General features: G+C 42.7%; 3 protein-coding genes across 4 annotated transcripts; all 3 read right to left on the reverse strand.

Annotated features, from left to right (window-relative positions):
• Positions 1-20,887: 20,887 nt before the first annotated feature.
• Positions 20,888-29,893, reverse strand: LOC120052677 (prohibitin-2-like). The gene is made up of 10 exons (XM_038999727.1): positions 29,768-29,893; positions 27,500-27,632; positions 27,318-27,402; positions 27,106-27,185; positions 26,752-26,936; positions 23,710-23,839; positions 23,438-23,541; positions 23,244-23,321; positions 22,818-22,894; positions 20,888-21,805 (listed from the first exon to the last, which is right to left on the reverse strand). Exons 1-10 carry the CDS (start codon positions 29,786-29,788, stop codon positions 21,784-21,786), a joined length of 915 nt encoding a protein of 304 aa, XP_038855655.1. The 5' UTR covers positions 29,789-29,893; the 3' UTR covers positions 20,888-21,783.
• A 2,150-nt stretch (positions 29,894-32,043) lies between these two features.
• On the reverse strand, positions 32,044-38,762 carry LOC120052678 (retinal rod rhodopsin-sensitive cGMP 3',5'-cyclic phosphodiesterase subunit delta-like). 2 transcript variants are annotated; one of them, XM_038999729.1, is made up of 6 exons: positions 38,500-38,762; positions 34,115-34,203; positions 33,086-33,211; positions 32,856-32,961; positions 32,498-32,583; positions 32,044-32,371 (listed from the first exon to the last, which is right to left on the reverse strand). In XM_038999729.1, the coding sequence occupies exons 1-5, from the start codon at positions 38,565-38,567 to the stop codon at positions 32,502-32,504; spliced, it is 471 nt and encodes a 156-aa protein (XP_038855657.1). In that variant the 5' UTR covers positions 38,568-38,762; the 3' UTR covers positions 32,044-32,371; positions 32,498-32,501. The 2 variants fall into 2 exon arrangements, with proteins under 2 accessions (XP_038855657.1, XP_038855656.1); XM_038999728.1 differs by having other exon boundaries at positions 32,044-32,417.
• A 7,112-nt stretch (positions 38,763-45,874) lies between these two features.
• LOC120051918 (nuclear receptor subfamily 2 group F member 6-like) lies at positions 45,875-53,054 on the reverse strand. Its single transcript, XM_038998802.1, has 4 exons — positions 52,447-53,054; positions 51,594-51,688; positions 47,048-47,620; positions 45,875-46,475 (listed from the first exon to the last, which is right to left on the reverse strand). Exons 1-4 carry the CDS (start codon positions 52,713-52,715, stop codon positions 46,201-46,203), a joined length of 1,212 nt encoding a protein of 403 aa, XP_038854730.1. The 5' UTR covers positions 52,716-53,054; the 3' UTR covers positions 45,875-46,200.
• Positions 53,055-70,039: the final 16,985 nt, after the last annotated feature.

Genomic DNA, 70,039 nt, shown 5'->3' on the forward strand with positions numbered 1-70,039 from the left:
AAGTATTGTTTGGTATGAACTGGTATGAAGTGTGAACTGTCAGATTCAATGAAACACTCATGTTCTGTGAATGAGTGGAATTTCTTTAAATTGCACTGAATAAAATTCAACTTCCAGTCATTCAAACTCAAAACCTACATCCTGTACGCTATATATTGAATTCTAATTTCAACTCATGTGGTTTGTGAGTCAATTCCAAAATTCAGAATTAAACCCAACCATGCTGGATATGCAAGGCATCACATCCAAAAATGAAGGGTTGAAAGAAGGAAACAACAAACAAAAAAATGCTGCTCTCTCTCTCTCTGTCATATGCATTATGGAGTACATGCTGAATGCAAGGAGAGTCATGTCACTCGTTCCCCAAGTGGAGACCAACAGATTTGGTGCACCAGTTTTCACCCAACAATAGGGCTGGATTAAGCAATCATAGGCTTTGCTTTTGTTATAGCCCACACACTATAATTTTGTGGAAACAAATCCATGCACCAAGATGCAATTCAATGCGTGGTAAATTTACTGTTGAAGCCTCAGCATATATGGGAATTCCTTCAAGACTGTTGAAAAAGCATTCCAGGTGAAGCTGGTTGAGAGAATGTCAAGAGTGTGCAAATATGTCATCAAGGCAAAGGGTGGCCACTTTGAAGAATTTCAAATAAATAATATATAATAACACTTTTTTGGTTAATACATGATTCCATATGTGTTATTTTTTTGATGTCTTCACTATTATTCCACAATGTAGAAAATAGTACAAATAAAGAAAAATCCCTGAATGAGTCGGTGTGTCCAAACTTTTGACTGGTACTGTACATACAGTTGAAGTCGGAGGTTTTCATACACCTTAGCCAAATACATTTAAACTAAATGTTTCACAATTCCTGAAATGTAATCCTCGTAAAAATTCCCTGTCTTAGGTCAGTTAGGATCACCACTTTATTTTAAGAATATGAAATGTCAGAATAATAGTAGAGAGATTGATTTATTTCAGCTTTTATTTCTTCAATCACATTCCCAGTGGGTCAGATGTTTACATACACTCAATTAGTATTTGGTAGCATTGCCTTTAAATTGTTTAACTTGGGTCAAATGTTTCAGGTAGCCTTCCACAAGCTTCCCACAATTATTTGGGTGAATTTTGGCCCATTCCTCAATGACAGAGCTGGCGTAACTCCAATACCTTGACTGTGATGTCCTTAAGCCATTTTGCCACAAATTTGGAAGTATGCTTGGGGTCATTGTCCATTTGGAACCAAGCTTTAACTTCCTGACTAATGTCTTGAGATGTTGCTACAATATATCCACATAATTGTCCTTCCTCATGAAGCCATCTATTTTGTGAAGTGCACCAGTCCCTCTACAGCAAAGCACCCCCACAACATGATGCTGCCACCCCGTGGGATGGTGTTCTTCGGATTGCAAGCTTCCCCATTTTTCCTCAAAACATAACAATGGTCATTTTTGTTTCATCAGACCAGAGGACATTTCTCCAAAAAGTACAATCTTTGTCCCCATGTGCAGTAGCATACCATAGTCTGGCTTTTTTATGGCGGTTCTGGAGCAGTGGCTTCTTCCTTGCTGAGCGGCCTTTCAGGTTATGTCGATATAGGACTCGTTTTACTGTGGATATAGATACTTTTGTACCCGTTTCCTCCAGCATCTTCACAAGGTCCTTTGCTGTTGTTCTGAGATTGATTTGCACTTTTCACACCAAAGTACGTTCATCTCTAGGAGACAGAACGCGTCTCCTTCCTCAGCGGTATGACGGCTGCGTGGTCTCATGGTGTTTATACTTGCGTACTATTCTTTGTACAGATAAACGTGGTACCTTCAGGCGTTTGCTCCCAAGGAGGAACCAGACTTGCCTCCCGGGTGGCGCAGGGGTCTAAGGCACTGCATCACAGTGCAGACTTATCTACACTTTTTTTTCTGAGGTCTTGGCTGATTTCTTATGATTTTCCCATGATGTCAAGCAAAGAGGCACTGAGTTTGAAGGTAGGCCTAGAAATACATCCACAGGTAAACCTCCAATTTTCTCAAATGATGTCATTAGCCTATCAGAAGCTTCTTAAGCCATGACATCATTTTCTGGAATTTTCCAAGCTGTTTAAAGGCACAGTCAACTTAGTGTATGTAAACTTCTGACCCACTGGAATTGTGATACAGTGAATTATAAGTGCAATAATCTGTCTGTAAACAATTGTTGGAAAAAATACTTGTGTCATGCACAAAGTAGATGTTCTAACTGACTTGCCAAAACTATAGTTTGTTAACAAGAAATTTGTGGAGTGGTTGAAAAACGAGTTTTAATGACTCCAACCTAAGTGTATGTAAACTTCTGACTTCAACTGTACATATGAGTATGATGGGCAGAATTCTCTGGACTATATATATATAAATATATATACAATGCATTAGGAAAGTATTCAGACCCCTTAACTTTTTCCACATTTTGCTATGTTACAGCCTTATTCTAAAATGGATTAAATTGTTTTTTTCTTCTCATCAATCTACACACAATACCCCATAATGACAAAGCAAAATAAAACATTTGATAAAATGTATATATATATATATATATTAAAATGAAATATCACATTTACATAGGTATTCAGACCCTTTACTCAGTACTTTTGTTGAAGCACCTTTGGCAGCAATTACAGCTTTGAGTCTTCTTGGGTATGACACAACAAGCTTGGAACAACTGTGTTTTGAGAGTTTCTCCCATTCTTCTCTGCAGATCCTCTCAAGCTCTGTCAGGTTGGATGGGGAGCGTCGCTGAACAGCTATTTTCAGGTCTCTCCAGAGATCGATTGGGTTTAAGTCCGGACTCTGGCTTGGCCACTCAATGACATTCAGAGACTTGTCCCAAAGCCACTCCTGCGTTGTCATTGCTGAGTGCTTAGGGTCGTTTTCCTGTTGGAAGGTGAACCTTCACGCCAGTCTGAGGTCCTGAGCGCTATTCTTGTTCTGAGAAATGAAGGCTATTCCATGCGAGAAATTGTTAAGAAACTGAAGATCTCATACAATGCTGTGTACTACTCAGAAGGTACTACTGTACCTTCACAGAACAGTACAAACTGGCTCTAACCAGAATAGAAAGAGGAGTGGGAGGCCCCGGTGCACAACTGAGCAAGAGTACAAGTACCTTAGATTGTTTAGTTTGAGAAACAGACGCCTCACAAGTCCTCAACTGGCAGCTTCATTAAATAGTACCCGCAAAGCACCAGTCTCAACGTCAACAGTGAAGGAGGGAACTTGCTTCCATTCAGCCACAAGAGCGCTAGTAAGGTCGGGCACTGATGTTGGGCGATTAGGCCTGGGAGAGAGAAAGAGACCTGAAAGAAATCAGAGGAATGGAAATGGAAAATGAAGCTAGAGAACATGAGTGAGAGAAAAGATGGAGAGAGGGAGTGTGCTATATTTACACGTTCAGCCTGAACGCAATGCAAGCGGGAGAAACCATTGTGGATGGAATAGAGGGGGCAAGAAGGCTTAGGAATGCGAGCCCATTGACCTATAGGGGTGACCTTAGAAGGCCTTCCATAGCAGAATAATATAACAGAGTGCCCTCAAATTCAGATCTGGACCTTGAAGCCAGTTCCACTGCTTTTTTAAATTATTTCCCTCTTATCAGGGCCTGATTTAGACCTGGGACACCAAGTGGGTGCAATTCATTATCAGGTAGAACAGAAAACCTGCAGTGCTCCGGACCTCGTAGGGTAAGATTTGAATACCCCTGACATGGTGGTTCTCTATTGGCGTATCAGGATCCAATGGTTGGTTAGGGCCAGTCCCTCTTGGGTCACGGCTAAAGAAACATGGCTTAGTTTATCCAATGGGTAATTTAAGCCAGTTCAGCTTTAGTTGGGTCACTCACAATCCAAAAACTCTAGGCAGCTGCCAATGATTTATCCAACATTAGCATAGATCCTTATTACTAAATATGTCCAGACACTCATTCCTTTATTTCCCTCGTGATCACTAGGTTGATATGGCATTAGATCAGCTCTCTCACCCCATCTTCTGCAGACATCATCTCTTTCAGGCTGACTGTTCTCTGTGACAGATCGTTTCTGTGTCAGGTACACTGAAGCGCTGTTGTGACTTACCAGGGACAGAAACATACGGCTGCAGATGATTCCTTCACTCCAGGAATTCACATTCTATCATTCACAGTTAGCTCTGAATGGAGCAAGACCAATATGATACTGAGACCATGTCTATATAGGATGCAAAGCCTTATAACCACTACAGAATGGACAGAGAAAAGGGACCAGACCATCTTCGGTTGGATCTACACATATCAGCCAACATGATAGTAGTTGTGCAACTATCATTTTGTGTCAAACACAAAATGTTTGACACAAGTTAAACAATTTTTAAAGCAATGCTACCAAATACTAATTGAGTGTATGTAAACTTCTGACCCACTGGGAATGTGATGAAATAAATAAAAGCTGAAATAAATCATTCTATCTACTATTATTCTGACATTTCACATTCTTAAAATAAAGTGGTGATCCTAACTGACCTAAGACAGGGCATTTTTACTAGGATGAAATGTCAGGAATGGTGAAAAACTGAGTTTAAATGTATTTGGCTAAGGTGTATGTAAACTTCCGACTTCAACTGTAGCTAGTCACAGATGTTTATTGACCCAAACAGGGGGTAGGCAAAAGACAGGTCAAAGGCGTGCAGAGGACAGTAATCCAGGGCAGAGTCAATAAGGTACAGAACAGCAGGGAGCGTCAGGACAGGAAGAGGTTCGTAAACAAGTCAGAGTTAGGCAGGTACAGAACCGCAGGCAGGCTTGGGGTCAGGGCAGGCAGAATGGTCAGAACTGGGGAAACAGAACTTGAGAATGCAGGGAGACGGGAAACATGCAGGTAAGACCTGACAAGACAAGACGAACTGGCAACAGACAAACAGAGAACACAGGTATAAATACACTGGGGTTAATGAGGAAGATGGGCGACACCTGGAGGGGGGTGGAGACAAGCACAAAGACAGGTGAAACAGATCAGGGTGTGACAATTTACTGTGGATTGATCTAACTAAATCTACTCAAATCTATCACATACTAGACTAGAAGTTTGGCACCATATTCCAGAACAACCCTAATTGTCTTTCTCGGTTATCAGATCCATGAGGGAGAAGCAGGTTGAACCCGGATGCTGTGAAGTGAGGTGGGATGGTAAAACGGACCATGTGAGTGAGTAATAAACAGAACAAACCCACCAGTCAGCAAAGCAGGGCACCACCATACAGTACATAATGAAACCTAATGTACCATCCTAATGACCTGCACGCCCAGAAAGCAGGGTAATCTAGCCACAATACTCCTGACTGTCTGCCTGCCTGCCTGGGTTCTCCTCTCTCCTCTTAGTCCACCACGCAGAAATACTACCCTGATTGCTCTATCTAACTGGAGGCTGATTGTGCGAGAGAGATGAAAAACAGATGTGCAGCATGAGTGATGACAGTCAGAGAGGTTGGCTGCTCCTGAGGTGATTACTGTACTCTGTGGAGACTGCAAAAACACACAAACAACAGTCATGAACACAATACACCACACAAGTTAAGTAAGAACACATTTTTTGTACACACTCATACACACTCAGGAGAACACTGGTGCACACACACATACACACGATAGCACGCGTACACACGCGCACACACACACACACACATAATGCCATTAATACAGGTCCCTGGATACCCACCACATGCTTTTTAATGAGCAATTTCTAAATGTAAGGCTTCTAATTATAGGAACACTCAGGATCAAATGGGCCACATGATGAGGATGATCATGATGAAGCCATGTCTTTAATGGCCCTACCTACAGTACCTACTGTGGGTCTAGTAAATAAAACACAGATCTGTCCATATAGAGGAACATAGTCTGCATTGTAAAACTGACCAGAGAGCAGCGGAGCTATGATGTGTTTGTTGAAGGGCAGTATGGAGACGGAAGCATGTGCGAGAGCTCGTACCATCTCTGGATTACCATCACAGAGCTGATTATCCTGCATGTGTCCTTGGAGCCCTGTACAGCTCCCATCTCAATGACACTGCACACGAATGCAATGTGAGCACATTTTGATTTAGCCATAGACAACCAGATGCTAAGCCACACAAACAAACACACAAACAGCACAAATGTACCCTCATTTGCTCTACCAGACACCCAGACGGTCTAGCAGCGACTGATGTAATGAGGATACAGTCCAGACAGTGATCGTATAATCCCATTACATCTACATTACTGAGGTCGTACGTAGTAAGTACACCTATAAATGAGAGACAAGCAACCACAGTCATAACACAGCTCTTTGCCTGCATGTAGACAACTACAGCCTACTGAACATGAAGAGATGGAAAGAATGAGAACACAGAACACAAAATGGCGTTGTGTAAAAACTGGAACATTGTAACTTTGGCTCAAAGCGGAGCACTGAAATAGCTGCTGCTGAGCCAGTAGGTGTGGTACCATGGCAACTAGAGGCTCACGTTTGATGTCACAGCAGATCACCATGGCAACCGGCCCAGGTCGCCTGTCACAGCGTGAGGTCAGCGTTGCTATGGAAACACACAGACTTTTTTATTTTTTGCCTAGTGAGCAACTGAACAGTAAAGGGGAGGAGGAGAGAGAATGAAAGAGGTAGGAGGGGGAGGGGGAGAGAGAGAGAAGAAGGGGATTGAAAGAGATGGGGAGAGAGATAGGGAGGGAGTGAATATGGGGAGCAAGAGTAAGGAGTGAAATGGGGGAGGGTCATAGAGAAAAATATGCATATTCAGATCTGCACCAAAGACCTGCCTGTAGTAGTACTTCTGCTTGCTTACAGGAACAGGCAGTCAGCACACAGAAACAGGTGCTGCCTTTGGTTAAAACAAACCAATTAAACAATGTTCAAAGATTATACTGCTACTTCTAAACCCCTCCTCCATGCAGTCCTTCTACAAGCACAAACACAACCATCCAAGCAAACACACACACACACACACACACACACACACACACACACAGAGAAACACAACCTTCATTGCACACAGACTGCACACACCGTAATCATTCACAATACATGCTTTGCAGCAGCATGTCTGTGATAAATGAATAAGTTACTAAAATGTTAAAACTTAAAAACGGGCATTGCATTCCTGCATTATTCAATTATAGCATAGGATTCCATGAAGCCAGAAAATTATCACAGTATTAGATTAGATAACCCACTAGAATATATCATGGCTCTAAAAATTCCATAATTTTGCAAGGGGCGCCATCAGGTGGGGAAAGGTTGGAACTACCTGGTCAAGTATTTGCGTACCACAGTATGAGTCTTAATACCCATAAAACCTAGTAGTAAAACCCAGAAATGGTTCCAATCAGTTTTTCCCCATTCACTTTTTGTACTTCAGAGATTTTAGAACTACTTCATATAAGGTCTGTGTTTCGTGTAGGCTTACCCTGGCGTGATGTTTTGATAACCGCGCAAATCCCCCTTTAGTCAAGGTCACTTCTTTCAGTATATTTGCCTGTGATTACACCCCCCCCCAAAATTAAACGCTAATAAACCACTAACGTGGCTATCATACAGAACTACACATCCTGTCTCACACTTTGACATCATCCCTCTTTTTTTTTTGTGAACTAGCTAATCTTAAATCTCTCGACCTGAAGCAAGGATGGTTCTGTGCTATGAACCGGACTGTAACCATCACCCCGATAAGAACTTGTGCATTTTATTTTTTTCCGACCTAAACAAGATATGTTTTCCGATGTAAACAAGAGACATCGCTGGAGCTGTGTGATAAGATAAGCCCTGTTTGCTAGCTGCTTACAAGCTATTTTGATTAGGTCAAAGATCTGTGGTTAACTTGGTGATTGTAAAAATGAGATAGCTAGATAACCACTGACTGTAGTTACATGTAGAATGCAGGTTACCTTCCTTACAAGTAAAAAGAAAATCAGCATAATGACACTCATGGGGGGTTGATTCAGGCCAGAATTAAGCCTGCTGAAGCTACTGATACCTCTCACCAAGTTACCTAATGTCTTACTAGTGCCATAAAATACCACCATGAATTAACATAAACTTGTCTCCATTGACAATCTTTTTCTAAGACATCAGACTGCCGACGCATTCAGGTCACGTTCATGTCAGTTTGCTTGTAAGTTTATTATTAAAGATCTCACCATGAACGCCTAACAAACGTCTACATGTACATGATTTTTGTACAAATATTTTTTCAGTGCCAGAGTAATCTAATCAATTTCATTTGTCGATTTAGCTAAAATAGGCATATCACCTCAATACAAAAATTCTTAGGCTTGTTGATTTGTAGGCAGCCACCATTACTGTGTAGATATGCCTATTTCTCAAATCAAAACGAACACAAGAGCTTCTTTGTTGGAGGTAGCCCTATTCAGAACAAGTGATAGGCAGAACCTCCCACCCACATAGTACTCACCTCCTCTCTATTTCACACACCAGAATTCAGTATTTCAGTCTATGATTACCATGTGAGTGTACAGAAATCTGTGAAAGTAAATTGACACACATGTCAAATCGAATCAAATCAAAGTTTATTTGTCACGTGCGCCGAATACAACAGGTGTAGACCTTACAGTGAAATGCTTACTTACAGGCTCTAACCAATAGTGCAAAAAAGGTATTAGGTGAACAATAGGTAAGTAAAGAAATAAAACAACAATAAAAAGACAGGCTATATACAGTAGAGAGGCTATAAAAGTAGCGAGGCTACATACAGTCACCGGTTAGTCAGGCTGATTGAGGTAGTATGTACATGTAGATATGGTTAAAGTGACTATGCATATATGATGAACAGATAGTAGCAGTAGCGTAAAGAGGGGTTGGCGGATGGTGGGTGGCGGGACACAATGCAGATAGCCCGGTTAGCCTATGTGCGGGAGCACTGGTTGGTCGGCCCAATTGAGGTAGTATGTACATGAATGTATAGTTAAAGTGACTATGCATATATGATAAACAGAGTAGCAACAGTGTAAAAAGAGGGGTTAGGGGGGGTTGGGGGGGGGCACACAATGCAAATAGTCCAGGTAGCCATTTGATTACCTGTTCATGAGTCTTATGGCTTGGGGGTAAAAACTGTTGAGAAGCCTTTTTGTTCTAGACTTGGCATTTCGGGACCGCTTGCCATGCGGTAGGAGAGAAAACAGTCTATGATTGGGGTGGCTGGGGTCTTTGACAATTTTATAGGGCCTTCCTCTAACACCGCCTGGTGTAGAGGTCCTGGATGGCAAGCAGCTTAGCCCCAGTGATGTACTGGGCCGTACGCACTACCCTCTGTAGTGCCTTGCGGTCAGAGGCTGAGCAATTGCCGTACCAGGCAGTGATGCAACCAGTCAGGATGCTCTCGATGTTGCAGCTGTAGAACCTTTTGAGGATCTCAGGACCCATGCCAAATCTTTTTAGTTTCCTGAGGGGGAATAGGCTTTGTCGTGCCCTCTTCACGACTGTCTTGGTGTGATTGGACCATTCTAGTTTGTTGTTGATGTGGACACCAATGAACTTGAAGCTCTCAACCTGCTCCACAACAACAGCCTCAAGACATCTCAAGACATCAGTCAGGAAGTTAAAGCTTGGTCGCAAATGGGTTTTCCAAATGGACAATGACCCCAAGCATTCTTCCAAAGTTGTGGCAAAATGGCTTAAGGACAACAAAGGTATTGGAGTGGCCATCACAAAGCCCTGACCTCCGTCCTATAGAACATTTGTGGGCAGAACTTTCGATGAGAATCGGGGCGTGCTCGGTCCTCCTTTTCCTGTAGTCCACAATCATCTCCTTAGTCTTGGTTACGTTGAGGGATAGTTTGTTATTCTGGCACCACCCGGCAAGGTCTCTGACCTCCTCCCTATAGGCTGTATCGTCGTTGTCGGTGATCAGGCCTACCACTGTTGTGTCGTCTGCAAACTTAATGATGGTGTTGGAGTCGTGTCTGGCCATGAAGTCGTGGGTGAACAGGGAGTACAGGAGGGGACTGAGCATGCACCCCTAGGGAGCTCCAGTGTTGAGGATCAGCGTGGCAGATGTGTTGCTAACTACCCTCACCACCTGGGGGGCGGCCCGTCAGGAAGTCCAGGATCCAGTTGCAGAGGGAAGTGTTTAGTCCCAGGATCCTTAGCTTAGTGATGAGCTTTGAGGGTACTATGGTGTTGAACGCTGAGCTGTAGTCAATGAATAGCATTCTCACATAATTGTTGCTTTTGTCCAGGTGGGAAAGGGCAGTGTGGAGTGCAATAGAGATTGCATCATCTGTGGATCTGTTTGGGCGGTATGCAAATTGGAGTGGGTCTAGGGTTTCTGGGATAATGGTGTTGATGTGAGCCATTACCAGCCTTTCAAAGCACTTCATGGCTACGGACGTGAGTGCTACGGGTCTGTAGTCATTTAGGCAGGTTGCCTTTGTGTTCTTGGGCACAGGGACTATGGTGGTCTGCTTGAAACATGTTGGTATTACAGACTCAATCAGCGACATGTTGAAAATGTCAGTGAAGACACCTGCCAGTTGGTCAGCACATGCCTGGAGCACACGTCCTGGTAATCCATCTGGCCCCGCAGCCTTGTGTATGTTGACCTGTTTAAAGGTCTTCCTCACGTCGGCTACGTAGAGCGTGATCACACAGTCGTCCGGAACAGCTGATGCTCTCATGCATGCCTCAGTGTTACTTGCCTCAAAGCGAGCATAGAAGTGATTTAGCTTGTCTGGTAGGCTCGTGTCACTGGGCAGCTCTCGGCTGTGCTTCCCTTTGTAGTCTGTAATAGTTTGCAAGCCCTGCCACATAAGACGAGCGTCGGAGCCGGTGTAGTATGATTCAATCTTAGCCCTGTATTGACGCTTTGCCTGTTTGGTGGTTCGTCGCAGGGCATAGCAGGATTTCTTGTAAGCTTCTGGGTTAGAGTCCCGCACCTTGAAAGCAGCAGCTCTACCCTTTAGCTCAGTGCGAATGTTGCCTGTAATCCATGGCTTCTGGTTGGGGTATGTACGTACAGTCACTGTGGGGACAACGTCCTTGATGCACTTATTGATAAAGCCAGTGACTGATGTGGTGTACTCCTCAATGCCATCGGAAAGAATCCCGGAACATGTTCCAGTCTGTGATAGCAAAACAGTCCTGTAGTTTAGCATCTGCTTCATCTGACCACTTTTTTATAGACCGAGTCACTGGTGCTTCCTGCTTTCATTTTTGCTTGTAAGCAGGAATCAGGGGGATAGAGTTATGGTCGGATTTACCAAATGGAGGGCGAGGGAGAGCTTTGTACTCTTCTCTGTGTGTGGAGTACAAGTGATCTAGAATTGTTTTCCCTCTGGTTGCACATTTAACATGTTGATAGAAATTTGGTAGAACTGATTTAAGTTTCCCTGCATTAAAGTCTCCGGCCACTAGGAGCACCGCCTCTGGGTGAGTGGTTTCCTGTTAGCTTATTTCCTTATACAGCTGACTGAGTGCGGTCTTAGTGCCAGCATCTGTCTGTGGTGGTAAATAAACAGCCACGAAAAGTATAGCTGAAAACTCTCTAGGCAATGTACGAAAAAAGATAAACGTTTATATATTTAAATCTTAAATATTGCCAGGTTGGTTTTCAGAGCTGTTTCATAAGGTGTTCATTATTGTAAATTGTAACATATCCATTGATGGTATTTGTAAGTTCAATATTATTCATTGTTATATCCTAGAACCTACAACAGATATATATTCAACCACAAGGGTGTACTAATGAGTTATGATTTTTTTTAATCATAAAAGAGGACTACTGAAATAATATTATTTCAGGGTAGATAAGGGAAGGCCAGCCTAAAATGAAAACATGCCAGCCAGACAAGCCAGTGTATGATTAAAATGTATTTGCATATGAATGGAGTGGAAAATAGCTGACGTTGTTATCTGTAAGGTAAGTAACATTAATGTTTGTATGGGGGGGCATCTAAATGTTTTTTTTTCTTCAGATGCCTGTTTATTCATAAAAAGCAGAAGATAGTAAATACCATTAATCGCAATGGTAAACTTGTGGTAAACTGGGAACTCGAGGTCAAATCATGACATCAGTGATTTTCAAGAATTCAAATTTGAATTCCAAGTTGGATGACCGTTCAAAACTACTTTTCCCAGTCTGAGCTCATTTCTTTTCCAAGTTCCCAGTTGTTTTGAAGGCACTGAAGTCGGAAGTCAGAGATTGCCGAGTTCTGAGTTGTTTTGAATGCGCCACTAGAGACCTAGGCAACCTCCTATTTCTGAACAGGCAATCAGTCTTGGAAGGAGGACTCGAAGAGGGAGACTGCGAAGTACAGAAGTTTGCAGTGCCAATGTTTTTAGCTAATCTGTGTATCTCACATTATGTGCCCAGTATGATAGAGCAAGAATACCTTCTTAGCAGATAATGACAACATGACAATAACAGTAGCTGTAGATGATGTAATGAAAAGTTGGAGGGTGGTTGGTTATGGAGGACATCAGGTGGATCCATGTCTGAATGTTAGGCAGAACCCCTAGACCCTGGAAAACAGTAGCAGAGTAAAGGGAATAGGGTAGGAGACAGCAACGTAAACAAGCAAACACACAGGTTACAGGTTGATCAGGAATGTAAAAATACAGTTATTGATTGATGTAATTTAAATGTTGATTAGACATGCAATAATGTTAAGGGGGACACATTCCTGTAAAGCTTAGAGAGGATCTCATGTTAAATACTGTTGAAGCCCATTCTGGTGGGAAGCTGCAATAGACCACAGTCAGTATCGGGATAACGTGTGAAATGCTTGATAATGTATGTGATATCAATAGAGAGGTATACTTTCTGGGTGATTTAAATATTTACTGGCTTTCATCAGGCTGCCCACTCAAGAGAAAGCTTCAAACTGTAACTAGTGCCTGCAACCTAATTCAGGTCTTCAATCAACCTACCAGCGTAGTTACAAACAGTACAGGAATGAAATCATCAACATGTATTGATCATATACACTGCTCAAAAAAATAAAGGGAACACTTAAACAACACAATGTAACTCCAAGTCAATCACACTTCTGTGAAATCAAACTGTCCACTTAGGAAGCAACACTGATTGACAATAAATTTCACATGCTGTTGTGCAAATGGAATAGACAAAAGGTGGAAATTATAGGCAATTAGCAAGACACCCCCAATAAAGGAGTGGTTCTGCAGGTGGTGACCACAGACCACTTCTCAGTTTCTATGCTTCCTGGCTGATGTTTTGGTCACTTTTGAATGCTGGCGGTGCTTTCACTCTAGTGGTAGCATGAGACGGAGTCCTGCTGCTGGGTTGTTGCCCTCCTACGGCCTCCTCCACGTCTCCTGATGTACTGGCCTGTCTCCTGGTAGCGCCTCCATGCTCAGGACACTACGCTGACAGACACAGCAAACCTTCTTGCCACAGCTCGCATTGATGTGCCATCCTGGATGAGCTGCACTACCTGAGCCACTTGTGTGGGTTGTAGACTCCGTCTCATGCTACCACTAGAGTGAAAGCACCGCCAGCATTCAAAAGTGACCAAAACATCAGCCAGGAAGCATAGGAACTAAGAAGTGGTCTGTGGTCACCACCTGCAGAACCACTCCTTTATTGGGGGTGTCTTGCTAATTGCCTATAATTTCCACCTTTTGTCTATTCCATTTGCACAACAGCATGTGAAATTTATTGTCAATCAGTGTTGCTTCCTAAGTGGACAGTTTGATTTCACAGAAGTGTGATTGACTTGGAGTTACAATGTGTTGTTTAAGTGTTTCCTTTATTTTTTTGAGCAGTGTATTTTACTAAGGCTGCAGAAATGTGTTTGAAAGTGGTATCCAAATCCATCGGAAGTAGTGATCACAATATAGTAGCCATATCTAGGAAAACCAAAGTTCCAAAGGCTGGGCCTAATATTGTGTATAAGAGTGTTCAAGAAGTTTTGTAGTGATTCCTATGTTGTTGATGTGAAGAATATTTGTTTGTCCATGGTGTGTAGTGACGAGCAACCAGATGCTGCACTTGACACAATTATGAAATTGCCTATCCCAGTTACTAATAAGCATAAACCCATTAAGAATATGACTGTAAAAACTGTTAAAAAAGAGATGGCAAATAGGTCTGGCTGTATAACCGATTGGCAAACATAAAGCAAATTGAGAAAGTATGTGACTAAAAAGAAGAAGAAACTACTCTATGAAAGAAAGATAATTGTGACTCACCACCTGGATTCGGTCTGATGTAGCAAAATGTGAAAATGTGTTTTTTACATGGGATAAAATTAGACTCAAAGCTACAAAATGGTATATCATACACTGCATTTGAGGAACAATGGGAAAGTAATTCTGCTTTGAAAGTTGATCAACTTGAAAACTCACTTTTGAGAAAATCGCCTTTGAATGTTTTCGTATCTAGAGAAGAGCTCTTCTTTGTCTACACCCTTTCAGCATCGTTCACACGCTCTTAAGCTTTAGCCCCACCCATCTTGTTTCGCTCTCGGAGCGCACACTTGACACTCTGGCTGATGATTTGTTTACCTCCGGATAACATGAAAAACAGCCTAACCAGATCTGCTGACAACAATTTCATTACACTTTTTTGTAGACATTTACTGACACCGGCCATATTCAACGGGCGTTGCACACACGTCAAGAAACGTTAACTAACAAGCCAGCCAGCTAACGTTAGCTAGTTAAGCAACAATGAACAAAGTGCCAACAATGAACAAAGTGCCAATAATGCCTAACATTAGGCTCTAACTATAAAAGCTAACAGCTCTGGGAAACTAATAATAACGTCCGCTTGGGAGCCAGCCAGCTAACATTAGCTAGCTAGCTAACAGTACACTTTAGCTTAAGACTTATAGCTAGCTAGCTAAACAATGAACCTAGCTAGGTAAACAATGTTTAAGACCACACACGTAACGTTAGCTAACGAGCCAGTCAGCTAACGTTAGCTAGTTAAACAACAATGAACAAAGAGGCAACAATGCCACAATGCTGGGAGGTAACCAACCAGGTCTAATGCAGTTGCAAAAACCATCAAGCGCTATGATGAAACTGGCTCTCATGAGGACCACCACAGGAATGGAAGACCCAGAGTTACCTCTGCTGCAGAGGATAAGTTCATTAGCGTTACCAGCCTCAGAAATTGCATACCAAATAAATGCTTCACAGAGTAAAGTAACAGATACATCTCAACATCAACTGTTCAGAGGAGATTGTGTGAATCAGGCCTTCATTGTTGAATTGCTGCAAAGAAACCACTATTAAAGGGCATCAATAAGAAGAAGAGACTTGCTTGGGCCAAGAAACACAAGCAATGGACATTAGACCGGTGGAAATTTGTCCTTTGGTCTGGAGTCCAAATTTGAGATTTTTGGTTCCAACCGCCGTGTCACTGTGAGATGCGGTGTGGGTGAACGGATGATCACCGCATGTGTACCCACAATCCCCCGACTTCAACCAAATTGAGATGGTTTGGGATGAGTCGGACCGCAGAATGAAGGAAAAGCAGCCAACAAGTGCTCAGCATATGTGGAACTTCAAGACTGTTGGAAAAGCATTCCAGGTGAAGATGGTTGAGAGAATGCCAAGTGTGTGCAAAGCTGTCATCAAGGCAAAGGGTGGCTACTTTGAAGAATCTCAAATATAAAATATATTTTGATTTGTTAAACACTCTTTTGGTTACTACTTGATTCCATATGTTTTATTTCATAGTTGTGATGTCTTCAGTATTATTCTACAATGTAGAAAAGAGTACAAATAAAGAAAAACCCTTGAATGAGTAGTTTTGACTGGTAGTGTATGTGTTATGGCTTTACACCCCCTGCTATTTTGTGGATAAAGAGTTGCCTGTCTAACAGAACATAGAGGGTGTTCTTTAATGGAAGCTCTCCAACAAAATACAGATAGAATCAGGAATTCCCCAGGGCAGCTGTCTAGGCCCCTTACTTTTTTCAATCTTTACTAAAATCATGCCACTGGCTTTGAGTAAAGCGGATGACTCAACACTATACAGGTCAGCTACCACAGCGACTGAAATGACAGCAACACTTAACAAAGAGCTGCAGTTAGTTTCAGAATGGGTGGCAAGGAATAATTTAGTCCTAAATATTTCTAAAACTAAAAGCATTGTATTTTGGACAAATCATTCACTAAACCCTAAACCTCTTGTAATGAATAATGTGAAAATTTAACAAGTTGAGGAGACTAAACTGCTTGGAGTAACCCTGGATTGTAAACAGTTTTGGTCAATACAAATTGATACAACAGTATCTAGGATGGGGAGAAGTCTGTCTATAATACAGCGCTGCTCTGCATTCTTAACAACACTCTCAACAAGTCAGGTCCTACAGGCCCTAGTTTTGTCGCAGTTGTGCCACAAAGAGAGACTTGGATGTACACATAGAGCTAGAATTACTGATATGCATGTCAATCTCTTCTGGCTCAAAGTGGAGGAAAGATTGACTTCATCACTACTTGTATTTGTGAGAGGTATTGACATGTTGAATGCACCAAGCTGTCTGTTTGAACTACTGGCACACAGCTTGGACACCCATGCATACCCCACAAGACATGCCACCAAAGGTCTCTTCACAGTTCCCAAGTCCAGAACACACTATGGGAGGCACACAGTACTACATAGAGGCATGAATACATGGAACTCTATTCCACATCAAGTAACTCATGCCAGTAGTAAAATTAGATTTAAAAAAAAAGAAAAAAATACACCTTAAGGAACAGCGGGACTGTGAAGCAACACAAATATAGACACATGCATACAAACACACACACTATACACAAATGTACACATGGATTTTGTATTATAGATAAGTGGTAGTAAAGTAGAGGCTAAGGGCACACACTTAATGTTGTGAAATCTATTATGAATATATTTTAATGTTTTTAAAATGCGCAACTGCTTTAATTTTGCTGGACCCCAGGATGAGTAGCTAATGGGGATCCTTAATAAATAAAAATACAAATAAAACTTTGGAGAAACCCCTGGGCCAGTGTTGATACTGCTGACAGCTTGGTGATGCCGCCCACCACGAGGAGGAAAATGCAAATATTGGTCAGTAAAGAAAACTTTAAGCTCGTCTCTCAATTCAAAAAAATTTGTCAATACTTTGCCCCTTGATAAACAGTGCACTTCTGTATGTTGTAAAAGGGTTACATGGCATAATGCCCATATCATTGCATAATGCAGAAAATATAAGAGAGTTCAGGGGCCTTGCCTTAACAAGGTTAACAACTTTCACTGTAGTGTCCAAAATGTATTTCAAGCTGTCAGGCATTCCCTTGGCAGCAAGAGCCTCTCGGTGGATGCTGCAGTGTACCCAAGTGGTGTCGGGAGCAACTGCTTGCACGCACGTTACCACTCCATTATGTCTCCCTGTCATGGCTTTTGCGCCATCAGTACAGATACCAACACATCTTGACCACCAAGTCCATTTTATGTCACAAAGTTGTCCAGTACTTTAAAAATATCCCCTCATGTTGTCCTGGTTTCCAGTGGTTTGCAGAAGAGGATGTCTTCCTTAATTGACTCCATATAAACGCAACGGACATATACCAGGAGCTGTGCCAGGCCCGCCACGTCTATTGACTCTTCCAGCTGCAACGCATATAATTCACTGGCTTGTATGCGAAGCAGTAATTGTTTCAAAACATATCCTGTCATGTCTCTGATGCGTTGTGAAACAGTGTTGTTTGATGGAGACATTGTCTGTATAGTTTTTTTGGCCTTTTCTCCCAGCATTGTCCCAGCCATATCTGCGGCAGCAGGAAGAATTAAGTCCTCCACAATAGTATGGGGCTTGCCTGTCCTAGCCACTCGGTAGCTCACCATATAAGACGCTTCTAGCCCCTTCTTATTAATGGTATCTGTTGCTTTTATGCATGTCTTACTACGCAAAAGTCGTCTTTATTCTCGCTCAAAAAACTCCTGTGTCTTCTTTTTCAAATTGTCATGTTTGTTTCTAAATGTCTGCGCAAGAGTGAAGGTTTCCCACGAGTGAGTAATGGTTAATGTGATTAGATGTTAATTATTTGACAAGGCTACCCGTATTTGACATTGTGTTGTTATTACGCTGAACACTAGATGGTAAAAAAAAAAAATGGGCAGTGAAACGGGGCTACTCAGGTGAGAGAAAAAACTCACCCAAATGTATAGCCCCGTTAGAAAATATAAATGTACTGTGAAAATGTGAAGAGAAATGGGAATCACATTTTATTTGGTGTACCCCCAACGGCATCGTGCGTACCCATGGGAATACCTGCTCTATAGCAAGGGAGTCAAACAAATTTTGCCCCAGGGGCCGCATTCGGTCTTCACCGCGGTCTGGAGGGCCGCACTGAATATGTGTTATATTTCCTCGCCTTCAAAATTTGCAAAAAATATTCCACTATCAATCGTTTTGGGATTGCACATTTGCACATTTGTGGCCTGCTGGAGGTCATTTTGCAGGGCTCTGGCAGTGCTCCTCCTGCTCAAAGGCGGAGGTAGCGGTCCTGCTGCTGGGTTGTTGCCCTCCTACGGCCTCCTCCACGTCTCCTGATGTACTGGCCTGTCTCCTGGTAGCGCCTCCATGCTCTGGACACTACGCTGACAGACACAGCAAACCTTCTTGCCACAGCTCGCATTGATGTGCCATCCTGGATAAGATGCACTACCTGAGCCACTTGTGTGGGTTGTAGACTCCGTCTCATACTACCACTAGAGTGAAAGCACCGCCAGCATTCAAAAGTGACCAAAACATCAGCCAGGAAGCATAGGAACTGAGAAGTGGTCTGTGGTCACCACCTGCAGAATCACTCCTTTATTGGGGGTGTCTTGCTAATTGCCTATAATTTCCACCTTTTGTCTATTCCATTTGCACAACAGCATGTGAAATTTATTGTCAATCAGTGTTGCTTCCTAAGTGGACAGTTTGATTTCACAGAAGTGTGATTGACTTGGAGTTACGTTGTGTTGTTTAAGTGTTCCCTTTATTTTTTTGAGCAGTGTATATTTATTCAGTATATTTCTGTGCCTAAGGGCAACTTCTTCAGTGGTGGAAAAAGTACTCAATTCTCATCCTTGAGTAAAAGTAAAGGCACCTTTATAGAAAATGACTGAAGTAAAAGTGAAAGTCACCCAGTAAAATACTACCTTAGTAAAAGTCTAAAAGTATTTGGTTTTAAATATACTTAAGTATCAAAAGTAAATGTAGTTGCTAAAATATACTTAAGTATCAAAAGTATGAATAATAATTCTGTATATTAAGCAAACTTTTTATTTGTTTACAGAAAGCCAGGGTCACACTCCAACACTCAGGCATCATTTAAAAATAAAGCATTTGTGTTTAGTGAGTCCGCCAGATGCAGTAGGAATGACCAGGGATGTTCTCTTGATAAATGTGCGAATTGGACCATTTTCCTGTCCTGCTAAGCATTCAAAATGTAAAGAGTACTTTTGGGTGTCAGGGAAAATGCATGGAGTAAAAAGTACATAATTTTCTTTAGGAATGTAGTGAAGTAAAAGTTGTCAAAAATATAAATAGTAAAGTACAGACAACCAAAACACTACTTAAGTAGTACTTCAAAGTATTTTTACTGAATTAAGTACCTTACACTACTAATCTTCTTACTGGAACATAAAAGCTTCAGGAGGACTTGTAGTCCAACAAAGTAAATATAGATGAGTTCTCTCCCTGTGGGGGCACATAACCACAACCAGATGCTAGAGGCTGATGCTATGCAGCTCATAGAAGGGGAGCAGTGGGGTCCAGATTCAGAAGCAGAAAGCTTCAGAAGCAGACAAAAAAGCAGACAAAAAAGGTGACAGATTCAGAAAAGCCTCAATCACAGATCATTAAAACATTCAGTGGTAATAAACATTGACAGTCGACACTGTGGGAGGAAAATAGTCTACATGTACAGTGCATTCGGAAAGTATTCAATACCCCTGGACTTTTTCCACATTTTGTCATGTCACAGCTTGATTTCTAGAGAATGGATTAGATTAGATTAGAGAATTCTAGAGAATGGATTAAATAATTTCCCCCCCTCATCAATCTATACACAATACTCCATAATTACAAAGCAAATACAGGTTTTATACATTTTTGCAAATGTATATATATATATATATATATAAAAAAACAGAAATATCACATTTACATAAGTATTCAGACCCTTTACTCAGTACTTTGTTGAAGCACCTTTGGCAGCTATTACAGCCTTCTTGGGTATGACGCTACAAGGTTGGCACACCTATATATGAGGAGTTTCTCCCATTCTTCTCTGTAGATCCTCTCAAGCTCGGTCAGTTTGGATGGGGAGCGTTGCTGCACAGCTTTTTTCAGGTCTCTCCAGAGACGTTCGATCGGGTTCAAGTCCGGGACACTCAAGGACATTGAGACTTGTCCCGAAGCCACTCCTGCATTGTCTTGACTGTGTACTTAGGGTTGTTGTCCTGTTGGAAGGTGAACCTTCGCCCCAGTCTGAGGCCGTGAACACTCTGGAGCAGGTTTTCATCAAGGATCTCTATACTTTGCTCAGTTCATCTTTCCCTCGATACTGCCTAGTCTCCCAATCCCTGCCACTGATAAAACATCCCTACAGCAATTAAAATGTCTAGTCTCATGGCAAAGGGTCTGAATACTTATATAAATAGGGTATTTTTAAAACTGTTTTCACTTTGTCATTATGGGTTATTGTGTATAGATTTGAGGGGAAAACCGAATTGAATCAATTTTAGAATAAGGCTGTAACGTAACAAAATGTGGAGAAAGGGAAGGGGTCTGAATACTTTCCAAATGCACTCTGTTCGATTCCCATCTCATAGTTCACCAGGGAAGCATATGGCAGTAACAACACATTCAATCCAGATGAGCAGTCATGTAAAGACTTTAATGTAATTGTAAATGTATAGCTAAAGATCCCTAGTACAATAACAGGCTGTACTGTTATCTAAGATGTCTGATTAAGTCATGGGAACATTTCATTTCAGAAAGTGGAGAAAAAAACTAGACATTTTGTAAGAGTACTTTCCTTACATAGGCCTAATGTGTTTTTCAACAACAGAAATGCACCTGCATGCACCCACACATTAGGTCATGTGAAAAGGCATTATGAAATAAAATCAAAACATTTGTGCTGTCGCTTTATTTTCAGTCATGTCTCAATCTGCTGCCTTCCTTTCCACTTCAAACTAGTAGTAAGCAGTAAACAGTGCAGTTGCATTAAAAAAAAATAAGACTAAGTCATCATTTCACAAGAACATCTTCAAATATTATTTATTTTATACACCATTCCAGTACAGCATTTGTCCAATCAAACTGATGCATTTGAATCCCCAAGAGTCCCACTGTCCTCAAAACACATGTACACATCTAGGGCCAGCCATAACAAGTAGAGTTCCTTATCTATATCATTACAGCATCATCTGCACAACTTATTAATAACAAAGCAGCTGATTATGTCTTATAGGCTAGTGCTATTTGGTTTGAATCCACACAAACATTGATTTCAGATCCTTTCTGGAGTTGACCATGAAGATATTATATCGCTGCAGGTTCCGCCTGGCCCTAGCCATGTCATGCATACAGCACTAGCCCCATAGGTCAACTTTACAGAGCAATCCAAATGCTTTAGAGTCTTCTCCAGTGAGTTGGTAAGCCACTTGGTTATACAATCGGAGATATAGGCAGTTGGACAGACAAGAGACAAACTGGTCTTAGCTGTGGATGGAGCCTCAGACAGGTGGAATGCTAGAGCCTTCAAGAGCCTACTTCTTTCCCAGTGATAGACTGAAACACAAGCAAAGGGGGTTGTACGTGTTAATGATACTGTATAAAAAATAAAATGTATATAATATTTAAAGTGCTCTAAAAAGTACAGGGATGACAATGAGAGATGATAGCGTCGGAGAGAAAAAAATAAGTACGATTTTTAACGGTTTCTCCAAGGCTCTGACAAGACTGATTTCAGTCAAAAGTGCATCAATACGCACAGGGTGGATTGGTTGCTTTGCTGAACATATGGTACTCCCAGGTTTTTCCCCCTGTCTTATTCTCAAATGTATAAGATAACATGTATGAGGAATGAATGACAGGCGTTTGGCACCAGGTTATGTCTCAGTTTCTGTGAACAGTTACATATGGAACTTGAAGATCATTGGCAGCATTAAGATAAGCCAGGAACTATTTCAGTGTGATACAGTCTGACTAGAGTCATTTCCACTCGAGAAGAAAAACCAGGGTCGTGTTCATTAGCGCACATGTAACAAAATGTTTAAAAAATGTTTAAGGACAAGTAGCATTTACTTATAGATAGTCCCTCCCTGTTTCAGTTTATGTTCTACCATTTGGTGTTTAATGAACACCCCTGGTGGCCATAGGCCTATGCTGTGAAAATGACATAGCATGCACACTGGAGGCAATGTGAGAAGAGCAGTCATTAGTCATGATTTTGCTAAAGAATCATGTTCTCTTCAAGCTACTATTAATGCCAGTATGGAGCTGCTTCAAAAAACTCAGGGCATCTTTAGGGAATTTGGTAGAATTCCTACTTTTCCATGGGAAATGTGATAATGCATTCCTGCACTTTTTCAATAATGCCATTGATTTTCCCCAGCACCTGTACTGCACTACACAGTGTTCAACACTGTGGATGTGAACATTCAACATTTCTAACCTTGCTTGAGGCAACTGCAACAAACCATCTGGGCGGTGTTGAGCCATGCAAGAGAGGACAGAGCCAGACTAGGGCATGATGATATGAGAATGAAGCAAAGAGAGAGTGACGCTAAGAGAAACATACTTGTTAAAAGAGTCGTCTTGGAGGTTAAGGACCAGGTTGTCTGCGGAAAGGTACACTTTGTTCTGGGACGTTGCCACCTGAAAGACAAGACAGAGAGACAAAACACAGTTGAAAACAAAGCGTCACAGAACTAGTCTTGTAGCAGCTCGTAGGATAAGGGAAAGCTATCCTTCAACCCTAATGATACTGATATAACCAGCTAACTGCACTTTGGGTTACCATTGCAATGGGAACCAAACAGCCACAACAAACACAGGCTGCTAAAATGACTGACCCCATTCTTACTGGATCAATGTCTGATTAGGACAATAACATCACAGAGCCTCTGAGGATGAGTAACTATTTCCTCAATACGTAATAAATAAAGTACTTCTGTACAATTATCATGACAGTCCCTGACATCCAGTTCCTTTATATAGAACTCACCGTCTTAGCAATGGCCTGGGCAGCTCTAATTCGTCGAAGCTTCAGGTATCCAGGATTCTTAGTCACTGCTTGTCCCAACTACAACAAACACAGAGCCAGAATCATATAACATGCTGAAGTCAATAAAAAACAATTGTTGACTAGAATAATCAGCCTGAGGTCGTCCAAAGGTTATGGTGAGGTTAATGTTTTACCATCTTGGCAGCCTCTGCCTCTCCCTCCGCCTGGATAATCTTATGTCTCTGGTCTTGTTTGGCTTTCTCCACGTAGAACTGGGCTCTCTGGGCCTCCTGCTGGGCTGCGGAGACACACAAGCTTTGTTTAAACTCCACGCGTGCACACACACAATCTACTAACACACATTAGTGCACTGACTAACCCACACAGAAAAAAATATATAAAAACAGGCAAGTATGCATCCACAGACAGCCGTATACAACCCAACACATATGTGGCAGATACATACCAACTTGTTTGGCCTCTACGGCAGCTGTGTACTCTCTGCTGAAGCTCAGCTCTGTGATGGCCACGTCATCCAGGATAATGTTGAAGTCTTTGGCTCTCTCAAACAGCTCTCGGCGAATCAACAATGACACCTACACAACACACAGACGGTTACAGACAAGAAAAGGGTAAAAAAAAGCGTTGGTTCACATTTCAGTCTATTTTAAAGGGGTCTGAACTTCCTGATTTGGCCTCGTTTTTCCAGCTGGTCATTAAGAAATGCAGCATCCATGACTGAAGCCAAACGAGTTGTTTTGGGGGATAATGTGGGTGTCCCTTCTAGACAACTTGAAACAGGTCTTGTGTCAAAGTCCCCTAGGCTAGCTAGCTTGAGCTAACCAACCACTTTCGCCAATTAGCTTCAGCCGGCTGGTGTGCGACAATGGCAAAGTTGGTTTGACATTTTATAGCCCAACTCTGGGGATTGTTAGGGACTGTCAATAAATTACACAATGTAAATGGGAAAATATTTTCATATTGCACATCTTTTACAGGGATGCAAACTGCAGAGTAGAGGTCGACCGATTATGATTTTTCAACGCCGATACCGATTATTGGAGGACCAAAAAAGCTGATACCGATTAATCGTCCGATTTTTAAAAATAAATATTTATTTGTAATAATGACAATTACAACACTTTTATTTTAACTTAATATAATACATCAATCAAATCAATTTAGTCTCAAATAAATAATGAAACGTGTTCAATTTGGTTTAAATAATGCAAAAACAAAGTGTTGAAGAAAGTAAGTGCAATATGTGCCATGTAAAAAAGCTAACGTTTAAGTTCCTTGCTCAGAACATGAGAACATATGAAAGCTGGTGGTTCCTTTTAAATTGAGTCTTCAATATTCCCAGGTAAGAAGTTTTAGGTTGTAGTTATTATAGGACTATTTCTCTCTGTACCATTTGTATTTCATATACCTTTGACTATTGGATGTTCTTATAGGCACTTTAGTATTGCCAGTCTAACAGTATAGCTTCCGTCCCTTTCCTTGCCCCTACCTGGGCTCGAACCAGGAACACAGACAACAGCCACCCTCGAGGCATCGTTACCCATCGCGCCACAAAAGCCAAAAACAACTACTCCAAGTCTCAGAGCGAGTGACGTTTGAAACGCTATTAGCGCACACCCCGCTAACTAGCTAGCCATTTCACATCAGTCACACCAGCCTAATTTTGGGAGTTGATAGGCTTGAAGTCATAAACAGCGCTTAAAGTATTGCGAAGAGCTGCTGGCAAACGCCCGAAAGTGCTGTTTGAATGAATGCTTACGAGCCTGCTGCTGCCTACCACCGCTCAGTCAGACTGCTCTATCAAATCATAGACTTAATTATAACATAATAACACACAGAAATACAAGCCTTAGGTCATTAATATGGTCAAATCCGGAAACTATCATCTCGAAAATAAAACGTTTATTCTTTCAGTGAACTACAGAACCGTTCCGTATTTTATCTAACGGGTGGCATCCATAAGTCTAAATATTCCTGTTACATTGCACAACCTTCAATGTTATGTCATAATTACGTAAAATTCTGGCAAATTAGTTCGCAACGAGCCAGGCGGCACAAACTGTTGCGTGCAATGAACGCAAGAGAAGTGACACAATTTCCCTTTAATATTGCCTGCTAACATGAATTTCTTTTAACTAAATATGCAGGTTTAAAAATATATACTTCCGTGTATTGATTTTAAGAAAGGCATTGATGTTTATGGTTAGGTACATTCGTGCAACGATTATGCTTTTTTCACAAATGCGCTTTTGTTAAATCATCCCCCGTTTGGCGAAGTTGGCTGTCTTTGTTAGGAAGAAATAGTCTTCACAGTTCGCAACGAGCCAGGCGGCCCAAACTGCTGCATATACCCTGACTCTGTTGCACAGCACGCAAGAGAAGTGACACAAATTCCCTAGTTAAAAGAAATTCATGATAGCAGGCAATGTTAACTAAACAAACTGTAACTGACAAACTGTCTTTCCACACTCCCGCTGTATTTCCAGAGCGCGCGCTGATCTGGAAACTAGCAAATGGGTTGTCTCTTCAGTCGCATGCTGCATTATTTTATGTAAACGATTGGCTGAGCCTTAGATACAGCCTGTATTGCTCTAAACACCCACCACTCGTTTGCTTACAGCCAGTAGTGATCCAAAGTTTGTATGTGAAAATTACTTCTAAGGACGCACACATTGTTTTTCCGAACTCACTTCACTCGCACTAAAGAGGGAGGCTCTATCGGCTGGTGCTAGCACATGCGCAGATCAAATACACCCCGCTGGAACGCCGATTAAGGTGTTTACATGTCCCAATAATTCAAAAGATTGCTCAGAAAATAAGATGTTTTAATCAGCGTATGCTTACTTCGATTTTGACCTCACGCCGATTAAGTTATGCAGAGCAAGGTGTTTACATGAATATCGCATAATCTGCCTACTGCCATAATCAGTTTAATATCAAATTATTAGTAAACCTACTCATTGAAATTTGGAGCTATTGACATTTGAAAATATTGTCCCATGTACATTGTGTAATTCACTGATGGTCCCTAACTAGCCCCATAGGTATATCAAATGTCAAACCAAATTGACCATGGGCATTACAATTGGGTTATGTGCAGCTGCGCTCCAAATTGATGATTACTTGGGTGCTGCCAGCTGTCGGTAGGGTTGAAATAAACACAACCCAAGAAATACTGTTACAGTACCCTTCAATCCATGACATACATTTTTTTCCTATTATCTCCCAATTCTCCGTTTTGCACGAGACTGAATTTATGACCAAAATTGTCGTCAATTTTGACACTAGAAAAAAGAAATCTGACTCATATCGATGCCACATGGGCCATTTTCAAAACGAGAAGTTGCTTTTTAGGGACAGTCACTTTTTAAGCAGAGACTGGTTAAGTACACAACCTTTGTACCATATAATCCTGAGACTGTGTGGCAGTACCGGTGCTCTCTGAATGATGAGATTTAGGCTACCTGTGCGAGTCACTCTGCCATACCTGTGCTCTCTGAGTGATGAGCTGCGAGGCATTGAACTTGGCCACCACGCTCTTCAGCACCTCGTTGACGATGGAGGGTAGTACTCTCTCGTCATAGTCCTTCCCCAGCTGCTGGTACATGGCAGGCAGGTTGGCGGCCACAGGACGGGACAGCACACGCAGCCCAATGTTAATCATCTGCAGATCTACAGAGGTAAGAGAGAGAAGTCAGGGCTGTATCTTCCTTTACCTTATCTTCTATCTTTACTGATCTGAAAGCCTCAAATCTTTACTGATCTGCTGGACATAATGTATTGGTCTACATGTATCCATACTGGATAAAAAATGTATCCCCCTATTTCAGCAATCATGTACCTTTGCTTCCAGTTAGTGAAGCAATCTTCCTGGGCCTGGCTCTGATGTCATAGATTATGGGGTACTGGATCCATGGTATCCTGAAGAACAACAAAAACAGTCCAGTTTAAATATGGTCATGTGAATTTAGCTTTGCATTGCGTCGAGCCAACTGATCATGTCAACCCTGGCTTCATTATAAACCCCTGGACAGAGTCAGAGTGTAGGCCTACCTGAAGTGCAGTCCTTCAGCCAGCACTGTGTCCATCTGCATGCCCCCGATTCTGTTGAAGATTATTGCTCTCTGACCTCCATCCACTGTGAACAAACCATTCCACACAACGTTAGAGGGGTGCAGTCATTATCGTGATAATAGTGTTACCCATTTCACTACCAGACGCTAGGTTAGGCTTACCTGTGAATGTAGCTTCTTTGACCCCATAGGCCAGAGCTCCAGCCCCAATGAGCAGCTTGAGGCCTATTCCTGCTCCCTTGCCCCCCGCGCCAGACATACGACTGGCCAGGTCCCTCAGGTTTGTCAGGAACCGCTGGGAAGACCAGGGAAAAAATGTGTTGTTGCTATTGGACAGAGCTTATGTCTTCACAAAATATTACACTTTTACCACTGTTTATTTATCATCAGGTCAGTAATACACTGCACATTAAGTGTTTTGGAGGGCTTGTTGTGATGGTCCAGCTAATTTATCACCATTATCCCATCTAGTGGTCTTAAGGGGTACTGTGGCCTAGACCTGTCAGTGTCATTGTCTCCATCTCGAATATTCTTGACCATTTATAGTTAGTGATGCACCGATATGACATTTTTGGCCGATACCGATATCCAATATTTTCCTTGCCCCCCCCCCCCCAAAACAATTATACCGATAACCGATATTTAACATTTTAGCTGTCTTTTAAGCATTCTTGTACAGTTATAGTTAACACACACATGGACACAGCGGTCTAAGGCACTGCATCTCTGTGCAAGAGGCGTCACTACAGTCCCTGGTTCGAATCCAGGCTGTTTCACATCCGGCCGTGATTGGGAGTCCCATAGGGTGGCGCACAATTAGCCCACCGTGGTCCGGGCCGTCATTGTAAATAAGAATTTGTTCTCAATTCGCATTTGAGTTGTCTCACTGATATACTTACTCTTTCAAATGACTGCTCGACTTGTTGACTGCTCGATCCACACAGCATACATTGTGGACTAGGTTAGGAATGCTGTGTTGCACGTGTAGCGCAAAATTTTACCTGGCGTCCTTACGTCATGTACCTACGTTATAAAGGTATGCACGGTAGCTATGACATCGGTTTTTAACAACAGCGTTAAACCAGACATCGGGCCAATACCGATGTTGGCATTTTTTGCTAATATCGTCCGATTCCGATATGTTCACAAATATATTGTGCATCCCTATTTATAGTATTATGGAACTGTGGATTGTGCAGGTCTTTGAGTAATGAATGAGCATGTAAACTAGCAGCACTTAAACCAATGTTTTCCACAAACTGATATGCAAGTAACTTGCATGTTAGCTGACGAACGCGCAACTCCGTTTTCTTATATGGAGGCGCAGTTGAGCTTTCTCAGCTACCTGCATGTTTTATGATAACAGGGTTGCCATGGCCAAATTGGTCTACTTCGAAAACGATGTCACGGGTCAAAATGTATTGGTCGTGGGTTTTTGGGCAACTACTAAGTTGCACCGCTGTCCGCCATGACATTCTTTAAAAAGTGTATGTAATAATATATCAGTACCAGTCAAAAGTTTGGAGACACCTACTCATTCAACATTTCTTTAAAAAATATATATAATAGTGAAGAAATCAAAACTATGAAATAACACATATAGAATCATGTTGTTACCAAAAAAAAAGTTAAATAAAAAATATATTTTTTATTTGAGGCTTCAAAGTAGCCACCCTTTGCTCTGACAGCTTTACACACTCTTGGCATTCTCTCAACCAGCTTCATCTGGAATGCTTTTCCAACTGTCTTGACGAAGGTGAAACTGGTTGAGAAAATGTCAAGAGTGTGCAAAGCTGTCGTCAAGGCAAAGGGTGGCTACTTTGATCAATCTCAAATATATTTTGTTTTGTTTAACACGATCTTGGTTCCTACATGATTCCATGTTATTTCATAGTTTTGATGTCTTCACTATTATTCTACAATGTAGAAAATAGGAAAATAAAGAAAAACCCTTGAATGAATGAGTGTGTGTACACACACGTTATTCCAAACGACAATATTTTCCCATACTTCATCAAGAAACTCGCTAGCTAAAATTTGACTAGTTATTATCAGTCATCCAAGCTTGCAACCATTGTTGCAACAAGAGAACTGGCCATTTTCTAGTTGGTTAGTGAGCGGTTTACCTAAATTACCTAAATTGGCAAACCTTCCCTTCCATATGAAATCTAAAAAAGACCTAGCTATAGTTTGAAAGCTGGCATAGTTACGCTTTGCTGAGTGAAGATAGGCAAGTCAGAAAAACGACCTGCGTAGCTATCGTCGTTAGCTTGCTAGCTAAGATAGCTACCTCGATCTCCTCTTTAAATCATAGTCTAACGTTACAAGGCAATAAAACACGTTTGTGTAAAATACTAAACTAATTTCACAATAATAAGGTATGTCCTGACTTTGTCTTTAGTCAGTGTGGTTGCTATTTGAAATACTCACGTTGGGCTCTTTATTCGCCATGCTTGCAGTAGATATCCAAGGTCGTGACCAATGAACGTGTCATCACCATAGAGATTGATAGAGCCTTCTTTCTAGTGGCCACAAGGCTGTTTTAGCCAATGAGGGCTTCCACCATTTTAATGAAGTCAACTAGGTGGGACTTCCAACTCCATTGGCTGATCCTTCCTGGTGACCCTGTCAGAGTCATGTCCAACCGGGTCATGAGGGATCAGCCAATGAAGAAAAACATTGACTACGTCAAAATGCAGATAGCCTCAATGGCGCTGCCCATGCTGTCACAGACGCAACAATGACACAGCTACAAAGAGTCCACTCTCTCTATGGTCATCAGAGACAACTTTGTCTTTGCACATTCAGGTGAAAGGCTTTCAGGGACTTGAGTTCAATGCAGCTCGAAATTATATAGCTGCCCTCTTGTGGGCTTGTGTGTATTTTATGAAACTGGCTTGTGTTCAATGGAGTACATTCAAAGTTAAAGGTAGACTCAGTGATATGACGTTTTTACACTGCTGCTACTCACTGGTTATCTATGCATAGTCAATTTACCCCTACCTATATGTACAAATTACATCACTAACCTGTACCCCCGCACATTGACTCGGTATCCCCTGTATTTTATTTAGTAAATATTCTCTTTTCTTGAACTGCATTGTTGGTTAAGGGCTTGCAAGTATGCATTTCACAGTAAGGTCTACTACAAGTTGTGTTCGGCGCATGTGACAAGTTTCATTTGATATTACTGAAAATTATAAACGCAAATTGTAGTGTTGGTCACGTTTCATGAGCTGAAATGAAATATCCCAGATATGTTCCATACGCACAAAAAACATTTTTAATTGTGCACAAATGTTTTACATCCCTGTTAGTGAGCATTTCTATTTTGCCAAGACAATCCATCCACCTGACAGGTGTGGCATATCAAGAAACAGCATGATCATGACACAGGTGCACCTTGTGCTGGGGACAAAGGCCACTAAAATGTGCAGTTGTCACACAACACAATGTCAGATGTTTGAAGTTGAGTGTGCAATTGGCATGCCGACTGCAGGAATGTCCACCAGAGAATTGAATGTTAATTTCTCTACCATAAGACAGTCGTTTTAGATCATTTGGCAGTACAGCCAACTGGCTTCACAACAGTAGACCACATGTAACCACACCAGCAGGATTGTCTGAGACCAGCCACCTGGACAGTATTGGTCTGCAATTAAGCCCTTGTGGGGAAAAACTGTACCCCTGCCCAGTCATGCGAAATCTGTAGATTAGGGCCTAATGGATTTCCTTTTATGAACTGTAACTCAGTAAAACCATTTAAATTGTTGCATGCATGTTTGTTCAGTATAGATACAGAAAGTAAACAGCATATCGGGTCAATTTCCACAAGATTATTTAAGCACAAGGCTCAAACTTCCACTGTTTTGGTCCTGTGACTACCACGCTGTATGTGACAGAGTGAAGTCTGTGAGGATCTGTGTTTATTGCGCTATAACCCAATACTGTATCACATGTGATTGAATATTAGCAACTGTTGGCCTGGGTGCCTGTGTGTGTGCTGGAAGTAACATTTTTCCCCAGATACTGTGCTGAGAAGCTGTGGTTAACCTTGAGCGGGAACAGTGTTTTCTATGCAGGTGCAAATAGCTCAGTGTTACAGAACTGTCTGACCTCAGTTTCTAGGGTGTGGGAGCGTAATCTACACAGTAACAGTGCCGGACATCTGGAGCGCTGTGGGGCTGGGACCAGCCTGGGCGCCACCGACAGGCTAGTGAGTCTAAGCCTCTACTGTGATAGGCCAACGAACGAGTTGGAACTCTCTCTGCCACAGTATAACAAATGTTGATTGTATCATTCGAGTCAGTTCTCTGTTTGCCCTGCGTGGTGATACAGCGAACCCGTAAATACAAAAACTGCATTTACCATTTATCGCTTGAGTTTAATAAAAATACTTAAAGTATATTCGGTGACTCTGAATCACATTTTATCCTGATACCAGATTTGATTGACGCAACCCTTGACAAGTCTTACATCTCAATATCTGCAGCGCTGCGACTACCTTTAACAGCCCACAGGTTTATCAAAGTGTTGAGTGGCTGTAGTTAAGTTATGACCAGATTAGTTCTGTTTTCACACAGGTACCTTGTGCCTCACTTGGCAAGTATGTACTCCCAGGATACAAAATATCTTATGCATGAACTGTCATTCAGTGACAGTTAAAATTCAACTACAAAAAAAAAGGCAATGGCTTTTTTTCTTCCTGACATCTTTTAATTCATGTAGTAATAAACAGCCTATTTTACAGATTTAGTTAAATCTAAAAAAAAATCCAAACAATGAGAATATCAGCAACCACATCAACTGAAAGCAAAAATTACAAATGCAAGGTTACAAGAGCAGTGTACATCTTAGGGTTACATTTCTGGAATGACAAGGAAAAAATAATGTACAAATAAAATAATTTACATGGTTGTCTGTCATGAGCATGGTCATTGCCCATATATATATATATTTACATACAAAAAGTCTTGTCTGCCAAGAAGCCAGTGTGATCTTGGTTGGATTTTGGTTTCTTTCGTGCTGCTGTCACTGTAGAAGACAAATGCACTCCTTTGAACATGGCATCCTGTGACCACTGAAAAACAACAATCAGCAGTGTATGCCTGGTCCTCCCCACTTCAAGGGTTGAAAAAAAAAGAAAAAAAAAAGGTGTACCTCTTCAGACGTAGAAAAGTCGTACCCGGGAGGTGCTGACGTGAAGGTCGTCATCAAAGAACTTGGTCTCTATAACAACATTCCCACTGCAAGGGAGAGAAAAATAAATGTTACAAATCAGCAGACACTGACCACTAGCTGCAAAGTATGAGGCAAAGCAGTCCCATAACAGAAATGACAGTTTCCTGCAAGTTTAGCATTAAAAAAAAAGTGAGTTGAAGGAATCTCACTGTAGCCTAATGACTTACTCAAGATGTAGCCTAGTGAGTGCATATTGTATACTACTGACAATTGCACAACCCAACTGTAGGAGAATGACCAAAAAGCCCAATTTTTTGTTGTTGTTGCATATCCTTACGTTAAAACATTTGCGGGCATCATCTGAGACTCTGGCGCTGCCTCTATCAAAGACTGCCATGTGTTTGTGGAGTTGGGAATCACAAAGCCAAACTCAAAGAACCATTCTGCAGGTAGAGGAGAGAGACACACAAAATACATGTGGTGAGTGCATTCACTATGCACAGACATTGCATTCTTATTGAGTATCTGTATAACAACAAGATTGAAACAGATCAAAGAGACTAGTACCTTCTAAACATTGGCCTTTGAAGAAAACCTTCTGTTCAAGGCGGAACTTTTCCAGTTTTTCTGACGAAGAGAAATTTAGCTCTCTGGACACAGCTTTGCACTTGAGGATTTTTTTGGGGACTCGGGCTGCAAGGAAATGAATGGGACAGTCAAACTACTAATTAGGAGAGAATAGATGCACTCAACACAACAGCCTGATGTTTACCAAGACCTAGGCTACTTTCTCACTACCGGCATTTTCTGTAGATTCTAATATCAATGTTGTGTATATAACTATGTGCAGAGGTAAATTGATAATCATTTTGACTAGGGTTGGGCGGTATCCAGATTTTCATAACGTCATACAGTTTCTGTACTATACGCATTACAAAATGTGCACACAAGGGGTACAATTTCCATTAAAAAAAAACATGCACAAAACAATTTAGGCAACAGGGATCATGATCGGGGGGGATTGAATGTCTTCTGTAACCAAGACGCTTGAGCTTGACATCAAGCCACACAGCAAACAAAATGCATAGCTGGAGCCCTGAGCTGGATATAACACATTTGACATCTTAGATGTTACACTCAACTTATAGTTAGTTATAAGCGGAGTAGCACGCACTGCTTTTTTCCCCCCTTACGGTATTGAAAAATAATTCTGTTGGCATTTCGAAATATAACGTATACCGGGGTATCACACAAGCCAAATTTTGACATTGGTTAGGGTTCAAGTTCTTGAGGACAAACTGCTGGGATGGTTAGAATGGAGTGGTCAACAAAGCAGGACTGAGGCCATGGACAGTCATTAATGAAGTGGTCAGAGTTGCTGTGAATGCTTCTTTAAAATTGAGTTAGATTTACTTACATTTCCAATTTGATGTCTGTAAAGCATACTGTATGTATCAATTCCAGTATTTATTTATGTTTAATAAAATCAATCATAAATACAGTGGTCATCTTGGTAGTGGTAGGAAGATATGGCCTAATAATACATTTTCTACACCAGGAGGAAAGCCAACAGTAAACCTCAGGAGGTTCCGGTACCTTCGTGTTCAACCCCAGGAAGAGACAGGTCCTCTGTTCCCTGCCACAGCACCTTCCCAGTCTCAGCATCACGCAGGTTCATCCAGTTTCTGGGAGACCAGGAGTCAAGGAATACTACACAGTCATGGGTTTGACAGCAGTAGCCTTGTCCAAGTTGTTTGTCTATAGCAAGTGGCAAACATTTCCCTCAGTGTATCAATGAAGTAATACCAGTATTCCTCAAGGTGGCACACAAGGTAACAGGAAACCCTAACCCACCAAGCTATGATAGTGGCAGCCAACTGAAAAAACAATATGGTGATTTTTAGTTCTCAAAGATTATATCGTAAAATAATAGGTCAACTATATTTTCTACATACTGGTTTTAGTCATTTAAGTTCACTGAGTTTATTTTTGGGAGTACAGGGGAACTGGCATGTGTTAAAGCCAAAATTGAAAGCCGGGTATTCCCATTTCCATTCTTCAAGAGCCGCCGTGTGTGGCCCTAGTCATTTACACCAGCTCTCACGCCATGTTCTTTTATTGGAGTGAGCTATTTTAGTGGATTAAAGCCACCCATGATTATTTAGCTACTACTAGCTAACCTATTCTAATAGGTCATGTGGTACAAGCCAAGGCCAGTGGGTAACAGTACTCCAGCTGGTGCAAGTGCTAACAGACAGAACAAAGAATTTCTAACTCAGCTCTGGGAATAAAAAGCCAACTGGAAGATATAGCTGTTGTGTCAACTAGAGGGTACTATGTCAGAAGCACCTGACCCCCCCCAGTCTCAAAACCATCTGTGCTGCTCTTCTTCCTCCCGCTCAACACACACAGGGAGCAACAGGGTGTCAGCACCAGGCCACCAGCTTCTAACAGCAAAATAATGAAAATGGAGGAGTAAAGTGTCAGTCAAGTCATTCCCCACATGGGATAAACTCTTTCAAACAAATAGGGGCCTTGACTGAATGATGGTCAAATATTTTAAAAAGCAGATAGGAAAATAAGTCACGCAAACATGACGCGACCAACCTCAACACTGAGCTTGGCTAGCAAGCTACTGTAGAGTAGGGCTGTCTTAGTGAGATGAAATGTGTGGCGCTTTGAACCACTTTAGCCTTTCAAATCTGACTGCAGCCCAGTGAGCCCACCAAGAGCTCAGTTGCCTCCCCCCCAGCAGCTTCCACATCCTTCTAGAATGATCAACGAAGTCCACAGCTCTCATCTTAATAGAAACTTCCTTTGAAAACACAGGCCTGAATAGGCACCCTCTTTCAATCTCTAAATGACTAGGATGCTTTGTGTGAAGTGGCTGTTGGCTGTTACCTAGACAAATTAATTGAACAGTTGTCAGCCCTGCTGGACAATGACTGTCTGGGGGACAAAGCAGTGTCTACCCAGCTTACCATTTATGAATGAACTGTAATACAAGCTGCTGCTGCTACTTTTTCAATGCGAATTATAAAAAAACGTGGCCTCCGTGTTAAGCTCATTAACTGGCTGCATAAAAACAATGAAGCTAAATGTTTCCAGTACATGCCAAGGTCATAGACACTTACTTCATAATAGGCCTGGATAGGGTAGTCGAGTTTAAATTTATTCTGCAGCCAACTAGTTAGGCCCGGTGGCGGAAAAGGTGACATGTCTCCTGGATCACACATATGGACATCCCTGGTGCTAAGCAGGGGAGATCTGCGGAAGGGGTGGCAGACCCTGGTCCCACAACACTCACAGGCTTCTTAATTAGCCCTTATGGGCATGATAGCCTCCCTACAGCCCCATCTATTTTTAAACAGTAGCTCCTTGATGCAAAACACATGTGAATGCATGACCAACACACATGAGAAATGAAAATGAATAGGCTACATCTCACCAGGTAAACAGTGTAACAATTATATATATTTTTTTAAATCACAATTGTATTTATACACAGGCCTAATTGTCAAAAACACATGGTTTGTGCAACTCATTGAAAAACTTCTAAAAGTAGCAAATAGCAGATCCCAGCATCAACTCAGACTACCACTGTTTGGTTAGCTAGTCCTTGTGTTCATAGTTCTGTGGATCAGTTTGTTCCAGGGAAAGATTACATGCAAGTCATGTCCACTCAGGGGAAGCAGAAACTGGCTGCAGCGCACACTGCATTCTCCTCAGAGGCCAGCCTCTGCCCGTCTTAGGTATATAACAGAGGCCATGTTGAAGCACTGTGCTCCTGTACAGGCCTGGAAGCCCGATGTAGCATCACACCAAGAAACGGAACGCAACGGAGTCATGTATGGACTTTGTCAGATGCATGTCTAATTAACCTAGCTACTTGTGTTCATGTGCAGTTTTTTCCAATACAGTGACCTACTGTAGGGCAATGAAGGGACTACTGATGTTATTCTATAAAATACATTAGTGTACTATGGAAGCAAGGCCATTCCCAGGAATCAAAGTTTTGAATCTGATTATGCACACTTTCAGGTTCTACTTAGTCATTAAAGAACATGAATATTATGCTAGCCTTAGAAAGTGTACTAACTGAAAGCAACTATGATACCCTTATCAGTATCCAAAGAAGCAAATTGGTGCTGAAGCTGAGTTGTAGCAGGTCCTGTGCTTTCTTTGAATACTCCCCGCTGTGAAGCAACTTCTTGAACTATAATTACCTTTATTGCATAAGACCTACAGGTCAAAAAGCCAGTCATGCCAGGGAAGTGTTCCTGTAACCTCAACGCAATAGTCACTATATGGCACTCAGTGATCGACAACTTTGATCAGCAATAAATACACAACTTCTAGATTAATTTGTTGAAAAACCTTAGAAACAGCAGCATCCACAGATTTCCTTCGTGACGTTGTAATCACAATTAACCTGATGCTGGTTACCCAACTATCGAGGGGAAGGAAGGAGTTTGTCTTTAGTTCAAAGACTGACAATTCCTCACAAATTGATTGCTTGGTCTCAGGAGGATCAACTTAAACAAAACAGCTTGACCGTCCTCTACAACCCAAAACATGTGTTTTTTTTATTTAACCAGGCAAGTCAGTTAAGAACAAATTCTTTTTTACAATTATGGCCTAGGAACAGTTGGTTAACTGCCTTGTACAGGGGCAGAACATATTTTTACCTTGACAGCTCGGGGATTCGAACTAGCAACCTTTCAGTTACTGGCCCAATGAGCTAACCACTAGGCTACCCGCCACCCTTAACTGCATAGGCCTAACTTCTTCACAAAGGTCCTGAAATGAGTATGTGTATGCAGCCAGGGCTCCATGCAGTGGTAACACCCTAAACTCAGTCACCAGACCTGTTAGGAGGAGGACCATAAGGCAGCAAATCCCCATCCTTGCAAATCAAGGATTTAAGAATTACCAGCCTAGAAAATGAAGCCTGCCCAAGGAAGGTCACACACAGATCCACAGCCTGTCACAACAGTCAGGATTCTTACCTATGCAACTGTATACCCTTAGTACTACCAAAAAAAATTGTAAAGTACAGAGTGGAATTAAATAATGGGCCTTCAGTCCATGTTAAGCCGGTGGAAGCAACGCAGGTGTGATTATTCTCGTCCGCATTACTGTGCCTATTTTGGGACCAGTGGCTTGTGTTATGTAAACCAGAGAAAGGGCTTCTACCCAGCTAGGAGATGAAAAAAAATTACCCACAGAAGGTACATCAAACAAACTCCACTATGGTATGATTAAAAATGCATGTTGAGTTAAGATGGTGATTACAGGAGGTAAACTGTCAGATTTCCCACTGCCCCGCCAACAGCTCCAGTAATGTCCAACAGGTTCAGTATAGATCACCCTTCCAGCCAGACACTTATTTTAAATAATATTTTCTTTTATTTTAGCCACTGTACAGGCTGTTTTAATATATTAAAGCATTCTCCTGTACAAGTAATAGGCAAAGCAAGACAATTAGCAATACTGTTCTGTATGCATGGACAGATACAGGGAGCATCAGCAAACGGCTACCCAAGTTAAATTCAAGACCGAACCAGCCAGCTAACTACCTAAGACACCCATTTAGCTAACACCTAACCTGTGTGCATGTTCCACTACCTCCTTGTCCAATTTGACTAACTAGCTAAGTTAGTAAATGTATCCAAAGTTATCTACCACATAACGTTACAGCTGCAGTGTCTAGCTAGCTAGGCCGGTTATCTAGCTATGTAACTTGCCAGCAAACCAGCTAGAAGCAGGATGGCCCAGAAAGACACTTGCAACACCGCTAACGTCAAACTATCAGACTGACAATATTAGTTGGCTAGGTTCACTAACTAGTTACGCCAACGTGTGACAAGCAGCAAGAGCCAGCAAGCAACACCACCTGGCTAGCTAGCTACGGCAGCTTACTTAGGGCAGCTAACTTAGATAGGTGAACAACCAGGCAAACCATTAATTGAAAAGGATACAGTTTAAAACCCTTCAAAATCTCCTTGGCTCTGTCTTCAGTTGAAGACATTATGTCGGAGTCGGACATCTTCAGTTTCTTGAGTGGCTTGTTAGCGTTAACTGATAGGCTGGCTAGCTAGCTACCAAACTAACGTAAATGCACCTGAAAATGGCATGAAGTCCGAGGACTCTTGTGATATCGCATTAAGTTGCCTTAGATCCCAGTTTAATCTCACTGGTAACTCCTACTGACCCCTTAATCAACCGACCATAAGTAGAGTTTGGTCGGAGATTGACAGCAAATTCGTCCGAACACTTTACGCAGTAGCAGAGCACCACACAAAACAACAAATGAAATTAGGCTTCTAGGGAGGGAGTTGGCTGAGGGGACACGCCTCAACTCTCCTTCACCAGTAACCTCACAGATAGAACAATGAGACAGATCTTTCACCGTACGTATAAATCTGAAGCATCCGGTAGGCAATTCCACTCACCACCAAATATGGTGATGAAAGGAAGCCCAGTGGCAAGGCAGTGGGAGAAGATAGAGCAAGACGGATTTTGGCCGACATTCTGCAAATTTTCTAATCGATTAAACATTTGATCTCAATCATGTTTTCTGTCCCATTTCTCCCATTTCTAGAACATGTTAAGAACAGAGTGGACTGTTTTGTAGACTTTACCCTTTGCCAAAGTAAAACAAAATGCGTTGTTTAGGAGTGGAAGGGGCGAATGTAGTTATGCAAATACATTCTACAACGTGCCAATAGGATTTCGCTAGCTCGTGCTTGGCTCTGCCCAATCCCTTGTATGTTCTGCCCACTATGTGGCTGTGGTCTATCTTGGATTAGATATATAAACATCTTTGGTAACCTTCTTCTTCTGTGGATTTTATATGGCATCTGGCAACCAACTTTAAGGTGCCTTACTTACCAATTGGACTGGAGTATGAGCCAGAGACAGAGAAGGTCCCTTGGAGATAGACAAGTCAATCGTGATCAACGGGTTGCTGACCACTGCATTAGACCATTGTCCTTGTATGACTGGTGGAGGAGAGTCAGGCATGTTCTACTGATGCTGAAAGACAAATTCCAGATGCAAATATTTTTGCATTCGTAGATGAGGCTTACTCAGACACACTTCTCTAAATTGATGGGGCATGTGAAAGACAGGCTATAAACACCCCCCAGCCACATCTAGCTAAGTGGATGGGTCTCTATTGTCTAGACCTATTCACATGTTCATGAAATACACTATTCAGAGTCTCTATATTACATGTTGAGTTTATATTGAATCTTATTGTTGTGCTTCAGGTATTTGGAGCGTCTGATTAGCCTTCCCTCACACCAGCCCTCCCAGGGGTACAGTTTCAGCCCATCTGAGGAGGCGGGGGGGGGGGGGGGGGTAAATAAGCCCTCAGCCAACAGTGGGAAGAGGCGCCGGCTCAACCCTGAGCTGGACAAATCACAGTACGAGACAGAGTATACCACGGGAGGAGAGACTGGCAACGAACTGGACTCAGAGCAGTGGGAGAGGTGACACACATGCAGGAAGGAAGTCAGGCAGGCACATACACACTTGCACGCGGGCACACATGCACACCAGGGTTTCCGTTAGCCGGCAGTTGCCGTTGGAAAAGATTATAAATAAAACTGTTGATGCCAAAATGAACGGGAGAAAAAACATCCCATTGCAAAATAATGCTAATTGATGGAAATACCAGTCGATGTAAATACATTTGACCATAATGCTTATCGGTCTATAAATTAATTTGATTACACTACCATTCAAAAGTTTGGGGTCACTTAGAAATGTCCTTGTTTTTGAAAGAAAAACACATTTTTTTGTCCATTAAAATAACATCAAATTGATCAGAAATACAGTGTGGACATTGTTAATATTGTAAATTACTATTATAGCTGGAAACGGCTGATTTTTTTATGGAATATCTACAGAGGCCCATTATCAGCAACCATCCCTACTGTGTTCCAATGAAACGCTGTGTTAGCTAATCCAAGTTTATCATTTTAAAAGGCTAATTGATCATTGGAAAAACCTTTTGTCCTTCTGTAGACTAGTTGGATCTGGAGCATCATCATTTGTGGGTTCGATTACAGGCTCAAAATGGGCAGAAACAAAGTACATTCTTCTGAAACGTGTCAGTCTATTCTTGTTCTGAGAAATGAAGGCTATTCCACGCGAGAAATTGCCAAGAAACTGAAGATCTCGTACAATGCTGTGTACTACTCCCTTCACAGAACAGTGCAAACTGTCTCTAACCAGAATAGAAAGAGTGGGAGACCCCGGTGCACAACTGAGCAAGAGGACAAGTACATTAGAGTGTCTAGTTTGAGAAACAGACGCTTCACAAGTCCTCAACTGGCAGCTTCATTTAATAGTACCCGCAAAACACCAGTCTCAACGTCGACAGTGAAGAGGCGACTCCGGGATGCTGGCCTTCTAGGAAGAGTGCCTCTGTCCAATGTCTGTGTTCTGTTTCCCATCTTAATCTTTTCTTCTTATTGGCCAGTCTGAGATATGGCTTTTTCTTTGCAACTCTGCCTAGAAGGCCAGTATCCCGGAGTCGCCTCTTCACGGTTGACGTTAAGACTGGTGTTTTGCAGGTACTATTAAATGAAGATGCCATATTTGTGAAAAGATTAGATGTAATTTTTGCCTCCTACATAAGAGAATTGTTTCATAGTAAAATGTAGGCCGACAGCGGCCACGCCCAAGTGAACAGACATTGGTTGAGAACTATGAAACACACCTTTCTCTCCCCCAGTACAAAAGCCCATTGACGGAAGTCAAATTCAGTTCCCGACAGCGTGAGGTCTGGTGTCCATACGTTTATAAGGGTGAATTTCAACGTGGAGGTGACGATCACCAGGCTGGAATGGTGAATTTCAACTAGACCAGACAGAATACAGCACGAGCTTGCAACTTGGTATGAACTTTGAACGATTATTCACTAAAGAAGTGATACATCCTAGACATCGAGATATCAGCTGCAGCTGTAAATGTACGTGGCCTAGGAAAGAACAGACAATCTCCGAAGAACAACAGGGTACTTTTACGTATCCGCTCTACAACACTACAACCAGAAAGATTCTTCAAAGGACAATGGTGATCTCTGCTGGGTAAACCAGTCTTCCATCTCAAATCAAATCAAATCAAATTCTATTTGTCACATACACATGGTTAGCAGATGTTAATGCGAGTGTAGCGAAATGCTTGTGCTTCTAGTTCCGACAATGCAGTAATAACCAACAAGTAATCTAACCTAACAATTCCACAACTACTACCTTATACACACAAGTGTAAAGGGATAAAGAATATGTACATAAAGATATATGAATGAGTGATGGTACAAGTGATGGTACAGAACGGCATAGGCAAGAGATGGTATAGTGTACAGTCTATACATATGAGATGAGTAATGTAGGGTATGTAAACATAAAGTGGCATAGTTTAAAGTGGCTAGTGATACATGTATTACATAAAGATGGCAAGATGCAGTGGATGATATAGAGTACAGTATATACATATACATATGAGATGAGTAATGTAGGGTATGTAAACATTATATTAAGTGGCATTGTTTAAAGTGGCTAGTGATACATTTTTACATAATTTCCATCAATTCCCATTATTAAAGTGGCTGGAGTTGAGTCAGTATGTTGGCAGCGGCCACTAAATGTTAGTGGTGGCTGTTTAACAGTCTGATGGCCTTGAAATAGAAGCTGTTTTTCAGTCTCTCGGTCCCTGCTTTGATGCACCTGTACTGACCTCGCCTTCTGGATGATAGCGGGGTGAACAGGCAGTGGCTCGGGTGGTTGTTGTCCTTGATGATCTTTATGGCCTTCCTGTGACATCGGGTGGTGTAGGTGTCTTGGAGGGCAGGTAGTTTGCACCCGGTGATGCGTTGTGCAGACCTCACTACCCTCTGGAGAGCCTTACGGTTGTGGGCGGAGCAGTTGCCGTACCAGGCGGTGATACAGCCCGACAGGATGCTCTCGATTGTGCATCTGTAGAAGTTTGTGAGTGCTTTTGGTGACAAGCCGAATTTCTTCAGCCTCCTGAGGTTGAAGAGGCGCTGCTGCGCCTTCTTCACAACGCTGTCTGTGTGGGTGGACCAATTCAGTTTGTCCGTGATGTGTACACCGAGGAACTTAAAACTTTCCACCTTCTCCACTACTGTCCCGTCGATGTGGATAGGGGGGTGCTCCCTCTGCTGTTTCCTGAAGTCCACAATCATCTCCTTTGTTTTGTTGACGTTGAGTGTGAGGTTATTTTCCTGACACCACACTCCGAGGGCCCTCACCTCCTCCCTGTAGGCCGTCTCGTCGTTGTTGGTAATCAAGCCTACCACTGTAGTGTCGTTCGCAAACTTGATGATTGAGTTGGAGGCGTGCATGGCCACGCAGTCGTGGGTGAACAGGGAGTACAGGAGAGGGCTCAGAACGCACCCTTGTGGGCCCCCAGTGTTGAGGATCAGCGGGGTGGAGATGTTGTTACCTACCCTCACCACCTGGGGGCGGACCATCAGGAAGTCCAGGACCCAGTTGCACAGGGCGGGGTCGAGACCCAGGGTCTCGAGCTTGATGACGAGTTTGGAGGGTACTATGGTGTTTAATGCTGAGCTGTAGTCGATGAACAGCATTCTCACATAGGTATTCCTCTTGTCCAGATGGGTTAGGGCAGTGTGCAGTGTGGTTGCGATTGCGTCATCTGTGGACCTATTGGGTCGGTAAGCAAATTGGAGTGGGTCTAGGGTGTCAGGTAGGGTGGAGGTGATATGGTCCTTGACTAGTCTCTCAAAGCACTTCATGATGACGGAAGTGAGTGCTACGGGGCGGTAGTCGTTTAGCTCAGTTACCTTAGCTTTCTTGGCAACAGGAACAATGGTGGCCCTCTTGAAGCATGTGGGAACAGCAGACTGGGATAAGGATTGATTGAATATGTCCTTAAACACACCAGCCAGCTGGTCTGCGCATGCTCTGAGGACGCGGCTGGGAATGCCGTCTGGGCCTGCAGCCTTGCGAGGGTTAAGACGTTTAAATGTTTTACTCACCTCGGCTGCAGTGAAGGAGAGCCCCCAGGTTTTGGTAGCGGGCCGTGTCAGTGGCACTGTATTGTCCTCAAAGCGAGCAAAAAAGTTATTTAGTCTGTCTGGGAGCAAGACATCCTGGTCCGCGACGGGGCTGGTTTTCTTTTTGTAATCCGTGATTGACTGTAGACCCTGCCACATACCTCTTGTGTCTGAGCTGTTGAATTGCGACTCTACTTTGTCTCTATACTCTATCTTCGACCCATCTATCGAAGTGCAGCTCAGAGTAAATTAATATATCTTGCATTTTCCTTTTCCAAATGTGCGGTTATTGGAATGCATAAGGTTCTGTATTTACGGTTGCATAGCTTCTCAGGGTCCCTTTGTCTCTTAGTCTTCCCGCTCTTTCATTCAAACCCTTCCTTTGTGTAACCAGCGGTCATATCGGGTTAGCCCACTAGGGGCTTTTCATGACATGATTAGTAATCAATGTGTGATCTATCCTGTGTATATATATGTAATTCTGTTTGATCGTTTAGGTATTTAGTAAATAAATAATTAAGCCAATTTGTGTATTGCTGATTGAACATATTAGCTAGGGTTTGTGCAGATAACCAAGTACTTACGACAATCAGAATGAGACCGATCGAGGTGACTATTAATAATTGACTGCTATTGATATAAAAGATCGTCAAGAGAGTGGATTCGGGAGATAACCGCTCTATATAAAATTAATGCTCCTGTGGTGCCCCAGGTTATTAATGGTTAAATTGTTGCATGGATTAATTCAATCACGTAATCAATTAAATGTTCAATTTGAAAAAAATAGCATGTCATATAATTTAATCACAGTTCGAGACACAACACAGGAGTGATGGTTGCTGATCATGTGCCTCTGTACGCCCATGTAAAAATCAGCCGTTTCCAGCTACAATAGTCATTTACAACATTAACAATGTCTACACTGTATTTCTGATCAATTTGATGTTATTTTAATGGACAAAAAAATTGCTTTTCTTTCAAAAACAAGGACATTTCTAAGTGACCCCAAACTTTTGAACGGTAGTGGACATTCCCCTCTGCCAGCTTTCGGCACCATAGCATGTACTGTAGCATTTATGCTATTGCTAAATATACTATGGAGATGTCCAGAGTCCTTATATTTGCATAACATTCAAAGATTTACATTACCACATATGCATCATGTATAATTACATTCCCAACTATAAGCTCAACATTCATGTAAATCAATACCCAAAGATTGACATAAATAGAGGGCTCAGGAGACAACAGCATACAAGGAAAGTATTTGCCATGGCTGTGGCATCACAAACGCTTACGGCTGAATCTCAAATGGCACCCTATTCCCCATACAGTGCACTAATTTTGTCCAGAGCCCTATACATTGTAGCTATGGGACATAGGGTCCCATTTGAGACCCAGGGGACCTAACACAGCAGCCAGAGAGGCACACAGAGCCTGGGGTCAGACAGAGTCACGTTGGGGGTCATGGTGATGGAGGTAGTAGTGGCACACAGGCTTCAGTTACAGTTTGTGTTTCAGAGCACAGTTCTGGGGCTAGAATGAGGTAGAGAAGGACTAAAATGAGGTCATAATACTGATCAAGAAGTATATACCAAATCAAATGTATGATTTCCTTGGAATACACACAGAACAGCTAAATTGTTCGAATGGTTTCATTCCAGTTCCATTCATTGGTATTTCCATGTGAGTAGCAATACAGTACTCGTCTACTATGTCCTTTAATGCCCAGTGTGGTCAAAAATGTGATTTTCCTGTGTTTTATATATATTTACATACTATGAGGTTGGAGTAATACTGTGAAATTGTAAAAATTATGATAATGCCCTTTTAGTGTAAGAGCTGTTTTAAAAGATTGGCTGAAATTTCCGCCTGTTTTGGTGGGATGGAGTTTTGGCCTGCCTGGTGTCAACACCCGGTGGTAAATTAGTCAATAGACCAATAAGAAAGAGTTCCAATCCTCTGCCAATAACAGCTTGTTTTCAGTTTTTCCCTCCCCACTCAGAACACTCCCAGACAGTCCTAGAAAATTATTTATTGAGAATTGGCTATTGGCTAAGAAGATATTTTTGTTTCTTTTTAACTATTTTAATTGAAAACAATCACAGTAAGGTACTTAGTTGTTACCCAAAAATGATTTGATTTTGAGATAAAAACGGCTTAATTAGACCTTAAAGCTGCAATATGTAACTTTTTGGGTGACCAAATTCACATAGAACTGTTAGTTATAGATCTGTCATTCTCATTGAAAGCAAGTCTAAGAAGCGGTAGATGTTATGTTATATTTCTATGCTTCCCATTCTTAAGTTACGTTTTTGCGTCTTTTACTTTCAGTTTTGTATACCAGCTTCAAACAGCTGAAAATAGCAAAAAAAAATGTTATTGAAAATATTTTTCACACCGGTTTAGATGATACAATGATTCTCTACACTGCTTTCTTTGTCACATAAACTGAAATTAGGCAAACTATTAGAATTTTAGCAACCAGGAAATGGCGGAGCGATTTCTGCATATTGCACGTTTAAGAATTATGACATTTATAACATCACTGGCTAATCCCTCTCCATCTTGTTCTAGGTTCCAGCCAGGCTCCTCTTCCAGGATCCTGTGTGTCCCAGGCTTCTGTTCTTCACTGCCCAGGGACATATGGCCAGCTGATGGAGCTCCCAGACAACTGCATGTCCCTGATGAGGGTCTCGATAGGCGTCTTGCCCACCAGGCGCATAAAGAACAGCTGGGAGATGAGATTAGCGGGCACGGCCCTGAGAGCAGGCAGACGGAGGAGAAGACGTCCGAAGCGCTGTGGCTGACCCGGGTACTGCATCCTCTCGTACTCCTTCAGAGCCACCTGGGCCTTCTCCTGCAGAGACTCCACATGGACGGGGTCTGTCAAACCACACGCATCTGAAGAGGACAAACCAGGGCACACAGACAGACTTAAGCATGGACTTAAGGTCAATCAGAAGTGCATAAATGGTCAGCGCTATAGTGCAGAACACAGGCAGGAGCTACAGTAATGGAAGAGAATATGACTTCTCAAACAACTTGAGATTAATGAGACATGCTGATTGAAAGGTCAGTTGTGCTTCTGCAGAGGTGTAGGTCAATATTTATCATATGGACAGAGATATAGCGCTTTAAAAAGCTGTTCATATGAGAAATGTTGACCTACAGACTGAACTTTACATCAGCATGACTAATGTCTAGATTTGAATACTGGGCACAAGCAAGAGTTATAATTCTTTCTAGGAATCAATTCAGCAAAAGTATTCCTAGGGATTGTGTATAGTGAGGCACTGCAGTATATCAATATTTCTAGTAAGTTGGGGGACATTTTGAAAACGGAGCCAAAAGAACCCGGCCAAAGTGAACATTAAAACCAGCAGAGTAGCAGCCTGTTAGGACTAGGTGTTGTATTTCTCAGGTGTAAGGGTTTTGGTTTGGACCAGCGAGTGACGACCAACCAGTACACTGACCTGGAGAGAAGAGGGCGATGGCCTTGAGGCAGCTGTACTCTACTGAGTCCACTTGGAGCCGGGTCAGCTTGTCCACCTGGTCCTGGAACAACCTCACCTGGTCCATGAAGGACACCACCCTCTCCGCCGACATGGGCTGTGAGTGGAAGCCGGCCGCGGCCAGCAAAGGAGCCATGTGTAGCGGCAGGGCGGACTGGGCTGCATTCAGGGTGAACAGCTCGCTCCAGCTCAGCCTCAACAGAGCCACCTGCTCAGTGACAGGCAGCTCAGGGAAGTAGGGCATGTTCCTGGCCCACTCGATGGTGCTGAAGAGGAGGCGTGCCGCCAGCTCGCAGATGTTGTCGATGCCCATGACGGCGCCTCCTCCAGCGTCATGCATCTGCTGCTGGCCGTACTGGGGTCCGTAGCGGATGCTGGGGTAGGGCTCGGCGTGGAGCAGCTGGGAGATGAGCTCTGACATGGGCTGGTCGTTGAAGAATTCGCCCCTTACTGGCCCGGTACCGCCACCTCCGCCGACCAGAGAAGTGGGACTGATGCCTGGGTGGGATGAAGGGATACGTCCACGCTGGACTGCTGGAGGGAAGAGAGAGAGGGAGGAGAGGGGAAGAGGGGGAGAGAAAGGGCTTTGTAGAGGTTGTAGAGGCTAATGCAAAACACGCTGGCAAGCTAACGTTCAGCATTGAACATAACAGGTGTTTTTTTTTTAATTATTTTTTTTTATCCCCTTTTCTCCCCAATTTTCGTGGTATCCAATCGCTAGTAATTACTATCTTGTCTCATCGCTACAACTCCCGTACGGGCTCGGGAGAGACGAAGGTCGAAAGCCATGCGTCCTCCGAAGCACAACCCAACCAAGCCGCACTGCTTCTTAACACAGCGCGCCTCCAACCCGCCACAGGAGTCGCTGGAGCGCGATGAGACAAGGATATCCCTACCGGCCAAACCCTCCCTAACCCGGACGACGCTAGGCCAATTGTGCGTCGCCCCACGGACCTCCCGGTCGCGGCCGGCTGCGACAGAGCCTGGGCGCGAACCCAGAGACTCTGGTGGCGCAGCTAGCACTATAACAGGTGTTTGTTGATGGAAAAGTATGCTGACTCTAGCCCTTTAACGCCAAATGTTACATACACGTAACAGTGTATTTAAACACCTGGTAACGTGTCTGTACGCAATCAAAACATCAAATAACACCACTCTCTTCTAGATGAAATCCTAATAGATACTTTTGACACTATCTGCTGGTCGATCATTGTAATTACCAAACCGGAAATCGTCACTCTAAATGGCACGCCTCTGCATCCTGTCAACACGGCAGTTCTGCTCCCCCGAAACGGTCTCGTAAAAGGTGAGTTTCTGAAATTCAATGCATGCAAAATGCTCATTAGATGTCCAGAGATGCTTGAGTAAACTTTCTAAGAACAATATTCAATTTTGGCAAAGTATAGAACACTCGAAAAAGTAACTTTGCGTATATGTAACATTGGGCGTTAAGTGCTGCAAACCACACATTTTAGCCTTGGTATATTGGCCATATATCACAAACCCCAGAGGTGCCTTATTGCTATTATAAACTGGTTACCAATATAATTAGAGCAGTACAAATAAATGTTTTGTCATACACGTAGTATACGGTCTGATATACCACGGCTGTCAGCCAATCAGCATTCAGGGCTCGAACGACCCAGTTGTTTGTACATCACGTAAAATAATGAAAACTTACATCCAGTCTGGATATCTTTATTAAACATATATTTGAGTGATAAATGCCTAGGGGCCCAATTTGCATGTTCAAAAAAGTGAGCCAACTGCCCATCTCCACGGTAATATATATAATAGACACCAATGAGAGTCGGGAGTTTTGAATACTGGAGCTAGCGTTTGCAAACTGGTTGAACAATGACCATTTTCTAAAAAGTTATGTTTGTGTGTTAATATTTGCATGGAGTAAACATTATGTGTATACTCTGGCTGGCAGTATTTCATACATGAAACGCATGGACTTTTTGCAATGCATAAATAATGACATACTGAAGATAAGCAACTTGTGCAATATACTGTATTTGATGCTGCTTTTATTACTTGTGTTTCAGAAATAATGAGTTAGATTTCATGATGAATGTTTACATTTACTGCAAGCTGTTCACAATGCAGAAATACATAGTTGAAACTGTGGAATTTACACCCCTTTCTGCCCAATGTTACATATACACTATACATACAAAAGTATGCGGACACCCCTTCAAATTAGTTGATTCGGCTATTTCAACCACACTCGTTGCTGACAGGTGTATAACATAGAGCACACGGCCATGCAATCTCCATAGACAAACATTGTCAGTAGAATGGCCTGTACTGAAGAACTCAGTGACTTTCAACGTGGCACTGTCATTGGATGCCACCTTTCCAACAAGTCAGTTAGTCAAATTTCTGCCCTGCTAGAGCTTCCCCGGTCAACTGTAAGTGCTGTTATTGTGAAGTGGAAATGTCTAGGAGCAACAAACGGCTCAGCCGAGAAGTGGTAGGACACACAAGCTCACAGAATGCGATTGCTGAAGCATGTAGCGTGTAAAAATCGTCTGTCCTCTGTTGCAACACTCACTACCGGATTCCAAACTGCCTCTGGAAGCAACGTCAGCACAAGAAAACTGTTCGTCATGAGCTTCATGAAATTAGTTCCCATGGCCGAGCAGCCGCACACAAGCCTAAGATCACCATGCGCACTGCCAAGCGTCGGCTGAAGTGGTGTAAGCTTGCCGCCATTGGACTCTGGAGCAGTGGAGACTCTCTGGAGTGATGAATCATGCTTCATCATCTGGCAGTCCGATGGACAAATCTGGATTTGGCGGAAGCCAGGAGAAAGCTACCTGCCCTAATGCATAGTGCCAACTGTAAAGTTTGGTGGTGAAGGAATAATGGTCTGGGGCTGTTTTTCATGGTTTGGGCAAGGCCCCTTAGTTCCAGTGAAGGAAACTCTTAATGCTACAGCATACAATGACATTCTAGACAATTCTGTGCTTCCAACTTCGTGGCAACATTTTGGGGAAGTCCCATACAGAAATGGTTTGCTGAGATCGGTCTGGAAGAACTTGACTGGCCTGCACAGAGCCCTGGCCTCAACCCCATCGAACACCTAACTTCTAATCGACCAACATCAGTGCCCAACCTCACTAATGCTCTTGTTGCTGAATGGAAGCAAGTCTCCGCAGCAATGTTCCAACATCTAGTGGAAAGCCTTCACAGAAGAGTAGAGGCTGTTATGGCAGCAAAGGGGGGACCAACTGGTCCATGTCTTGGCAAGGCAACAATGTCGCATTGTTGATAGCAGAAACAGTCAGGTACCAGTGCTATACGTACTCTGTCTAACAACTAGTTAGTTGGACATTTGGTTTCTTTCAGCCTCCGTTGCTGTGAATTATTCCAAGTTTCAGACAATGTCATTCCATTTCACTGCTAGCCTGGACAGTCTGTTATTGCTATACCCAACTTGTAGTCTTGCTAAACTAGTTCAATACAGGGTCTGTCAAACGACCAAGGCTAGGCTGTGGTTAGCTGTGTCTGACTTGTCATTGAAGTATTATTGACTACAAACAACAGTCATGTAGTAAAGTAGACCACTGCTATCCCTGGTGAACAGTGACCTGTTACCCGGCGAAGGTGATCCAAGCGTTTCCAGGGCATGAGGAAACACTGTGGCCAGGCTGCGTCAGTGCTGTCATTGGGTCAGACCCCTGCATGACTATCCTTGCTGAATATAGCTCTGGGCTGTTGCCAGCTCAATGCAGAATAAATATGACACCTAGGAGTGGCTGGCTGGCTGCCTGGGTTATTCAACCTATGTACTGCCTGGGAAATGCCTCTGACACAACGGGCAGAATGATAGGTACTACGTAGCGGGGGTACTTAGAGTAGGGGTCAGAGAGAGGGAAAATAAGGATAGAGTTCAACTGGATTTACAAATACTACAGCTACATGAATGAAACATGTTTCAATTCAAAATAATAATTAGGTGGGTGATTATATTTGTTCTATTTCACACAAGTGTGTATTATACACATGTGTGAATTGGAAATGACCATGACCCCACTCACCCTCAGCGAGTTGGGCCAGGATCTGCCATTATCAACAGCAACCCTGGAGCAATTAGGGATAAGTGCCTTGCTCAAGGGCACATTGACATATTCTTCACCTTGTCAACTCTGGGATTCGAACTTGCAACCAAACTTTCGGTTGCTGGCCCAATGCTATAATGCTCTAACCGCTAAGCTACCTGACAAACCGATATTTGAATCTTTTCCTCACCCCTAAACACCTTTTAAAATCGAGCTTGTTATAGTTTACAGCGTAAAAAATTCAATAATTTTGCCAACTGACAGAATTGTGAAACGTCAGCTCTGTTTATCATGGCAGGGGCATGTTTTTGTAGAACGATCTTGTGCTGCTGTCCGTTATGGTATATGGAACATTGGAATGGCAGTATCTCTGCCTCTGCTTTAGGCATCGTCTGAGTGGCAGAGATGTTGTGCAACAGATAAGATAGGATAGTTACCTTCTTTGCGCATGCCAACACTTAAGCATTTCTTCAGCCGGCAGTATTGGCACTGGTTGCGGTGATGCTGGTCTATCTGGCATTCTCGATTCGACCTGCACAACAGAACATTAGACATAGAATATATTATCCTGATCTCTCTTTCTCTCTCATTAATTAATAGTCTTAGAGTGGCTGCTCTGGCTGTGTGAAAGGAGTCATAGGCTGGAACATAAATAAATGGTTTTGTGGAGTGCAGAATACAAATGCTTCTCTGTATAGGTATGTATAGTTGTATAGGTCTGTACAGCTTTCAAACATATCTTCCTGTCCTGTATGATTCACAACTTATGAAACAGATCGAGAGCATTGTAACTACTATGTACACTGTACAGTAATGGATAAACAGTTTTGATTGAATATGGCCCTTAGATAGTTAACGATAAACAAAGGCTCACATTCCTCAGAAGTGTGATATGGTAGTACTGTAAGATATTTTACTAACTGTACACTAGGTGGGAGTGGGAAATGCACATTTGTATGGTTCTGATACAAAATAAGTCTGTTCGCCATGTATATTATACACCTGAAAATCGTTTTTTTTTTATTTTTTTACTTGAGATAAAGCTGTAACACAAAATAACACAGAGGACTCTCCAAGGGAAATATTATCTAACAAGTTACAGGGTCTGCAAGCATGCTGTACATATGATTTGACAACCAAGATTAGGACTTTTAGGGATCCATTACAGTAGCCTATGTACACAGTAACCTTAGACATTAAATTGTGTGTTTCCTAGACTGCCTTTTTAAAATTATGTTGTTTTTCACATTAACGTATTTTCTTGATACTTTACGGAGCGGCTTCACCTACCTGCAGGAGTAGTTGAGGTTCCTTCTGATGCTCCTCTTGAAGAAGCTCTTGCAGCCCTCGCAGGTGAACACCCCATAGTGTTTCCCGCTGGACTTGTCCCCACACACCACACAGTCCACCACGCATGCCTTGACCTCGTCTCCCTCCTCCACATCCCTCCCGGCCTGGGGTGAGCCCTCCTCCTCATTCCCACGCAGGTAAGCCTTCTCCCCCCCCAGTCCGTTGGTCTCTCTGTTAGGGTTGCTACATCCCCCGATCACCATGGCCATATCTGAGCGACACGACTGACACACACAAAGAGGTATTGGCTGACAGCGTTATGAAAAGTCAAAACAACATGTTCCAGACTCCTTCTCTTGACCTCTTTCCCCTTCTGTCTCCGTCAAATGACCCAGAGATCCCTCTCACTCCTCTATTTTTCTACCGCGGAGCTGTCCTCCGACCTCTCACTCTCTTGTTCTTCTCCTTCGCTCCTCTGTTTTTCCTGTGACCCCTAGACAATGGCTCCTCCTGAAAGTTCTGACACAACAAGCAGTTCAGATTTCAGGAGGGAGAAAAGGGTGCAGCCTGCCCTTTCACAGGAAACAATAAATTACACTTATAGGCTCATGCTCTCGCTCGCTCTTTCTCCATCTCTGTCACTTCCGCCACACTAGGAGGAGGGTCTATGAGGGGTAAAATAGGACCCCCCTCTTCATTTGTCTCTCCTCTCCTTACACCACGCTACTTTCACCCTGGACTAGCAGACCAGAAAGAAAAGGACTGCTCTCCTTCAAACTGCCCGACTTACTTTACCCTACTTACAAACTAGACGGACCAGTTCTGGGCTGTGTGTAGAAAGTGTTATCAATCAATCTTACAGGCAGCAGCACCGTTATAGCTTGGCAAGAACTAATGACGGACAAGGAGCTCGAATTTGTGCCAAGAATTTCTTATACGTATGTGCCACAAGCAGATATTCAGAAAATCTTGGAACTGAAATTGTCATTCAATCCCAAAGAAGGTTGAGTCACAAAAACATTTATAAATAGCACTTTTTTGTTTCATTAGCTTAGCAGTACTATTCTATCCCCCCAGACAGACAGACAATAGTCAGAGATGATAGACAAACCAGGGAACAACCACACTGAATCTAAAGACTCACTATTTACAACAAAGATTTTAAATAGATCATGATAGTCACACACAGCTCCCTCTGGTCCTGGTAGTCTGTACAAGTTCAAAGTGCAGTGACGTCCCCTTTCTTGCTCTGTTCCTTGCTCTGTTGCTTGTTGTGAAACAGCGTCTGCTTCTTGCTCCTCTCCTGCTCCCAGAGATCTGTGGCTTCAATAGCTCAAACAACCAGAAAATAAAACAGAGTGGAGAAATAACGAGAGACGTCCCCTCTCTCTATTAGCCCTTAGACAGAATGGGAGCTCCCCTTAGCAAGCCTCCCCTTGTCCCCATCTCTGTTTCTCTTTCTCTCCCTCCCTTGATTTTTCAGTGCTTGTTCGTCCAGCATTAATGACTTCAGGCCTAAGCTTCTCTGCATTCCCGTATGCACAGTCACGGTGTACAATTGCATTTTTTAAAATTGTTTTGTCCCCTTCTTTTTCCCCTGGCCCCGGCTTGAATAAATTAGGCAAACCAGCAGAGGAAAAACACGGTCACAGACAATAGTAATACCTAGCTATTGCTCAGACAATAGTAATACCTTGCTCTCTCTCTCTCATTTAGTTAGTTCACTTCCCATTTCTTCCAAAGCTAGCAAGTGTATGGTTAAAAAAGGTTTGCATTGTCAGGTGAAGGTCTCCTTTCAATTAAGGCCATGAGTGTGTGCGTGTGTGTTTTTTGTTGGTGTACGTTATAATCTTTTGAGATCATGGGGAAAAGATATGTACACTGCTTGTTTCTCTAGATTCCCAGGAGCTTTGGGGTGGCTGTTTGGAAGAGGAGTGAGTGGGAGTGAGTGTGTACTTACCTCTGTTGTCTTTTTGCAAGAGAATGTGTGCATTTTTGTGCATGTGTCCATGCACTAATGTGTGTGACTCTGCGTGTGTGTATGCACTTGCGTGTGCATGTGTTCAAGTGCTTGTGCGCTCATGTGTGCGACTGTGTTTGTGAGTCCCTTGCTCTTTGAACTGTAGATCAGGAATGCAGCTGCTCTGCATGGAGTCTGCTGAGGCAGGGTCTGTACATTCTCAACACAGCCAGAAGCCCAATAAAGAGTGGAGAAGAGGGGCGCATAGATACAGTATGCAGTAACTGTCCCTAAGCCTATCAGCCTCCACTTACACTATGTTGACCTGATCCCTATATGTCAAACACACACACACAACTTAAAGCAGGCTACGCCTGAAATAGACAGATGGGGTGAATATCGGTATCCAAAAGAACAAACGTCTTTATCAAGCAGTTCTGTATTTGACCCAGGTCTGGTATTTTGACCATGCTAGTGAATGTGTTGAGGGTGTGAAGGCCAGTGGGTTTAAAGTTGAACCCTGTTTGTGACTGACTCTCTGACTGGGTGAACAGCAGTGCATGACTCCCAGCACCGCTCGCCCATTCGTGCCACTAACCTTTGGCCCACAACTCATTCTCTCTCGCTCTCTCTTTGTCTCGTCCCTCTCTAAATTCAGTAATTATATCATTCTCTATTTCTATCCTGCTCTCATTATCTCATTTTCTCATTCTCTCCTTTCCTATATCTGTCTTTCTCTCCTTTCATGATCTTTCTCCTCACTCATTCTCTCCCTCTCGTTATTCATTTCTCACTCTCTCAGCGCTGCGGTGCCTTTTGACCTTAGTTGAATGACGGCGCAGCATAAAATAAACAGGCCAGTGGAACCTGCCTCAGAAAAACATCTGCTTGGGGCAAGACATAACACACAACGCTTTCGGTCCAATCGATATTTACCCCATCCTCTCCTCCCCAAGACCTGCTGTAGGTTGGTGGGAAACTACACATTTGGTGTATTTGTCATTTAAATGAGTGTCTCTCTGTAGGTTGTCAATAATGGAATGTTGGACGAGAGGGGTCGGTGGGGGTGTGTGTGGTCTTGTTCTTCTATCCTCGTGGGGACCTGAAATCCCCAAATGTCCCCACAAGGATAGCAAAACAAGGAAATGTCCACGTCCCCGAGGACAAAGGGTATTTTAAACTTAGGAGGTTTAGGGTTAGAACTAGGGTTAGGGGTTAAAAGGAAACTTCTGGATTGTTTATCTACTTCCCCAGAATCAGATTAACTTGTGGATATAATTTTTATGCCTCTGTGTCAAGTATGAAGGAAGTTAGAGGTAGTTCCGTGAGACAATGCTAACTGCAGTGTAATAACATTATATTTTTGCTAAGGTGTTGTCTGGTCCGTTGCATTGCTCAGACCTGGGGGGGATAGATTTATATCCCGTCTGAGGTGGCATATGTCTGCTTTACCAAATGAGGAGAGTTACAAACTTCACACACACACCAGTCAGAGTTATATTTAAACTACATATTTAATAATAATAATAAGCTTTGCAATAGCATTTGACTTTCAACAATTCACTATTTCTAATGAACCGTTGAGAGTGACTATAGAAAATTACAAAGATCTTTAATAGCCAAGATACACCCCTCTCAACTTACATACACACACCACAGATCTTAGGAACAGTTCACAAAGGTTAAGATTTGTATGAAAGATATCTATAAAACATAGCAGACAGTTACTGCTGTGTCAACAGTTTTCATTGTAAAGACCAGTGTCTGGCCCTCCTACTCCAAAAGGGAACCGCCTCTCCCTGGTACGGCATAGAACAGAACCATTAGCTCATGTTCTCTGGAATGCTCTTTAGGTTTTATCACCCAAAGACATCGTAAATCTCCTCTGTCAGTGCTATCTCATAGAGGCCCATCCTCAATGGAACACACACACAATACTCTATTCTGTCGAATAAAACAACCATTATAATGCAATACAAGCATTATAACATAATCTTGCAATTTTCCATGACAAGTCACACCAAACTCTCATGTCAGTAATACTGTAGTACTAAATAAATAGTTAATTAGAAGTTGATCATTACTAGTATGTTTTCAAATTAACAAAATATTTTGTTAAACAAATCACAAATCAAAGTGTTTTACATTTATCCATACAATTGTATATTTATAGAAAATTTTTGAACACATTAAACAGCATTGTAACAGAAGACAATGCTATATACAGACATTCCTGTTAAAATAACATTGAATCATCATCTCCTAATATTACACAATGAGCTTCACGTGTTAAGACTAAGCATTACCATAACCCATAACACTCTGAGTCAGACAACAATTTTGACCACGGTATCCATCTCCAATCTCCTGTTAAATCTCCATTTCCAATTTGTTGTTCACTAGTTACTGTGGATGGATGGAGTGGATGGCGAGACAGAGGAGTGGTTGGTTGAGGACAGGCAGACAGAGGTCCTAACGGGTCTAATTAAGACATCTCAGAGTTAGACTAATGGGATTATCAGCCATACAGAGCAGCCCAGCAGCCAGAAACTACGCCCCTCCATGGCCTTCACCTCGCCATACCGTAGTCCCATAATCCTCGCTTTACAGAGGCGCTGGCCTTATCTGAGACCATATCTGGGACCTCGCCACACTGGCCTTATCTGGTTACCTGACATGATCAGGGCTTAGGCTGAGTCTCAAATGACACCCTATTCCCTATATAGTGCACTACTTAGAGCCATAGGGCTCTGGTCAAAAGTAGTGCACTATATAGGGAATAGGATACCATTTGGGATGCACAGTTGCTTAAAAGACTGAACAGGAAATCTAATGTAGGTTGTAGGCCTAAACCCCACAAAGCAACTTGCAGTTGTAGCCTGCCCTGTGTATCTGGTGAGACCCATTTGTGACTATCATGACGGTGGCCATTATGTGTCTGACTCTGAACAGCCACGTGTGTGATTGTGTTGTGTGTGGAGATGCCTGGGTCCCCATATCTTTCTGGGCTCAGTGATAATGGGGTCATTTAGCTGTTGGTAACCTGTATTGCTGGGTGTCATTACATGAGTGGGTGAGAGCACATAGCAGATGTGATGCGTTGTTTTAATAGAGGTCAGATCTGCTTTTTAAGAGAAAAGTGTCCCTCTCTTACCCCTCTATAGGGCTCTACCCTGTCAATCTGTGGAGTGGTGTCATCACAACACTAGTCAGTGTAGTGTTGTGTCACACAAGTAGCCTTACAGGGGAGAGGGGAAGAATAGAAAGGGTGCAAGTGAGAGAGAGAGAAAGTGGGGTAGAGGGGTGAGCTTCCCTCTGAGGAAGAAAGGAGTGGGGCACAGCCTGTGATCTCTTCATACACCTTATTCAAATTAGAAACGGATGCAAGAAGTAAATGAGGTGACCTTAAACCCTAGGATCACTGCCCTCTGTTTGTGCATTAGTGCGTGTGTGATTGACAGCCTCTGTCATTTGTTTCGTTTAACCTTTTTATTTTAACTAGGCACGTCAGTTAAGAACAAATTGTTATTTTCAATGACGGCCTAGGAACAGTGGGTTAACTGCCTTGTTCAGGGGCAGAACGACAGATTTTTCCTTGTCAGCTCGGGGATTCGATCTTGCAACCTTTTGGTTATTAGTCCAGTGCTCTAACCACTAGGCTACCTGTCTAATAATGGCAGCAGGACTATTTTTCCCAGGAATCTACAGATCCCCTATTTCCCCATCATCAATCTGTTCGTCAATAACTTTTGTACATGGTGTGGAAGATTTTTGATATCTCCCTAATGAAAGCAAACACACTTCTTATTCACATGTCATGCATGATCGTACACCAAGATTTCCTTCAACTTGCCCTTTTCCAAATAGATCAAATATGTCCATAGCATGATTTCATTCCAAACCAAGGGGATAAGTCATTCAATAATCCAACACTGTAATTTTGAAACTTTCCAGAAATGAAAAGATGTTAGAGATAAGATGCTCATCCCCTCAACCCTATCACCCAACAGCTTTCTTGATACTGAGGAATCAGACATTGCTATAATGAAATAAGCCTGAGGGTTCCCTTCACATCATAGTTACTGCAACAACGCTATAGACATCGGGAGTGAGTAAGAGTGAGTGCATCAATATATCCTCTCCTTTCCCCTTCTTGTGACGTCTTTGCCAAGAAAGCAGAGTCAACCAGAGGTTAGAACCTTCCCGTTGGATTGAGACCCTTTGATGAGCATGAGGCACACCACAGCGAGAACGAAAGAGAGGAAGCAAAATAGAATCATAATTGTATCATCTGCTATAATGGCATTTATTATAACAATGGCCATAATGACCAAGAGACCCAAGGAGAAGGGAGCAGGGCAGCAGACCTGCCCTGATGACTTTTGCTGCCACATAGCGCAAGCCAAGGCAAGAGTCAGGGTGCTTACCTTCTAGTCTGGCCCCATGAACCCTCCAGTCAGAGGCTGTTACAACAGCTAGGCAGTGCTGTGACCTGGTGGGTGTGACACTAAACCTTTGCCTTAACCTTCTGACCGCTGATCACAGCTGCGGTCGCCTAGGACAGGGCATAGGGGTAGAGAGGATTAGGGCGAGGGAGGGAGAGAGGAAAAGAAGGAGGGGTGAGAGAATGGAAGGACAGAGTTTGAAGATGGAGGAAGAGAGCAAAAAGGAAAAAGAGAGAATGAAAGAATAAAAGAAAAGAGAGAGAAAGATTGCGAAATTTAAAAAAAAAAGGCAAACGGGCAAGCCACCCATGTGAAAAAATACTATAGTATACTATGGTCCTAAAACTGTAGTATTACCATATGTACAGTGCATTCAGAAAGTATTCAGACCCCTTGACTTTATCAACATTTTGTTACGTTGCAGCCTTATTCTAAAATGTATTTAAAAAAAAAGAATAATCCCTCATCAATCTACACACACTACTCCATAATGGCAACGTAAAAAAAGGTTTCACATTTTTTGCAAATGTTAAAAATAAAAATAAATGAAATATCACATTTACATAACAATTCAGACCCTTTACTCATTTGGCAGCGATTACAGACTCAATTCTTCTTGGGTATGACGCTACAAGCTTGGCACACCTGTATTTGGGGAGTTTCTCCTCTGGAGATCCTCTCAAGCTCTGTCAGGTTGGATGGGGAGCGTTGCTGCATTGCTATTTTCAAGTCTCTCCAGAGATGTTCGATCGGGCTCTGGCTGGGCCACTCAAGGACATTCATAGATTTGTACCGAAGCCATTCCTGCGTTGTCTTGGCTGTGTTATTAGGGTTGTTGTCCTGTTGGAAGTTGAACCTTCGCCCCAGTCTGAGGTCCTGAGTGCTCTGGAGCAGGTTTTCACCAAGGATCTCTCTGTACTTCGCTCTGTTCATATTTTCCTCGATCCTGACTAGTCTCCCAGTCCCTGCCGATAAAAAACATTGTCACGACATGATGCTGCCACCAGCATACTTCACCGTAGGGATGGTGCCAGGTTTCCTCCAGACGTGAAGCTTGGTATTTAGGCCAAAGAGTTCAATCTTGGTTTCATCAGACCAGAGAATACGGTTTCTCATGGTCTGAGAGTCCTTTAGATGTCTTTTGGTAAACTCCAAGTGGGCTGTCATGTGCCTTTTACTGAGGAGTGGCTTCAGTCTGGTCACTCTACCATAATGGCCTGATTGGTAGAGTGCTCCAGAGATAGTTGTCCTTCTGGAATGTTCTCCCATCTCCACAGAGGAACTCTGGAGCTCTGTCAGAGTGACCATTGGGTTGTTGGTCACCTCCCTGACCAAGGCCCTTCTCCCCCAATTGCTCAGTTTGGGCAGCCAGTTCTAAGAAGAGTCTTGGTGGTTACAAACTTCTTCCATTTAAGAATGATGGAGGCTACTGTGTTCTTGGGGATCTTCTTTTGGTACCCTTGCCCAGATCTGTGCCTTGACACAATCCTGTCTCGGAGCTCTATAGACAATTCCTACAACCTCATGGCTTGATTTTTGCTCTGACATGCACTGTCAACTGTGGGACCTTAAATAGACAGGTGTGTGCATTTCTAAATCATGTCCAATCAATTGAATGTACCACAGGTGGACTCTAATGAAGTTGTAGAAACATCTCAAGGATGATCAATGGAAAAAGGATGCACATGAGCTCAATTTCGAGTCTCATAGCAAAGGGTCTGAATACTTATGTAAATAGATTAAGTACAGATCAGGGTTGGGTTATAAAAAAATATCAGAAACCTTGAACATCCCACAGAGCACCATTAAATCCATTATTAAAAAATTGAAAGAATATGGCACCACAACAAGCCTGCCAAGAGAGGGCCGCCCACCAAAACTCATGGACCAGGCAAGGAGGGCATTAATCAGAGAGGCAACAAAGAGACCAAAGACAACCCTGAAGGAGCTGCAAAGCTCCACAGTGGAGATTGGAGTATCTGTCCATAGGACCACTTTAAGACACACACTCCAGAGAGCTGGGCTTTACGGAAGAGTGGCCAGAAAAAAAGCCATTGCCTAAAGAAAAAAATTAGCAAACACATTTGGTGTTTGTCAAAAGTCATGTGGGAGACTCCCAAAACATATGGAAGAAGGTACTCTGGTCAGATCAGACTAAAATTTAGCTTTTTGGCCATCAAGGAAAATGCTATGTCTGGTGCAAACCCAACACCTCTCATCGCCCTGAGAACACCATCCCCACAGTGAAGCATGGTGGTGGCAGCATCATGCTGTGGGGATGTTTTTCCATCGGCAGGGACTGGGAAACTGGTCAGAATTGAAGGAATGATGGATTGCACTAAGTACAGGGAAATTCTCGAGGGAAACCTGTTTCAGTCTTCCAGAGATTTGAGAGTGGGACGTAGGTTCACCTTCCAGCAGGACAATGACCCTAAGCATACTGCTAAAGCAACACTTGGAATGGTTTAATTGGAAACATTTAAATGTCTTGGAATGGCCTAGTCAAAGCCCAGACCTCAATCCAATTGAGAATCTGTGGTATGACTTAAAGATTGCTGTACACCAGCAGAACCCATCCAACTTGATGGAGCTGGAGCAGTTTTTCCTTGAATAATGGGCAAAAATCCCAGTGGCTAGATGTGCCAAGCTTATAGAGACATACCCCAAGAGACTTGCAGCTGTAATTGCTGCAAAAGGTGGCTCTACAAAGTATTGACTTGGGGGGTGAATAGTTATGCATGTTCAAGTTCTGTTTTTTTGTCTTATTTCTTGTTTGTTTCACAATAAAAAATATTTGGCATCTTCAAAGTGGTAGGCATGTTGTGTAAATCAAAATCCCACAGTCGACTGCAGTTACTGCACGTTTACTGCAGTTTCAAAACTGCAGTCTTTTTTTGTAAGGGTGTAGTATACTATAGGGTTCACTGTAGTGTTTTTACAGACATGACTGTAGTATTTACTGTTTCAAGTTTTAATGTCAAGTGCACAAGTACAGTGGCATTTCTTTCTTGCAAGCTTTAAAACCCAACAATGCAGTAATCAATATAATACTAAAAATAAAATAAGGTAGAACAAAAATGTGTGTGAAGAGTCCGTATAAATGTATGTGCATTTTATGCGTGTGAGCAAATGGAATGTGTGTGTGTTGGGATTGTTAGTGTGTGTGAAGGGTCCTGAGTCAGTGTAGCCATTTTGTTAGCTATTTTTTAAATTTGATTTAACCTTTTTTTAACTAGGCAAGTCAGTTAAGAACAAATTCTTATTTACAATGACGGCCTACCCTGGCCAAACCCTAACGATGCTGGGACAATTGTGCGCCACCCTATGGGACTCCCAATGGGCCGGTTGTGATACAGCCTGGAATTGAACCAGGTATTTACTTAGTCTTATGAAGCTGTTCCGAAGCCTGTTGTTGTCAGACTTGATGCACCAGCTCCGCTTGCCGTGTGGAAGCAGAGACAACAGTCTATGGCTTGGGTGGCTGGATTCCCCGGGTCTTCCTTTCACACCGCCTAATAGGGGTCCTGGATGGCAGGGAGCACGGCCCCAGTGATGTACTGGGTTATCCGCTCCACCCTCTAGCACCATGCAATCGAGGGCAGTGTTATCGCCATACCAAGCAGTGATGCAGCCAGTCAAGATGCTCTCAATGGTACAGCTGTAGGATTTGAGGGCCCATGCAAACCGTTTCAATCTCCTGAGGGGGAAGAGGTGGTGTCGCGTCTTCTTCGCGACTGTGCCCATTTTATGTCCTTAGTGATTTGGACAACACGGAACTTTAAGCCCCTTCTTAGGGATAGCCCCCTTTTTTTCAATTTCCACCTAAATGACATACCCAAATCTAACTGCCTGTAGCTCAGTCCCTGAAGCAAGGATATGCATATTCTTGGTACCATTTGAAAGGAAACACTTTGAAGTTTGTGGAAATGTGAATTGAATGTAGGAGAATATAACACAAGAGGCGTTTTTTCCTACCACCATCTTTGAAATGCAACAGAAAGGTCCCAGTTCCAGCCATCACTCTGGTTGTAATTCCGATGGTGTGCAGTGTATGTGCAAAGTTTCAGACGGATAACTTGAAGTATGAGCGAACAACATGGCATTTAGTATGAAGTCTCCCAGGTACATTTAGGCAAATCGTGAAGGAGACATTTGCATTCATATTAATTTTTTCTGCAAGAATATCATCAAATCTGTATACTTGGACTTTGATTTCGCTTTTCCAGTATTAGTAGCCATATTATAAATTCAACATTTGCAAAACAACCAGTTTTCATAACTTCATTCTGAATATTCTTATAATTTTTGTCCAAAAGGAAACGGCACGTGTCACGCCCTGAACATAGTAAGCTGTTTTTTCTCTGTGTTGGTTGGGGCGTGATGGTGACTTGGGTGGGTTATCTAGGTGTATTTGTATGTCTATGGTGGCCTGATATGGTTCCCAATCAGAGGCAGCTGTTTGTCGTTGTCTCTGATTGGGGATCATATTTAGGCAGGCATTTCCCTTTTGTGTTTGTGGGATCTTGTCTATGTTTAGTTGCCTGTCTGCACTATTTGTATAGCTTCACGGTTTGTCTGTTGATTTTGTTGTTTTTGTTAAGTGTTCATTCATTAAAAGAGAATGTACGCATACCACGCTGCGCCTTGGTCTCACTCATATGACGATCGTGACAGAAGATCCCACCAACAACAGACCAAGCAGAGTGCCCGGGAAATAATGGCATCCTGGTCGATAGAGGAGAATAGGGAGAGAACATCTTGGACTTGGGACGAGATTATAGCAGGAGAGAAGAGACTGCCATGGAGGCAGGTGGAAGCAGCGAAGGAGGGACAGCGCCAAAGTCAGGGAGGTATGCCACAGAAGCCCCAAGAATTTTTTTTGGGGGGGGGGGGGGCAAATGGAGCAGTCGGCAGAGCCGAGGAGTGAACCAGAGCCAGGCTGGGAGAAGGAGAATTCGGAGGAGAGAGAAATGGGGGAGTTGTTGAGTTGGTGGAGGACGCACGGATTTGGAATCTAAATCTAAATGTTGTATTACAATTGTAACATTACAGGTTCTACGGCCATTAAAGAGAAACAGATATAAAGAACAATTAAAGTTTATTCAAGCTTAGGCGATTAGGTTTGCTTAATTGTCACACATTAACAAGGGTACGCCAAAATACTCAGATCTGCTACATCCACTAGATACTTTAGCTTTCTGAAATACAATAGTGCTTTCAGAGAGATTCAGTAGACTATAGACAAAGCAGATCTAGTTAGCATCATTACTGAGTGGTCTCTGCAGCGTACCATCGCAAATGTGTGATTGGAACAGTAGCAACAGAACGTATGATGCAACAAACGGGGCTAAACAGCATTGTTGTCTGAAAAGCATCTAAACAATGTTTTGTACTTATGGGAAATAAAGGTCTTCACAACTTTATTCCTCAATTTCACCTTTTATTGTAAAAGATAAATGCGAACTTCATCATCCAAACATCACATGGAACACATCCACAGCGAAACTCATTCCATTAACCAGTCTAAATAACAGGTTGAGCCAACAAAAAAACAAAAACACAAGTTAGCGACCTAACAGCTAGACTTGTATACAATGTTCCACATCTCTAGTGGGCACAAGGGAGAAATGTAATATTAAGCTAACAGCAGCTACATGGCTGGCTCATTCTTTATGATGGCAGCCATGTTTGTTTATGTTTGACAAGTGAAAACTCCCTCATCCCAGAATGCCATTCACTATAAGACGCAAATAAACAAAGTAAAAGTAAAAGATGGCTGCGCCCATTGCCTGAAAAATATAAACTTAGTTTGGCCACTTTTCAGCATATTACAAATCTTCGATTTACTTCTTATAAAGTATACAAGAACTGGAGCTCATGACTTGACAACTTTTTAAAAGTTTTTGACAAATCACAAAGCAAATAAAATGTTATCACCTCAGAAAATGTGCCAGGGGGAAAAAGTTCACAATGCCTGTTCTGACTAGAGATGTACAATGTCTTCATACTTGATCTGGGGAAACAATGGGGAGGTGCTCGGGCTCTCCTTGAAGAGAGAAGTTTCACCTGCTCAGTAAAGCCTCAAACAAATTTTCCACAATAGTGAAATGGGCTACTTCTTATGTGAATTAATGAGGCGGTTGTTGGAAAACGAAACTTGTTCGAAAATAATTTGAAATTGACAAGTTGAAAAATCGCCTATTGATAATTAGCAGGCAGTGAGCCTTAGTTTGAGGGCAGAGCGGGTTAACTGTCCTGTTGCAACACAATCACATTTTGGAACAGTGAGTGCATAAAAAAAACTAATGCTGGGGAGACCGTTAAAGATATTTGGAACTCACACGTGAAAAGGTTAACACTACAAGTACTAAAGAGAACAGATCAATTGACTCAACATGGCTGTTTGATTTAGCCATTAGCATTTCACAGCCATTGGCGGCCGATATCAACTATATGAAACAAACAATGGTAAGGGAGTCCTCTTATCCTCTTTTATAAGATAAAAGGCTTGTACTCACATACTGGTTTTGGCAGCACATACACTAAAATTGAGAAGATTACAGAGAAGATTAGCAGTTAACCCACTGTTCCCCGGGCGCCGAAGATGTGGATGTCGATTAAGGCAGCCCCCCGCACCTCTCTGATTCAGAGGGATTGGGTTAAATGCGGAAGACACATTTCAGTTGAATACATTCAGTTGGACAACTGACTAGGTATCCCCCTTTCCCTGGTTGTTGTTTGTGAGTTGTTTGTCGTGCTCAGCTACTCAGCTCTGTTTTGTTGAAGGACCCGGATTGAAAGGAGGTGCCCACGAACCTGCCCGTATTAATACCTTACCATAAAGGTCACACCTGCCACGAGTGCCCTCCGTCCTCACTTGACCATAGAGATGGGTAGAGGACACACCAGCCACAAATGACCTCCCCCGCATCCACCTCACCGAGCATGGAATTCTGTACAAAGATTAAAAAACAACTGGCAGTTCCTTTTGGCTTTACCAGTATAAATCATCAACAATCAGAAAACCAATAATACATACCCAGATAGTGGCTTGCTCTACCCAGACAATCATAAATATGCTAGGTATTTGAAATCATCCTCTTTGATAATATGATATGTGTCTTGAAGTACTACATTTTTTGGTTTTGTTTTAGCTAATTTGTATTCACTATTACAGGAAAATATACCCACGCCAAGATCATTATTTACATGTTAATGGCAAGGTAATTACAGAAAACAGCTTACGGTTGTGAGTGTGACGAAATAAAAGCAGGGTATTCTACCAGAGAATTTTAGATCTTGTACACTGTCTTGTTACCCTAACGTTAAATCCTAATTTGACTTTGGTGCAGGTCATGTCGTTCTTCACATTACCGTCTCTGGTAAATACACAAAATATCAAATAAAGTGAAAGTTTATTTGTCACATGCACATGTAGCGGGTTTCTTATGTACCACAGGAGAACCAAGAAATGAAGAGCGACACCACGGCTGTCTTTTAGGCTTTTATGTTGATCTGCAATAGTATTGTGAAAAGACAGGACAGGAACACATCAGTCCCCAATGCACCATCTGACAAGTTGTTTTTTCTCTCTGTGTTTTCTCAGACTCACACAATCACACTCATACATAAAGCCATAATGTATTAGAGGTCGACCGATTATGATTTTTCAATGCCGATACCGATACCAATTATTGGAGGACAAAAAAAAGCCGATACCGATTAATCGGCCGATTTATAAAAAAAAAATATATATATTTAAAATATATATCATACACACACACATTTTTGTAATAATGACAATTGCAACAATACTGAATGAACAATGAACACTTTTATTTTAACTTAATATAATACATAAATACACACACGCACACAGCTCTGAAGTGACAATGATACTGAAGAGTCTGCTTAGGAGACAAATACTCTCAACTGTTTGAATAAAAATAGAGTTTAAGTTACCTGTGATGAATGTTGAAAACAAAAACCTTAATTTCTATATGCAGGAAATCCTATTTTAATAATGGGCATGGTAAGAATTGACAACCAAAGTGCGAGTCATAATTCCCATGACACCTAGCAAAATCTGAAAAGCGGTTCCTTCATTATTGCATAGGGTATTTTTAGATTCACTTAAAATAAGGTCTGTGTTTCGTGTAGGCTTACATCACCGTGCCAATTTTATAACTGTGTAGATATCCATAGGACAAGGTAACTCTGATCAATATTGGCTAAATATAAGCAAAGATAAAAAAAATTGTAGAGTGGATTTATGAAAATATGTTGACAAACGTTACCTTATCCTAGTGAGATTTACACGGGTATCAAAACATCGAGGCGGTTTAAGCCTGCACGAAACACAGACCTTATTTGAAGTAGATCAAGACATTCTCTATGGAAGACATGAACGGTAAAATAACGAAGGAACCCCTTTCAAATTCAGCCGCAAGTTATTACAGGAATTATAACGCGTCGACTATTTCTCTCTAAACCATATACCTTTGACTAATCCGGAAACTATCACCTCGAAAACAAAACGTTTATTCCGTTCCGTATTTTATCTAACGGGTGGCATCCATGAGTCTAAATATTCCTGTTACATTGCACAACCTTCAATGTTGTCATAATTACGTAAAATTCTGGCAAATTAGTTCGCAAAGAGCCAGGTGGCCCAAACTGTTGCATATACCCTGACTCTGCATGCAATGAACGCAAGAGAAATGACACAATTTCACCTGGTTAATATTGCCTGCTAACCTGGATTTCTATTAGCTAAATATGCAGGTTTAAAAATATATACTTGTGTATTGATTTTAAGAAAGGCATTGATGTTTATGGTTAAGTACACATTGGAACAATAACAGTCATTGATTGATTGTTTTTTATAAGATAAGTTTAATGCTAGCTAGCAACTTACCCTAGCTTACTGCATTCGCCAACAGGCAGGCTCCTCGTGGAGTGCAATGTAATCAGGTGTTAGAGCATTGGACTAGTTAACTAAGGTTGCAAGATTGGATCCCCCGAGCTGACAAGGTTAAAAATCTGTCGTTCTGCCCCGTTCCTAGGCCGTCATTGAAAATAAGAATGTGTTCTTAACTGACTTGCCTAGTTAAATAAAGATAATTAAAAAATAATTAAAAAAAACGGCAAATCGGCGCCCAAAAATACCGATTTCCGATTGTCATGAAAACTTGAAATCGCCCCGATTAATCGGTCGACCTCTATAATGTATACTATAAAATAATAACCAGTCCTTAATACAAAGAATGTATAATTTTAATTCTTAGACAATAGAACCATACCTGCAATAGTATTGTTTAAAGACAGGACAGGAACACATCAGTGTCCAATGCACCTGTCACGCCCTGGCCTTAGTATTCTTTGTTTTCTTTATTATTTTAGTTAGGTCAGGGTGTGACATGGGGAATGTTTGTGTTTTGTCGTTTTGGGTGGTTATATGGTAAAGGGGGTGTTGGGTGTAGTGTATGAGTTTGTGTTGAGTGAATGTTTCTAGGTATGTCTATGGTTGAGTTAATGTTTCTAGGTATGTCTATGGTTGAGTGAATGTGTCTAGGTATGTCTATGGTTGCCTGAGTGGTTCTCAATCAGAGACAGATGTCTTTCATTTGTCTCTGATTGGGAGCCATATTTAAGGCAGCCATGGGCATCATGCATTTGTGGGTAATTGTCTATGTCTAAGTGTTTAGTGTCAGCACTTATGTTTGAATAGCTTCACGGTCGTCTGTTTTGTTGTTTTGTATAGTGTTCGTTTCGTTTTCGTCTTCGTCTTCTTTCTTAAATAAAGAAGATGTACTTTCCACACGCTGCATTTTGGTCCTCACTCTCTCCCATTGACGATCGTGACAGAATTACCCACCAATGCGGGATCAAGCAGCGTGATAAGCGGCAACAGGAGCAGCGCAAGGAGGAATGGCAATGGGAGCGTAATCTGGACTACACTACGTGGGAGGAGATCGACAGGTGGGCGATCGACCCAGGGCGAGTGCCGGAGCCCGCCTGGGATTCTCTGGCGCAGTGCGAGGAGGGATACCGGCGAATGGAGGCAGCACAACGACGCAGTAGGAAGCCTGTGAGTCAGCCCAAAAAAATTCTTGGGGGGGGGCTTAGAGGTAGTGGGCCGAGGGCAGGTAGGAGACCTGCGCCCACTTCCCAGGCTAACCGTGGAGAGCGGGAGTACGGGCGAACACCGTGTTACGCAGTAGAGCGCACGGTGTCTCCTGTACGTGTTCATAGCCCGGTGCGGGTTATTCCACCTCCCCGCACTGGTAGGGCTAGATTGGGCATTGAGCCAGGTGCCATGAAGCCGGCTCAACGCGTCTGGTCTCCAGTGCGTCTCCTCGGGCCGGCATACATGGCACCAGCCTTACGCATGGTGTCCCCGGTTCGCCTACATAGCCCGGTGCGGGTTATTCCACCTCCCCGCACTGGTCGGGCGACGGGGAGCATTCAACCAGGTAAGGTTGGGCAGGCTCGGTGCTCAAGGGAGCCAGTACGCCTGCACGGTCCGGTATTTCCGGCGCCACCTCCCCGCCCCAGTCCAGTTCCACCAGTGCCTACACCACGCACCAGGCTTCCAGTGTGACTCCAGAGCCCTGTTCCTCCTCCACGCACTCGCCCTATGGTGCGTGTCTCCAGCCCGGTACCACCAATTCCGGCACCACGCACCAAGCCTCCTGTGCGTCTCCAGAGTCCTGTGCATCCTGTTGCTGCTCCCCGCACTAGCCCTGAGATGCGTGTCCCCAGCCCGGTACCACCAGTTCCGGCACCACGCACTAGGCCTAATGTGCGTCTCCAGGGTCCAGTATGCCCTGTTCCTTCTCCCCGCACTAGCCTGAAGGTGCGTGTCCTTAGCCCGGTGCCTCCAGTTCCGGCACCACGCACTAGGCCTAATGTGCGTCTCCAGGGTCCAGTATGCCCTGTTCCTTCTCCCCGCACTAGCCTGAAGGTGCGTGTCCTTAGCCCGGTGCCTCCAGTTCCGGCACCACGCACTAGGCCTAATGTGCGTCTCCAGGGTCCAGTATGCCCTGTTCCTTCTCCCCGCACTAGCCTGAAGGTGCGTGTCCTTAGCCCGGTGCCTCCAGTTCCGGCACCACGCACTAGGCCTAATGTGCGTCTCCAGGGTCCAGTATGCCCTGTTCCTTCTCCCCGCACTAGCCTGAAGGTGCGT

Source organism: Salvelinus namaycush, chromosome 8, assembly GCF_016432855.1.
Source record: "Salvelinus namaycush isolate Seneca chromosome 8, SaNama_1.0, whole genome shotgun sequence".
Classification (NCBI taxonomy): Eukaryota; Metazoa; Chordata; class Actinopteri; order Salmoniformes; family Salmonidae; genus Salvelinus; species Salvelinus namaycush.

Coding starts and splice junctions, on each gene's coding strand:
- LOC120052677 (XM_038999727.1), bottom strand. CDS start 29,788: ATGGCGAATAAAGAGCCCAAC. Junction 27,403..27,499: donor CAAAGAAGCTACATTCACAG/GTAAGCCTAACC, acceptor GTTTGTTCACAG/TGGATGGAGGTCAGAGAGCA. Junction 22,895..23,243: donor CCCAGGCCATTGCTAAGACG/GTGAGTTCTATA, acceptor CTTGTCTTTCAG/GTGGCAACGTCCCAGAACAA.
- LOC120051918 (XM_038998802.1), bottom strand. CDS start 52,715: ATGGCCATGGTGATCGGGGGATGTAGCAACCCTAACAGAGAGACCAAC. Junction 51,689..52,446: donor AACCTCAACTACTCCTGCAG/GTAGGTGAAGCC, acceptor TCTGTTGTGCAG/GTCGAATCGAGAATGCCAGA. Junction 47,621..51,593: donor TGTTGGCATGCGCAAAGAAG/GTAACTATCCTA, acceptor TCTTCCCTCCAG/CAGTCCAGCGTGGACGTATC.
- LOC120052678 (XM_038999729.1), bottom strand. CDS start 38,567: ATGTCCGACTCCGACATAATGTCTTCAACTGAAGACAGAGCCAAGGAG. Junction 33,212..34,114: donor TCCTGGGGTTGAACACGAAG/GTACCGGAACCT, acceptor ATTTCCTTGCAG/CCCGAGTCCCCAAAAAAATC. Junction 32,962..33,085: donor CAAAGGCCAATGTTTAGAAG/GTACTAGTCTCT, acceptor CTCTACCTGCAG/AATGGTTCTTTGAGTTTGGC.